The sequence below is a fragment of the Hypanus sabinus genome, chromosome 26 (genome assembly GCF_030144855.1).
Source record: "Hypanus sabinus isolate sHypSab1 chromosome 26, sHypSab1.hap1, whole genome shotgun sequence".
In the NCBI taxonomy this organism is placed as follows: Eukaryota; Metazoa; Chordata; class Chondrichthyes; order Myliobatiformes; family Dasyatidae; genus Hypanus; species Hypanus sabinus.
This window is the reverse complement of record NC_082731.1, coordinates 15,525,527-15,586,474: the sequence shown is the minus strand read 5'-3', so window position 1 is coordinate 15,586,474 and position 60,948 is coordinate 15,525,527. Positions and strand designations below refer to the sequence as shown.

Genomic DNA, 60,948 nt, shown 5'->3' with positions numbered 1-60,948 from the left:
GTGGCTATACTTTATTAGGAGCTTGAAGATATTTGGCATGTCAACAAAAAAACTTCTATAGTTGTACTGTGGAGAGCTTTCTGACAGGCTGCATCACTGTCTGATATGGACCGAAAGAAGCTGCACAGGGTTGTAAATCTAGTCAGCTCTATCTTGGGCACTAGCCTACAAAGTACCCAGGACATCTTTAGGAAGCGGTGTCTCAGAGAGGCAGCATCCATTATTAAGGACCTCCAGCACCCAGGGCATGCCCTTTTCTCACTGTTACCATCAGGTTGGAGGTACAGAAGTCTGACGGCACACACTCAGCGATTCAGGAACAGCTTCTTCCCTCTGACATCTAATTCCTAAATAGATATTAAAGCTTTGGACACTACCTCACTTTTTTATATACAGTATTTCTGTTTTTGCACATTTTTAAAAACATCTATTCAATACATGTAATTGATTTACTTGTTTATTCGTTCTTATGTTTTGTTTTATTGATTATTTGTTTCTCTCTGTTAGATTGTGTATTGCATTGAACTGCTGCTGCTATGTTAACAAATTTCACGTCACATGCCGGTGATAATAAACTTGATCCTGATTCTGTTCAAGTTAAGTGCAACATTGGCCGCTGTGATCTTTTCAAATTTTCGAGCCTTTCTGAGTTGCAAGAGAAAGAAAGAATACCAGATGATCTTCAGGTACACCGTGCTCACCTGCGTGAGCTGCGTAGAGACATGCCAGAAAGATTTCAGGATCCTCTCTCGATCCAAATTCCAGATTGGTAATAAATCCATTCCTGAACACTCGATATGGGAAATTAACAGGAAGAATGGAGAAAGAACTGATCTCGCTACAAAATGACAAACTTGACAACCTTGGCTTCAGCTTAGCTGAAGCCAAGGTTCAAAAAAGTCAAGACTTTTGGTTGCAGAAAGCAATCTCTGAATGTTATCCTGCACTGTGGAAAAAGGTCAAGATGTTCTGTGTTTCCTTTCCAACATCACATATAGTTGAGAGCTGTCGCACAATTTCCCTTTAAATATTTCACCTTTCACCCTAAACCCATTACGCCTAGTTTCAGTCAAATCACAAGCAAGAGAAAATCCAAATCAAGTTTATTATCACCGGCATGTGATGTGAGATTTGTTAACTTAGTAGGGTACATCAATTACAGTATACAGAATTTAAGAAATAATATATATTTATAAAGTGAGGTAGTGTTCACTGGTTCAAAATCCATTTAGGTGTTGGATGGCAGAGAGAAAGAAGCTGTTCCTGAATTGCTGAGTGTGAGCCTTCAGGCTTCTGTACCTCCTCCCTGATGGTAAAACAGTGAGAAAAGGGCATGCCCTGGGTGCTGGAGGTCCTTAATAATGGACACTGCCTTTCTAAGACACTGCTGTTTGAAGATGTCCTGAGTACTTTGTAGGCCAGTACCCAAGATGGAGCTGACTAGATTTACAACCTTCTGCAGCTTCTTTCAGTCCTGTGCAGTAGCCTCTCCATATCAGACAGTGATGCAGCCTGTCAGAATGCTCTCCACGGTGCATCTATAGAAGTTTTTGAGTGTTTTTGCTGACATTCCAAATCCCTTCAAACTCCTAATGAAGTATAGTTGCTGTCTTGCCTTCTTCATAGCTGCATCGATATGTTGGGACCAGTTAGATCCTCAGAGATCTTGATACCCAGGAACTTGAAGCTGCTCACTCTCTCCACTTCTGATCCCTCGATGCGGATTGGTATGTGTTCCTTCGCCTTACCCTTCCTGAAGTCCACAATCAACTCTTTTGTCTTACTGACGTTGAATGCCAGGCTGCTGCTGCGACACCATTCCACTAGTTGGGATATCTCACTCCTGTACGCCCTCTCATCACCACCTGAGACTCTACCAACAATGATTGTATTGGCAGCAAATTTATGGTATTTGAGCAAAGCCTAGCCACACAGTCATGTGTATACAGAGAGTAGTGCAGTGGGCTAAGCACACACCCCTGAGGTGCACCAGTGTTGATCGTCAGTGAGGAGGATGTTGTCACCAATCTGTGCAGATTGTGGTCTTCCGGTTAGGAAGTCGAGGATCCAATTGCAGAGGGAGGTACAGAGGCCCAGGTTCTGTAACTTCTCAATCAGGATTGTGGGAATGATGGTATTAAATGCTGAAATATAGTCAATGAACAGCACCCTGACATAGGTGCTTGTGTTGTCCAGGTGGTCTAAGGCCATTTGAAGAGCTACTGCCAAATCTTTCCACATTGGCAAACCCAGCCTTCACGGTTTCCGGCTTTTCTGGGTCCAGTCTACATGGTGGGCACGGACTGGTGGGTCAGTTGTGGGAATGTGGTGCTCGACCCTACGTTTTGTGACTGTAGTGGAGAATGTGCGCTTGCTGAGGTTGGAAATTTGCCCAGCAGCCGAATAAATTCACATGTGGTGGTGCACGAGCTGGACAGGATCTTTGTGGGGAACTTACTGGGGGAGCAGGGAAATGACCCCAAAGTTCTTGACGCCCACAGGCCAGCAGTTCTTCAGATCAGCTAACAGTCCTTGGAAATCCACACTGAGCAGAGGTCCAGCCACTTTACCCAGGACTGACTCCCATCCGTAACGTTGTCCGCTGAAGCAGAGCGTCACCCGCTGCCGTTGGCGCCCTCCGGCGAGGTTTTCTCACCCTTTGCCTCCCCATCAACAGGAGATGCCGGCTGCAAACTCACTCAAGCACCTGCATCACACAGGGAGTGTCGCCCTGAGAGGGTGTCTGTGGCGAACGGCAGCTGGAACCCACAATGTTCGCAGACCTCCGATGTCCCGAGGCCCTGGCACTGTCGAAGCGGCAAGGGCAGTCGGCGCCAAAGCAAGCCTGGTAAAAGTGCAGGCCCAGCATCGTCTGTTTCGCAGCTGTGGGCGTCCTTACGTTTTAGAAGCAGTGAAAGGAGGAGGAGGAATGATAGGGAGCAAGCTCCCTATAGTACTTCACTGGGGCATTAGCGAGGGCTATGCAAACTTGATCAGGCATTTGCTGCACAAAGAGTTCTTTTTAAAATGAGACAAAGATGGTGATTTCCAGGAGAGACAGCATGTGGTCCAATAGCTTTGATGGTTTAGTGTTGCTGAGGCCAGGCAAGGAGAGCAACTGTTTGGTGCACTCAGACTCCAATAGTCTGTTAAAGATGAGTTTTCAGTGATCGGTATTTATTGTGTTCAGATGGGTGTTCAAGTGGACCCACCACTCTCACAGCCGTGGAGTTGCTGAGCGACTGGTGTTGTTGGCGAAGACTTCTCTCAGCCCAAATTGGGCCTCGGCTTGTAAAAACCAAGCGACGACATTTTGCCCCCAAAACTCCATCAGTTTCAAAGCAACTACATTGGCCAACATATTCAGTAACTCTAGAATCATCCTAGAGCATCAGGGTCACCAATGTAGGTTTTCACAAATGAAACAACATGGAGCCTTTTATGTTTATGAAAAAACCGTAACAAATCACCTATTGTAATCCAAACACTGGACCAAATAAGTGTGGTAAAAGAAGTTCACATAACTATGTCATCACATCAGACCAAACTCTTAAAATAATCCCAGCTCACTGTCAGTGGTCTTTTCCACCAACTACCTTGCCTTATAAGACTGAGAAGATGAAGACTCATTGTATAGATCCATCCACCCACCTCTTTACCCTGATGTCTTTCCCCTTCCTTCCCCGCCCTGGGCCCGAAACATCCACTGTTTACTCATTTGCATGGACACTGCCTGACCTGCTGAGTTCCTCCAGGACTTTGTGCTGGAGGGTTGCTCCCTCAGGTAGACACCAATTGTGGTGAACTACATATACCTGTCTGGACACGACCCCCTGCTGACTGCTCCTGTGGCTCCTCCGACGGACCCCTGGTATAAAGGCGATTGGAGGCACAGACCCTTCCTCAGTCTCCAGGATGCTGTGTGATGGTCACTTGCTGCTTGTGCTTTCTTCCAGCCAGTAAAAGCCTACCTTAACCCACGTCTCAGAGTTATTGATGGTGCATCACCAATCATCCCCAAATATGCCAACCAGAGACGGAGATCTATGGTTCCCCAGTCAACATTACAGATCCTTTCATGCGGGAGGCTGTCTGTCGACACTACAAACAAAATGCTGGAGGATCTCAACAGCTCGGGCAGTGACTATGGAGGGAAATTCAGGGAGACCCTCTCTCACTGCTACCCCTCTGTGACCCTCCCCGTCCCCCACCTTCTTATTCTGGCTTCTGCCCCCTCCCACTCCGGTCCCGGCCCTCCATAGATTCCCTGCAGCATGTGGCGTCTCTGCTTTGCTGTCGATCCATTCCTCCGGCACGACGATAATCGACCCACGGGAGCGCCCCGGGACTCCGGGGGCCCAGAGCGCATGGGCGTGACGTCAGGCGCGACGTCACGGTCGCGTTGCTGGGCACCGGCGGAAGTTCGGCGGCGGTTCGGAGCCGAAGGCCGGGCCTCGGCGTTGATCGGCACCGGGGGGCCGCCCCGGCGGCGGGTAGGAGTCCACTGCCGCCGTGCGGGATTTTCGGTATCGTCTGCGGGTTCTTTCCCGTGGCGGACGGGGCAATTGAAGTGGGTGCGGGCTCCACTCTCCTCTGATGCCCCTTATCTCGGTCTGTCAACCATTAAACTTTAGCAGGAGAAGTGGCGGACGGGGCAATTGAAGTGGGTGCGGGCTCCACTCTCCTCTGATGCCCCTTATCTCGGTCTGTCAACCATTAAACTTTAGCAGGAGAAGTGGCGGGGCGGGGAGAGGTGTCAGGAGGGGAAGAGGACGGGGGTAGAGGTGTCAGGAGGGGAAGAGGACGGGGGTAGAGGTGTCAGGAGGGGAAGAGGACGGGGGTAGAGGTGTCAGGAGGGGAAGAGGACGGGGGCAGAGGTGTCAGGAGGGGAAGAGGACGGGGGCAGAGGTGTCAGGAGGGGAAGAGGACGGGGGTAGAGGTGTCAGGAGGGGAAGAGGACGGGGGCAGAGGTGTCAGGAGGGGAAGAGGACGGGGGCAGAGGTGTCAGGAGGGGAAGAGGATGGGGGTAGAAGTGTCAGGAGGGGAAGAGGACGGGGGTAGAGGTGTCAGGAGGGGAAGAGGATGGGGGGAGAGGTGTCAGGAGGGGAAGAGGACAGGGGAGAGGTGTCAGGAGGGGAAGAGGACGGGGTGAGAGGTGTCAGGAGGGGAAGAGGACAGGGGGAGAGGTGTCAGGAGGGGAAGAGGACGGGGGTAGAGGTGTCAGGAGGGGAAGAGGACGGGGGTAGAGGTGTCAGGAGGGGAAGAGGACGGGGGTAGAGGTGTCAGGAGGGGAAGAGGATGGAGGCAGCGAACGGGAGGTGGTATCTGGGTGAGGAGTTGGATGCGGGAAGGCGAATGGCAGGTTTCTGGGAAAAGGGGGAAAATAAGCGGCGATTTGTAGTGGCTTATCGTCCAGTAAAGACAGTAGAGAGGGTTTAAATTTTTAAAGAAGTAGGAAGGAGTTTAAGTTGCTGCTGAGTTGCGATTCGATGTCCGAAGGATTTTATTGGGGGGCGCTTTAAGAGATGGGGCGCTCTCAGTGCAAAGGTGATAGGCGTTGGCATTAAAAGCAGCGGGAGCTGGGAAAGTAACAGCAAGGAATTATGGCAGTGGATTTGGGGGCTGCAATCACAGGAATCCAAGAACCAAGTTACAGATAGTGTAGCCGGGTGGACGCTAAATGGAGTGAGTATAGAAAGTTTATCGGTGTTGATTGCATGTGATGGAAGAGAGTTGCTGGATGAGGTTACTTTAGGTTAGATGAGTTTGTGGCTATGTGCCCCCCCCCCCCACCCCCAGGAGATGATTTTAGTGCCAGGAGTCGGCAAGGTGCTAGATGTGATGGAGAACATGATTATGGCAATTGTGGAGGGGACCATAATTCCTCTTATGCAGGGTGCCCTGTATGTAAGAAGGCGGTGATTCTGCAGTGTGTTCAGTTGGAATTGGTTCTTCAAAAAGAACAGAAAACGGTGTCAATAGAGCCTATTACTGTCCAGAAGAAAACCCAGTAATGTCCGGATTACAGATGGATTGAAGTCAGTGTGTAAAATGTACGATTTGCTTACTTTACCTTATTGTCACCAAACAATTGATACTAGAGTGTACCATCATCACAGCGATATTTGTTTTTGCGCTTGGTGCTCCCTGAAGTACAAATCAAATTAAATATAATAAGCATTTTAATTATAAATCATAATTAGAAAATAGAAAAGGGAAAGTAAGGTAGTGCCAGTCAGGTCCGGATACTTGGAAGGTACGGCCCAGATCCGGGTCAGGATCTGTTCAGCAGTCTTTATCACAGTTGGAAAGAAGCTGTTCCCAAATCTGGCCGTATGAATCTTCATGCTCCTGAACCTTCCCCTAGAGGGAAGAGGGACAAAATGTGTGTTGGCTGGGTGGGTCGTGGCCTTGATTATCCAGGCAGCACTGCTCTGACAGCATACAGTGTAAAGTGAGTCCAAGGATGGAAGATTGGTTTGTGTGATGTGCTGGGCTGTGTTTACTATCTTCTGCAGCATCTTCCGGTCTTGGACAAGACAACTTCCATACCAGGGTTGTGATGCATCCTAGAAGAATGCTTTCTACGGTGCACCTATAAAAATTCGTAAGGGTTTTAGGGGATAGGCCAAATTTCTTCAGCTTTCTCAGGAAGTAAAGGCGCTGGTGGGCCTTCTTGGCAGTGGACTCTGCTTGGTTAGACCAAGTCAGGTCATTTGTAATATTCACCCCGAGGAACTTAAAGCTTTTGACCTGTCGCACCTGCGCACCACCGACGTAGATGGGGTCGTGTGGTCCGCTACTCCTTCTGAAGTCAACAACCAATTCCTTCATCTTGCTGACATTGAGGGATAGGTTATTGTCTTCGCACCATGCCACCGTGTCCTTAATTTCCTCTCTGTACTCAGACTCATCATTACCCAAGATACGGCCTACAATTGTGGTGTCATCAGCAAACTTATACATTTGAGTTCAATGGAAACTTGGCTACACAATCGTGGGTGTACAGTGAGTACAGCAGGGGGCTGAGTACACAGCCTTGTGGGGCACCGGTGCTCAGAGTGATTGTAGAGGAGAGCTTGTCCCCTATTTTTACAGCCTGGGTCTTGTCTGTGAGGAAGTTGAAGATCCAGCTGCAGATCTGAGTGCTAAGACCCAGGTTCCAGAGCTTAGAAATCAGTTTATTTGGAATGACGGTATTAAAGGCAGAGCTGTAGTCAATGAAAAGGAGCCTTACATATGCGTATTTTTATTCTCCAGGTGTTCTAAGGATTGTATAACATTGAGTAGGTGTATTGATTGTTGATAAATTAAAGTTTGTCATTTTCATGGCAGATGTGGCAAATTGTACAGCACAAAAGTAGGAGAGAAAAAAAATATATTAAAAGCTTCAGAGAAATATCCAGAGATAAAAACTTAACTCTGGAAATTATTAACGCTGCTTTACAAGGAGGGGTAAATAATATTTTTGCCTTCAAAGAAGGGATTTTTAAATCCTGCAATAGAATGCTAAAAGCCTGTTAGCTAATGGTCAAGAATTTAATAAATTTGTTAAGAGTTACCAAATAAACCTGATGTTGTATGTGTACAGAAATTCTGGTTGAAATCTTGTCTAAGTTTTAAGATGGAAGGTTATGCTGATATAAGACGTGATTGGAAAATGCTTACAAGGGGGACTGGCTACCTTTGTTCAAAATGGGGTAGCACATAGTGTAATGGAAATTGGAGTTGTCTGTAAGTCAATTGTGGTTGAAATTTGGAGAAAGAATAGTGAGGTAGAGATAAACACAGACACAATGCTGGAGGAGCCCAGCAGGCCAGGCAACATCTATGGAAAAGAGTAAACGGTTGACATTTTGGGCCGAGACTGGGAAGTCTTCCCCCTCTTCCTTTCCAGTCCTGAAGAAAGGTTGTAGCTCGAAATGTCGACTATTTATTCATTTCCACAGATGCTGTCTGACTTGCTGAGTTCCTCCAGCATTTTGTGTGTGCTACTCTGGATTTCCAGCATCTGCGGAATCCCTTGTGTTTATGAAGTACAGGTAATACATTTTTCTAACCTTTGTGAGAGTTTAACACTTATTATATTAGAAAGCGTGATTGCCAATGTGACACACAAGTCTATTGTCACTTAATAATATATAAATATGTAATGTATATAACCATATAATGTATATAGAAATGAGACAGGGTTTCTCTGAACCAGGGTGTAAAGCACAGTAGTACACGTAACACACGGTAACTTATTAAAGTAAGGATAAAATCTACAGATGAATCACACATAACTAACAAACTAAAGCACATTAATATTAAATATTGCAAGATGCAGAACAGCTTAACCAGTGACACATTGAATACGATGCGGTAGGAAGTTCAGAAGTCTAGTGGCCTGAGGGATAAAACTGTTTCCATCCTGACTGTTCTTATTTTTATGCATCGTAGTCTCCTGCCTGGTAGAATGACAAGGAGGATGCTGGATGGGTGAGTGGGATCCTTGATAACAGTAAAGGTCTTGTGTACGCAGTGATCCTGATAAATGTCCCTGACGAATGGTAGGGAGACCACCATGATCCTCTCAGCTGTTCTCACAGTCCTTTGTGGGGACTTCTGCTCTGATGCTCGGCTACTCCCAAGCCAGATGGAGATGCAACTTGTCAGGACGCTGTCAATGGTGCTCCCGTAAAACAGTTCAGATGGGGGGAGGGAGCTTGCTCACGTAGTGGGGGGAGGGGTTTAATGCTCATAGTACCGTGGGGTTTGTATTGACAAAAATATGAAAGGGGACGGTGGTGGAAGACTTTCTGGGAGAGGTGTTCGGTGTTTATTAGGTGGTGGGAATGCGCACTGCCATTACCAGTTCCCAATCGCCATTAAACGTCACTAGACAAAGAAGTCGTCCCCGACGGCTGGTAACAGCTAGCACGTGTACCACAAACAGTGCGGGTCACCCAGGTGAGGTTGAACCCTCTACCCACCCCGGGACAGTCCGACCTGAGCTGCTGCCGGCCTGAAATGTGCGCGGCGGCATACGCGTATTGGCGGCGCTCGCGTGTGTGGAAGTGTGGCCAACAGAGCTGCCGTTGATTGCACAAGCGCCCAGTGCACAGGCAGATGAACTGGAGCCGGTGCTGAGGCTCCCAGGCCCTGCCGAGCTCTGCTTGCCCAAACCTGGACAGACAGCGGCCTGAGCTGGGACAGAGAGCAATCGAGCTACACTCCCAGTAAAGAAAATAAATCTGATCTAGCTGCTGATTATAACAGATGATGCAAAGACAATTGCCTTTTTCCCTTCAGCAGATGAACTGACCACTGTAAATCAGTCCAAGGTCTGGATAAGCCAGCGTGGAGAATACCGCAGAATTGATGTAGATTTAATGTACAGTACTGTGCTAAAGTGGTACGGACCCTATATTTTTTAATATAAATCTTGCTTTGGGTGTTTTATTTTGTCTTCTGCATTAGTGTGTCAATAGAAAAGAGCAAATTTTCACCAACATGAGAAGGTCTGCAGATGCTGGAAACCCGAAGCAACACAGGCGAAACGCTGGAGGGACCCAGCAGGCCGGGCAGCACCTATGGAAAAGGGTACACAGTTGACGTTTCGGGCCGAGACCCTTCTCCGGGACTGGAAGATAAGGTGAGAAGTCGGAGTGAGGAGGGGAGGGGAGGTAGAAGTACAAAGTGGTAGGTGAGGGGTGAAACCGGGAGATGGGGGACGGGGGTGAAGTAAAGAGCTGGGAAGTTGATGGGTGAAAGAGGTAAAGGGCTGGAGAAGAGGAAATCTGATAGAGGAGGACAGGATGCTGTTACAAGGATCACCCCTTGTAATAATGATAAATGAGGTGCAGAGAACCTGTATTTACTGACAAGTAACTTCAAATGTCTCAACTAAAAGGCACGTGGGTTCACAAACTACTACCTGTGTGTACCCTACTAGAATCCCTGACCTCCCCGTGAACAGTCAATGAAGAGAAGAGGTATTTCCCAGCAACAGAGTCTACACTGCCCAGGTGGTCCTCGCGGTTCCGATCTCCACGTGTCCATGGGGCCCTCGGTATCCGCGATGGTTGGGCTCTGGTCGCTGGAGAGCTTATCACCGCTACATATTTGGAGCTCCTGACTCTTACAGTGTTGCTCATCGATTGAACTGGTGGATCTCCATCCCATTGGCTCGAGGTCACCTGACCTACCCGGGTCACCTTCTTGCTGGTTCTCGTCCAGGGCTACAACCAAAATTGTTTCATGGTTCTGCCCACCCCAGCCTTTCAAATACGACTGGTCCAAACTAGTTAAAGTAGGTGACCTAGACAGAGTCTAACGAAATTATAGATTGGTTCTTTGGTAGGTCTGGCATGTTACATAGTAAATAGCCACTCATCTGAGAGTTGTCTCGGGTTTAGTGAGTCATTACCTGAAGCTCCTTGTGTCCACGTTCAGTTGCTCTGATAAGATTGTCCCAGAGCAATAAACAGTTCAAAGGCCACAAGATTTAGGTGCTTTAAGCTGCTTGGAAGTAGGTACAGAGGGGATGTCATGGGTAAGCTTTTTACTCAGAGAGTGGTGGGTGTGTGGAATGGGCTGCTGGCGATGGATACAATGGGGTCTTTTTAGAGACTCCTGGTACATGGAGCTTGGAAAAATAGAGGGCAATGCGATGGGGCAATTCTAGGCAGTTTCTAGAGTAGGTTACATGGTTAGCACAACATTGTGGGCCGAAGGGCCTGTAATGTGCTGTAGATTTCTATGTTCTATGATTTTCATTTCATTGTTTTTGAAAGCATCTTCAGAGTTATACAAAAGTACATAACAGAAACAGGCCATCTAATCTGTGACGAACCATTTAAACTGCTATTGACCAGCACAGAGATCATAGCCCTTCATACCCCTACCATCCATGTACCTACCCAAACTTCTCTTAAATGTTAAACTTGGGCTGATATGCACCACGGCCTTTCCTACTCCATTGGTGAGCCTGTGAGCTACGACTTCTCACACTTCAGGGCTCTGATTCGCCGCTGCTCAAAAACCTTCGCCGTACACGATTTTTTAAAAATGTGTTTATGACTTTTGCACATTACTGTATCTAGTTGGCATGTATTTGGGTAAAAGAGCCTTTCGCTGTACTGTCTCTCTCACAATGGCTGTCACATAGATTAAGGATGAGAAACTGGTGATTGACAGTCTAGTTTTGTTAGTGTTGTGATGAGAAAAGGGTGAATATAGTCTATAGCACTCTCAGAAGGACTTTGAAAGGTGCCACACAAAGTTACGTAGTGGTTACTGTAATGCGGTTACAGTGCCGATGATCTGGGTTCAATTTCCGCCACTGTCTGTATGGTGTTTATATTCTCCCCATGACCTGTGGGTTTCCAATGGGCGCTCCGGTCTCCTCCCACTTTCCAAACATATCCAGTCCAGTAAGTTAATTAGGCACAACGGTGTAATTGGGTTCATTGGGCTGGAAGAGTTTGTTAACATGCTGTATCAGCAAAAGAAGTAAAAACTAGGGGTTGGCGATATTATACTGGTGTGAATTGAGGACTGCGTAATAAAAATAGATCAAAAGATGAGGAATAAGCAGGTTATTTCTTGGTTTGAAAGCTGTAAGGATTGATGCAGGGTTCCAGAAGTTCACAAGCCATGGTCAGTGATTTGGGGCCAAGTGACCTGTATGTACAGTTGCTGATGGTACGGAACCGGATGATTGTGTGTCTGTGTTGTCGCAAGGACACAGAAAGTCACTAAGTGCAGAGTCAGGATCGATAGATTATCCGTCAGTGAAACCTGTGCAGAAGAGTTTTTAAAGTGGAAGAACTTCAGCACTGGGCAGTTCCACTCCTTCCAGCTCAGAGGTCCAGACCTGGTAATACAAGCAGTCGTCACAACTGGGGTTTTCCTTATGAAACGCCCTGGTTTCCTTGACAGTGGAAGTCTAGGGAAGACGCTGTCAAGTCCCGCCAAACCCGTGAGATTGAGACGGCTCGTTCCACCCCAAACCCTGGTTGTGTGGACGCTGTGTCATTTCCTACCGTGTTACAAGTTAGTGCCACAAAAGGACAGAGTACACGGCATGCGATTAAAGGAATGATATTTATGAATCTTAACTAAAGGGTTAGGAAAGAATAACAAAAAGAAAAGGACCCATTCTAATTTAACAGTCAAATGTGCGCAAGTTGGAGCTCATCTTGAACTTCTCTGTCGCTCACCCGCTGGGCTCTCGGTCAACGTGAAAGCCCACACCACCTTCCGAACATCGCTCGTAATCCATCTCGAACAAACGGGTCTCCCACCGGATCGTACGCTACGACCGGTTCTCCCCAACGTCTTTCCTCTGCATCTCCCACCGAACAAAAGCCCAAGACCAACCTTACTGTCCATACCCAAGAAAATCTCCAGCTAATTGCACAGTACATGTTCCACATCATCCCTTACCTTCAACTGTAACCCAAACGGGCTGACTGCAGAACAGACTGCTCTTACAGGGCGGCTAAATGAAATACCTACAGCAGAACCGTAATGACGTGAACCAGGGCATTATACTCTCCCCCACACCACAAATAGTCATGACACTGAAATAATTTGTTATCCGGATATTAATAACACCGTTTTCAAAGGAATTTTGTGAGGTCAGCATCTCCAATCCATTTGTAAATGGTAGTGACATATCTTGCTGGGGGATAGTCGCAACCCTCTGTTCCTCCAGCGCTATGGCCTGACTCTTTGAGACCTCCTTATCCCATCATCTACGTCTTCAGTTTCAGGCACTCCTTGGGATACTTCTGGTCTGCATTGTGAGGCCTCCCCCTGTCTGTTACTCATGTCTTCCAGCAACTCATGCCTGTCTTCCACTTGGCTGAGCTCAGCTTCATTCCCAGTTACTTTAGAGCCCAGTCCCCTTTCGTGTTCCAGCTGCAAACCTGCCCATCCGCAGATAGTCCCCCTGATTTCACCCGAGTCAGCGTGAGAAGGATTGGGAATCTCTTCTTCAATTAGTGGGGAGTTAGCAAAAGGTGGCATATGTCACACCCCCATTTCCTCATCCTCTGATTCAGGAGCGTGAGCCAGTCTAATTCCTCCTGCTGCTGGTCCTTCAGTCTCTCCACATCGCCACCGAGTCCTCTTACTAGGTGTAGGGTCCAGGTCAGGCTCTGGGTCAACACACACCTCTTGTCCCAGAGGTAGAAGCTGGTTCCGATGGAGAATCTTGACAGGCTCATTCCCGTCCTCTGGTTTCTCCTGGAAAACTGGTGTGTTTGGCATCTGGCTGTCCACTACGTAGGACATAGCCGCCCAGAGGTCAGCCAACTTATGCTTCCCAACCAGCCCCAATTTCCTTAGAGGACTCGGTCTCCTGGCACGAGTTGGGCGGACCTAACCTTCCTTGATTCTGCTTGGCAGCCAAGACCTCAGCTAAGTCTTTTTCAGCTCCCTTCTCATATCAGACACATACTTAGATGTCTTCTGCGGCAGATCTTCCTCGCCAGTCCCAAAACAGAGGTCAACAGACAACCTCGCCTCGTGCCCAGACAGCAGATTCATTTTGTGTACAGTTGTAACAGTGGTCCAGATGTCCAATATATTGACTCCACTTGCTCTTTTTGCTGATCTCCAAGGTCCCGAGCATGTCTAGCAAGGTCCGATCGAACCTCTTGGGCTGGGGATCACCCTGCGGGTGATAAGGGTCCTTGGCTTCCTGACTCCAAGCATGCCCAGTAACTCATGTATGAGCGTACCCTCGAAATCCCGTCCCTGATCAATATGTATCCACCTGAGGAGGCCATAATAAATGAAGTATCTGTCCCATAACATATTGGCCATGTGGACACCCTCTGATCCTCAATAGGGAAAGCTCACGCATATCTGGTGCCGTGATCCGTAATGACCAAGACGTTCGCCATGTTACTGGCATCTGGCTCTATTGACAGGAAATCCATACACACCAGGTGAAGGGGCAGCCCTCGTAGGCAGCATCTCCCTCCATATACATCGAATGTTTGACTTGTAGTGCTCTTCCACCTCCATCTCCGGCTTCATTCGAGGCCAGTAAGACCGATCTCTAAGCAATCCATAGGTCATGCCAAAAAGGCCAGAATCACCATGAAATGACTGCAACACAATCGTCCAATACTTTTCAGCCACTGTCAGCTAGGAACGTCGAGGCCAGTTGGAGGTGAAGTGACCCGATGTAGGATCTGGTTGCTCAGTTCCAATCTGGGCCATTCTCTCAGTAGCAGAGTGTTTCATCTTGTCTGCTTGGGCCTTGTCCCTTTCACAACCACTGATCAAACAGTACCAATATGCAGGTCATCTCGCAGGGCAGCTGCCGCTTCCCCAGGGCTCAATTCTGGTAACTGAAGACTTCGTCTTCAGGACAGTCAAGTGGCAGTAACCTTGTGGAATGGCACCATCAGAAGCTCCCAAATGATCTACCACTCCGTTCTGCCCCTGCCTTTCCTCTGCCTTCTCCGTGATGGAAAACTGGCACATGGCTTTTACCCCTGGGGCAGGAACTCTCTCCCACTCCTCGTCCCTGTCTAGCCCTTCATTCACTGGTCGGGACAAAGCATCAGCATCAATGTTCCGACTCCCCGGCTGGTACTTCAGACTGAAATCATAGGCAGACAACTCCGCCAACCACCTGTGGCATCCAATTTTGCTGAGGTCAGGATATAAGTTAATGTGTTGTTGTCCGTCCTCACCTCAAATTTTTCACCATATAGATAGCCACTTTTCTTGTCCACCACTGACCATTTCAGTGCCAGGAACTCCCAATTTGTGTGTGGGGTAGTTCAGCTCAGAGGGTGACAGACTCCAGCTGACAAATGTGTGAGGTCTCAACCCTGTGCCCTGATCCTGATACAGAACAACCCTAAGCCCTCTCTGCTGGCATCTGTGTGCCGTACAGGAGTCTGCAAAAGCTGGCTCAGATGCTTTCGTCAGCAGCTCCTTCAGCAACTTTGCATCCCAACTCGTCCCAAAAGGCTCTGAAGGGCTAAGATCGTCTTTACCATCCTCTCCTGAAACATGTTACGAAACCCCGTCATAAGCGCCTTTGGGCTGCCCATCACGCCAAACACATTTTCTAGCACTTGCACATAGCCCGCAGAGGTGGCAGTGGGGTTGTGTGTCCTTATGGATCTCACTGCATTAGCAACCGGCTCCTCAGACTTTCATCTTACGTCATCAGAGCACTGCCACTCATCCAGCATCTGAGGGGTCTGCACTGCCCAAGTCTTATACTCCTCTTCCCCTCAGGGGGTGAGCTTCGATAGCTAGGACCCTCAGCCACGGCACTGGGCCATTTAATCGCCAGAGAGGTAAGGGCAGATACTAACTCAGAATTCTCACCTCTGTGGGATTTCAAAACAGACCACTCCTTCCCCTCTCTCCGCAGAAATGAGAGCAATCTGCCCTTGAAGTCTCTGCCCCCAGCTATGGAAGACTCGGCACGCTCACCCATTCTCCCCTCCTCCCGGAAAGTATGGACAGTCCACGGCCCTGATAGTACCAGGCAGTTCCACTGCTGTTCCACATCGGCATTAGTCTGAACTAGAGCAGTCTTTGCCCGCCATTTTATCAAACCCTGCAGCAACCATAACACATATCATAATCACTTTCCTGAACAATAGCTTAACACAGACTTAAACACACAACCCACTGGATCAGTGCTCAGGGCAGTCAAGCAGCATCCAACGAAATCGATCCCGGATGATGCCCCACAATGAACAACCCTGGTTTCCCCGGCTGCCTAAGTCCGGGGAAGTCCCGCGTACCCGGGAGGTTGAGACGGCTCGTCCCACCCCTAGCTCTGGTTCGTGGGGATACTGTGTAATTTTCAACCCTGTTAGTGCCCTTAAATAACAGACAGTACATTGCATACGGTTACAGGAATTATAGTTATGAATCTTAACCAAAGGGGTTAGTAAGAAATAACGAAAAGTTATTAAACAGTCAAATGTGCACGAGCTGGAGCTCATCTTGAACTTCTTGGTCACTCACACGCTGGGCCCTCGGTCAACGTGAAAACACACACCACCTTCCGAACGTCACTCGCAATCCACATGGAAGGTTAGTTAAGAAGGTTCAGTCGTTTCCACAAGGAGTGGAGGGTTATGAGCTGAGTGCAGGTAGGTGGGACTAGGTGAGATTAAGAGTTCGGCACGGACTAGGAGGGCCGAGATGGCCTGTTTCCGTGCTGTGATTGTTGTATGGTTATATAATCCATCTCGAACAAACTGGCCTCCCACTGGGTCATACGCTACGACCGGTTCTCCTCAACGTCTTTCCTCTCCATCTCCCACCGAACGGAAGCCCAAGACCAACCGTATTGTCCCTCACCAAGAAAACCTCCCGCTGATTGGCTGGCACACATTCCATATCGTCCCTCATCGCCAACAACCCAAACAGGACGCTCTTACAGAGCTGCTAAATGAAATGCCTACTGCATAGCAGTAAAGATGTGAACCAGGGCGCTACACTTGGTTGTGGTGGATGTCATGACTGCTTCTGGACCTTGTCAAGCCTGTCGGTCTCCACAAAGCATTGCAGAACCAACTTTCTGGTCATTGGACCTCAGTGTTGATCTCCCCCATCTGACCCACCACAGCTGACTTCACGTACTAGGATAGGCACAACCTTTCTTGCCAGGATACGAGGCCTGCGCCTGCCCTCACCCGGTTTAGCCTACATGTGGGGGCAGTGTCGCATGCAACCAGCTACTTGGAGCCACTGAGTGTCCAGTGGGGACCAGAGATGACCGAGCTGCCCCAGAATGGACACGACAAGCCCCTTCACCAGAGGTGCTACCCTTGGGTGGGAAATGAAATATCGCATGGAGGAGTCTGTGACTCTGGCTCTACGTGAGCTCATCCAGTGAAATAAACAGAGCAGTGGATTACTTTTTAAATGACTGTAGATTCAGAGTGACCTGGGAGCTTTGTACAGGAGTCGCTGAAAGTGAGTGTGCAGGTACAGCAAGCAGTTAAGCTGACGGAAGGTATTGCAAAAGAATTTCAGTATAGAATGCTGCAATGTGTCCTTGACCTCCTCTACCTAATAAAGTAGCTGCTGAGACTTCATGGTCAAGGTTCAACGTGAAAGGCAGGGGATGGGGTCCTGACAAAGGGTCTCGGCCCGAAACGTCGACTGCTCATTTCCACGGATGCTGTCCGACCTGCTGAGTTCCTCCAGCTTGTTGTACGTGTTGCTTTGACCCCAGCATCTGCAGGGTACTTTGTGTTTAGGGAATGGGATCAATGGATCACGAGCTGATGGATGGGATTAATTTGGATTGGCATTGCACAGAATCTCACTGACTGCTCCAGTCACTCCAGATAATCATGATCCCCAGGGCATTACAGTTGTATTACAGTCTCACGGATTCCAAAATGTCCTTCCTGATGGACCAGCTGAGTCCCAGTAATGATTTGTAAGGATTTCAGAGTCAGGTTTATTATCACTAATATATGTTGGGAAATCTGTTATTTTGTGGCAGCAGTACAGTGTGGTACATAAAATATGCTCTAAATTACAAACGTCCAATGAGAATTTTAAAAAAATAAATCAGCAGTGCAAAAGTAGTGAGGTAGTGTTCATGGGTTCACTGTCCATTCAGAACTCGATTGGCAGGGGAGAAGCAGTTTCTAAAATGTTGAGTGAGTGTGTGTCTTCAGGCTCCTGTGCCTCCCTGATGGTGGCAATGAGAAGAGGGCATGCCCTGGGCGATGGAGGTCCTGAATGATGGATGCCACCTTTTTGAAGGCTTGCCTCTTGAAGATGTCCTCAGTGGTGGGAAGACTGGTGCCCGTGATGGAGTTGTCTGAGCTTCCAGCCCTCTGCAGCTTCTTTCATTCCTTTGCAGTGCTCCCCTCCCCCCCCTCATACCAGACACTGATCTTAGAAGTTAGAATGCTCTTCATGGTCCATGTGTAGAAATTTGCTGGAGTCTTTGATAACCTACCAAATCTCCGAATGAAATATCGCCTCATATCATCGTGTCCTTGCTTCTCTGCTACCATCGTGTGTCACCTGTGGGACAGGTAGAGGGGCCAGACCTCCCTGTGGCTAGGTCATCAGAACACTGCACTTCCATGCCAGTGTTTGGGAGAAGAGCCAATTATTTGTATCCATGTCCTGGCCAGTTATTTTTGCTTCCCCAGGGATGAACAGATCACTTGTTCATCATCAGGCTAATTTTCCATGTAGGACAGAAGTCCACTTCCTCGACTCCCTTATGGCCCAAAGGTGTTGTCATATCCCCTGTGACTCTACCACCATTGCGATCTCGGGCAGAGGATTTCAAAAGTTTGTGCCCAGGGATTTAAATCTTACGTGGTGATCAGTGATCTGAATGTGAATTCATTGACCTCTCTGTCCAGTCTTGTGCTCAAGTCTCTGGAGCTGGACACAAGCCCCCAAGCCTGACCCAGAGGCAAGATAATCACAGAGCAATACAGCATGGGCACAGGCCTTTCGGCCCATCTAGTCAATGCCATCCTGGTCTTCTGCCTCATCCCATCTACCAGCAAGAGAAAATCTGCAGCTGCTGGAAATCCAAGCAACACACACAAAATGCTGGAGGAACTCAGCAGGCCAGGCAGCATCCGTGGAAAAGAGTTCAGTTGATGTTTTCATTCCAAATCTCCTAATGAAATATAGCCTCATATTATCATGTCCTTGCCTCTCTCTTGGGGGGGGGGGGGGGCTGCAAAGGGATGAGAAAAGTACAGTTCAAAACCCTTTGGCCAGACTGTAGAAAAAAAGCTGCACCTACCTGTACCTGGACCATGATCCTTTATGCTCCTCATCCACGTACCTTTCCAAACTTCTTTTTAAGTGTACTTGTCTACTGAACAGGAGATCGCAGAGAGAGGTGGAAATGTTTTCTTGTTGCATTTACATGCAGTTTCAAAGAAGGGAGCGGGGCCTGTTGGTACTTGTCTGCCGAGAGGAGATTAGTAACTTTGCAAGGGGCAATAAAAAGAAGCAAGGTGTAATGGAACAGCCAATGTTTGAGTGGGCCTGGGATAGAGTGGGAGGCTTTGGCTCAACAGATTTCGGTGAGAACAGGCAGAGGTTCTAAGTAAGTTTCTAGGAAGTTCTTTTCATTTTCTTTGTCCTCTAGTACATAGACAATAGGTGCAGAAGTAGACCATTTGGCCCTTTGAGCCTGCACCGCCATTTTGAGATCATGGCTGCTCATCTACTATCAATAGCTGGTTCCTGCCTTGTCCCCATATCCCTTGATTCCCCTATCCATAAGATACCTATCTAGCTCCTTCTTGAAAGCATCCAGAGAATTGTCCTCCACTACCTTCTGAGGCAGTGCATTCCAGACCTCCACAACTCTCTGGAAGAAGAAGTTTTTCCTTAACTCTGTCCTAAATGACCTACCCCTTATTCTCAAACCATGCCCTCTGGTACTGGACTCTCCCAGTATCTGGAACATATTTCCTGCCTCTATCTTGTCCAATCCCTTAATAATCTTATATGTTGCAATCAGATCCCCTCTCAATCTCCTTAATTCCAGCGTGTACAAGCTCAGTCTCTCTAACCTCTCTGCGTAAGACAGTCCAGACATCCCAGGAATTAACCTCGTGAATCTACGCTGCACTTCCTCTACAGCCAGGATGTCCTTCCTTAACCCTGGAGACCAAAACTGTACACAATACTCCAGGTGTGGTCTCACCAGGACTCTGTACAAATGCAAGAGGATTTCCTTGCTCTTGTACTCAATTCCCTTTGTAATAAAGGCCAACATTCCATTAGTCTTCTTCACTGCCTGTTGCACTTGCTCATTCACCTTCAGTGACTGATGAACAAGGACTCCTAGATCTCTTTGTATTTCTCCCTTATCTAACTCTACACCGTTCATATAATTGCCTTCCTGTTCTTACTCCCAAAGTGGATAACCTCAGACTTATTCACATTAAACGTCATCTGCCAAGTATCTGCCCACTCACCCAGCCTATCCAAGTCACCCTGAATTCTCCTAACATCCTCATCATCTGTCACACTGCCACCCAGCTTAGTATCATCAGCAAACTTGCTGATGTTATTCTCAATGCCTTCATCCAAATCGTTGACGTAAATTGTAAACAGCTGTGGTCCCAATTCCGAGCCCTGTGGCACCCCACTAGTCACCACCTGCCATTCCGAGAAACACCCATTCACCGCTACCCTTTGCTTTCTATCTGCCAACCAGTTTTCTATCCATGTCAATGTCTTCCCCCCAATGCCATGAGCTTCGATTTTACCCACCAATCTCCTATGTGGGACCTTATCAAATGCCTTCTGAAAATCGAGGTACACTACATCCACTGGATCTCCCCCGTCTAACTTCCTGGTTACATCCTCGAAAAACTCCAACAGATTAGTCAAGCATGATTTAGCATGTTTTGAGAATGGATCAGGGTTAGTGTTATTTTCTTTGTGTGAGATCTGAGAACTCAGACAGACCTCCCCAGGATAAGACCATAAGACATAAGTCTGCTCCGCCATTCAATCATGGCCGATCCTTTTGTTTTTCTCCTTAACCCCAGGTCCCAGCCTTCTCCCTGTAACCTTTGATGCCATGTCCAATCAAGAACCTATCTCTGCCTTAAATACACGCAATGACCTGGCCTCCACAGCTGCATGTGGCAACAAATTCCACAAATTCACCACCCTCTGGCTAAAGACATTTGTCCGTATCTGTTTTGAAAGGGCGCCCCTCTACCCTGAGGCTGTGCCCTCTTGTCCTTGACTCTCCCACCCTTGGGAAACATCCTTTCCACATCTACTTTGTCTAGGCCTTTCAACATTCAAAAGGTTTCAATGAGATCCCCCCTCATCCTTCTGAATTGCACTGAGTACAGACCCAGAGCCATCAAACGTTCCTTGTATGATGACCCTTCATGAGTACGTGTGCATGAACTGCATCGAGCTGCAGCTAATTAGAGATCATGTGAAGGCACTGGAGCTGCAGCTGGACCATTGGCTCGTACAGGAGAATGGGAAAGTGATAGGAGGGGGTCACCCCTAAGTTGCAGGGGACGGGTAGCTGTGTGACTGTCAGGAGAGGGAAAGGGAATGGGCAGCTGGTGCAGAGCACCCCTGTGGCCATTCCCCTCAATAATAAATATCCTGTGTTGGATACTGTTGGGGGAACAGCCTACCAGAGGGATGCTGCAATCACCAGGCTTTGTGGGTCAGAAGGGAAGTGGGGAAAAGAGGAGTGCAGTAGTGATGGGGGCTCCTTTGTTAGAGGAGCAGACAGAAGATTCTGAGGATGTGAGAGCGACACTTCCCGGGTGCCAGGGTCAAAGGCATCTTGGATCAGGTCCACAGCACTCTAAAGGGAGAGGGTGACCTGCCTCTACTTTCTTAGGAGTTTGCGGAGTTTCAGCCTAACATCTAAAACTTCAATAAACCTCTGTAGATGTGTGGTGGGGAGTATATAGACTGGCTGCATCACAGCCTGGTATGGAAACACCAATGTCCTTGAATGGAAAATCCTACAAAAAGTAGTGAATACGGCCCAGTGCATCATGAGTAAAGCCCTCCCCACCACTGAGCGCATCTACATGAAACCCTGTCGCAGGAAAGCAGCATCCATGATCAGGGACCCCCACCGGCCAGGGCATGCTCTCTCCTCACAGCTGCCGTCAGGATGAAGGTACAGGAGCCTCAGGACTCACACCTCCAGCTTTAGGAATAGTTATTACCCTTCAGCCATCAGGGTCCTGAACCAGTGGGGATAACTTCACTGGCCCCATCATTGAAATGTTTGCACAACCAATGACTTATTTCAAGGATTCTTTATCTCGTGTTCTCAACATTTGCTGTTTATTTATTTATTATTATTCCTCTTCTGCACGCTGGTTGAACACCCAAGCTGGGTGGCCTTTCCTGTATAGATTTATCCATAAGGCCCACAAGAAAGTGAACTTTCAGCAGCTCAAAGTCATGGTATTGATACCAACGACATAAATAGGAAAGAGATGAGGTCCTAAAGAGAGAATATGGGGAGTTGGGTAGGAAGTTGGAAGGCAGGACCTCAATGGTAGTAATTTCTAGATTGATACCTGTGCCACACACCAGTGAGGGTAAGAGTAGAATGGTTTGGCAGATGAATGCATGCCTGAGGAATTGGGGCAGAGGGCTGGGTTTCGGATTTCTTGATCATTGGATCTCTTCGGCGGAAGGTATAACCTGCACTAAAAGGACAGGCTACGCCCGAACCTGGACACCAGTATGCTTCTGGGCAGGTTGAAACGAGCTGTGAAGAGAGTTTAAACTAATTTGGCAGGGGGATGGGAACTGGAGTAATCGGGGCAGTTGGTATGCAAGCAGATGCAGTGCGTAGTGAGACTGTGAGGAAGGACAGGTGGATGACAGGACAAAATTGCTGTCGGTGGGATGAATTAAAGTGTAACAGGGGGTAAAATCAGAAAGGGTGATGAAAACAGGACTGACAGTGTTATATTTAAATGCACACAGTATCCAGAAAAAGTTAGATGATCTTGTAATGCAGTTAGAGGTTGGCCAGTATGATGTTCTGGGCATCACTGAGTCCTGGCTGAAAGAAGATCATAGTTGGGAGCTTGACATAGAAAATAGGTGCAGGAGTAGGCCCTTCGGCCCTTCGAGCCCGCACCGCCATTCAGTATGATCATGGTTGATCATCCAACTCAGAACCCTGTACCTGCTTTCTCTCCATACCCCCTGATCCCTTTAGCCACAAGGGCCATATCTAATTTCCTCTTAAATATAGCCAATGAACAGGCCTCAACTGTTTCCTGTGGCAGAGAATTCCACAGATTCACCACTCTCTGTGTGAAGAAGTTTTTCCTCATCTCGGTCCTAAAAGGTTTCCCCTTTATCCTTAAACTGCGACCCTCGTTCTGGACTTCCCCAACATCGGGAACAATCTTCCTGCATCTAGCCTGTCCAATCCCTTTAGAATTTTATGTGTTTCAATAAGATCCCCCCTCAAGCTTCTAAATTCCAGTGAGTATAAGCCTAGTTGATCCAGTCTTTCTTTCTTCATATTAAAGTCAAGGACACACATTGCATTGAAAGGTCAGACAGTTAGGCGGGGTGGGAAGGAGGGGGAGTGACTATTGGTAAGAGATTAAATCGAATCCATAGAAAGAGGTGACATAGGATCAGAAGATATAGAAGGTAGAGTTAAGAAACTGCAATGGTAAAAGGACACTGATGGGAGTTACATATTGAAGGCCTTCAGGATGTGGTCTACAGATTATGAAGGGAGATAGAAAAGATGTAAAAAGGGCAATGTTAGGGTAGTCATGGGGGATATCAATACGCAGGTAGATTGGGAAAATCAGGTTGGGTGCTGGATCCCAAGAGAGGGAATTTGTAGAATGCCTATGAGATGGCTTTTTTACAGCAGCTTGTCTTTGAGTGCATTTGGGAAAAGGCAATTCTAGATTGGGTGTTGTGTAATGAAATTATTTGATTAGGGATCTTAAGGTAAAGGAACCTTTAGGAGGAATGCTGTTTCATTTGGCTCTATTCCTGTATGGTTGCATGATGATTAAATTTGAATTTGGTTTGATTTTGCTTTGAAATGATAGAATTCACTCTGCAGTTTGAGAGGGAGCAGGTTAACTCAGATGGTGGAGTAAAGGGAATTACAGAGGCGTGAAAGAGGAGCTGGCCAAAGTTGATTGGAGGGGGACACTAGCAGGAACGACGACAGAAGAGTACTGGCTGGAGTCCTTGGGAGCAATTTGGAAAACGCAGGATAGAAACGACCCAAAGAAGAAGCATTCTAAAGGGAAGAAGAGGCAGCCGTGGTTGACAAGGGAAATCAAGGACAATATAAAAGCAAAAGAGTGAGCATATAGCAGAGCAAAGGTTAGTGTGAATCTTTTAAAAACAACAGAAGGCAACCCCAGCAATAAGGAGAGAAAAGTTGAAATATGAAGGTAAGCACTCCAATAATATAAAAGGATACAAAAAGTTTTTTTTTTAATATATAAAGTGTAAAAGAGTTAAGAACAGATCAGACCCCTGGAAAATGACACTGGAGAGGGTAGTATTGGGAGCGACAAAGAAATGGCAGATGAACTTAAGTATTTTACATCCATCTTCACTGTGGAAGACACTAGCAACTCAAGAGTGTCAGAGGGCAGAAGTGAGTACAGTTGCTGTTGCCAAGGAGAAGGTTCTTGGGAAGCTGAAAGGTCTGAAGATAGAGGAATCACCTGGAGCAGATGGACTACACCCCAGGGTTCTGAATGAGGAACTGGAGAGATTGTGGAGTCAGTAGTGGTGATCTTTCAAGAATCACTAGTTTCTGAAATGGTTCTGGAGGACTAGAAGGTTGCAAATGTCACTCCATTCTTTAAGAAGGTAGGGAGGCAGAAGAAAGGAAATTGTAGACTAGTTAGCCTGACTTCAGTAGTAGGGAAGATATTGGAGTCCATTATTAAAGATGAAATTTCGGGGTACTTGGAGGCCCGTGATTAAATACCAAAGTCAGCATGGTTGCCTTGAGGGGAAATCTTGCCTGACAAATCTGTTGAAATCCTTTGAGGAAATAACAAGCAGGATAGACAAAGGAGTGTCAGTGGATGTTGTTAACTTGGATTTTCAGAAAGCTTTTGACAAAGAGCTGCATATGAGGCTGCTTAATAAGAGCCCATCATATTACAGGAACGATAGGAGGTTAGCTGATTGGCCAAGAAAGTGGCAGTTGAAATATAGTGTATGGAAGTTTATAATTATGCACATTGTTAGAAGGAATAAATGCATAGTCTATTTTCTAAGCAGGAAGAAAATTGGAGTTGCAAAGAGATGTGGGAGTCCCCATGCAGGACTCCCTAAAAGTTAACTTGCAGCTTGAGTCAATGGTGAGTGAGGAAGCCAAATAGAATGTTCGTATTCATTTCAAGAGAACTAGAATATCAAAGCAAGGACATGATGCTGAGATTTTATAGGGCATTGGTCGGACCACGCTTAGGGAAATGTGAACAGTTTTACACCCTTTATTATGATAAATTATTATGCTGGTGCTGGAGAAGGTCTGGAGGACGTTCACGAGAGTGATTCCGGGAATGAAAGGGTTAACGTACGCGAGCGTTTGATTGGTCCGGGCCTGCATTCTCTGGAGTTCATAAGAATGATGGGGATCTCACTGAGGCATATCGAATTTTGAGAGGGCTAATGAAAGTAGATATGGGAGAGTCCAGAATCAGAGGGCACAGCTTCAGAATAGAAGGATGTCCATTTAGAACAGATGAGGAGGAATTTCGCTTGCCATTGGGTTGCCAATTGCCACAGACGGCTGTGGAGGCCAAGTCATTGGGTACATTTAAAGCGGAGGTTGACAGGTTCTTGATTAGTCAGGACTTCATAACTTCTGGGCTGAGTGCAGGAGAATGCCACTGAGAGGGGTAATAAATCAGCCATGATGGAATGGTAGAGCTGATTCGATGGGCCAGATGCCTAAATGTCACAGTTATAGTGTCACAGTCAGAGAGCTACCAACTGAGTCACCGCCGACCCAGGAGATTAAAGTGATCTGTTCTGTCACTACCCTGTACTTACTGATGATTTTTGTATCTTTTAACAGGACATCGAAGGTGGAGGAATTGCGACTGGGTATCTCAGACGGAATATCACATCCGATCTACACCCCACTCAGCTCCCCAGCACCTGAATATCATCGGCCTGTGAGCGTGGAGGGAGAGACGCTGGTTTGTTTCACTTCAGACCCCAGGCGGTGAGGGCTGTTACAGGGCACCGACCGTGACACAGCTGGGGAAAGACACACTGTCTACAGCGGGGAGGGGAGAAACCACTGATGTGAGGACAGGAGCCAATCTGCAGAGAAGCCGAGTAACCTCTTCCAGCCTGTGAAGGAGCGGGCAGTGATCACTCCAGTGCGGATTGGGAAAGGAACAGCCACTGCAACGAGAGACCGTGTGTGACACGCTGGGGGAGGTGAGCTCACCTGATCTGTGACTGGGAACGTGTTCACCACATCCTTGTTTTTGCACCAGTGAAACATTCATTCTTTTGACTGAGATAAACTTGATCCATTTCCCTGAGAGTATTCAAATCTTCTTTCCACCTGTTTCCATTTGAAGAAGGTAATTAATTCGGTCATCTTTTTACTGACTGATCTCTGAGGTCCTGAGGAAACATTGTCACCCTGCCTCAGGCGCATGAAGAGACTCACTCAGTTGTCCAATTCACTTGCTTATCCCCCTTGGTGAACCACCAGGGAGAGGCCATTCTTGTCCTGGAAGAGTGCTCATTCAGACATCCAACCACCAACTGCGGGAAGGACTTCAACTAACCCTGCGACCGGATGGACCGCCAGCAGATTCCCGCCAGGGGGAGGCCGTTCACCTGCTCTCACTGCGGTAAGGTTTTCAAGAACTCCTTCAGCCTGCAGAGACACCAGCGAATCCACACCGGGGAGCGGCCGTTCACCTGCTCCGATTGTGGGAAGGGATTCGCGCAGTCATCTGATCTTCTGATGCACCAACGGATTCACACCGGGGAGAGGCCGTTCACCTGCTCTGAGTGTGGGAAGGGGTTTACTCTGTCATCTGGCCTTGTGAGGCACCAACGAATTCACACTGGGGAGAGGCCCTTCGCCTGCTCCGAGTGTGGGAAAAGATTCATTCGTTCATCCGAGCTTCTAACACACCAACGGATGCACACCGGGGAGATGCCGTTCACCTGCTCCGAGTGCGGGAAGGGATTCACTCGTTCGTCCGGCCTTCTGACGCACCAACGAATTCACACTGGGGAGAGGCCCTTTGCCTGCTCCGAGTGTGGGAAGGGGTTCATTCGGTCATCCCAACTTCTAACTCACCAGCGAATTCACACCGGGGAGAGGCCGTTCACCTGCTCCGAGTGCGGGAAGGGGTTCACTCAATCGTCTGTCCTTCTGACACACCAGCGAATTCACAGCGGGGAGAGGCCGTTCACCTGCTCCGAGTGTGGGAAAGGGTTCACGCAGTCATCCGAGCTTCTGGCGCACCAACGGATTCACACCGGGGAGTGGCCCTTCGCCTGCTCCGAGTGCGGAAAAGGGTTCATTTGGTCATCACAGCTTCTGGCCCACCAACGAATTCACACCGGGGAGAGGCCGTACACCTGCCCAGAATGTGGGAAGAACTTTGCTCGATCGTCTCACTTCTGGCGGCACCGACGAACTCACACTGAAGGGAAAGTTTAAGTGTGCAGAACATACGCAGGGCATTTAAACACGGCAGCTCTGAGAGTGGTGAGTTCACAAGTGACTGCAGGAACTGATTCTGCGGTTATTGCTGCTGTTGATCACATCCAGGTTTGGATCCAGGTCACTGGACACATTTGGGTTGTTTCCCCTGGAACTGCAGGTACATTTGTATTCTGCATCGATTATAAATAAATCTGTTCGGTGTGAATGAACTGGGCTTGAGGAGGATGTGGAGAGACTTTGAGGGGATGTGGACAAGCTGAAGGGTTGGGCAAGAACATGGCAGATGGGAGACAAAATGGGAAAACGGAAGGTCATCGACCTCCGTAGGAAACTCCCGATGTTAAAGGGATCACGGGATGTCGGATGACACTGTCCAGTCACCGTCAGGTGTGACCTTGCTGACTGGTGTTGCAGGTGAGAGGGGCTGAATGGCCTTTACCTGCAGTACGATGGTCACACAAAGCAGGTAGCACAACCACCAAGGGTCCATTAGCATCTGTGGAGGCAGAAAGTATGTGTCGACGGTCTGGGTCTCCGGACGCTTGGTCTCGGCACTGAAACTAACTACCTTTTTCCTCCATGGGCGCAGCTCAACCTGCTGAGCAAATTCAGTGTCCTGTTTGGTTGTTCCAGGGTCCGACATCTGGTTCGCCTGGGAATATAGGCCAAGGGGAGTCCTTAAGCCAAGTGTAAAGTGTTGAATTTGGGAAGTGAAACCAGGACAGAACTTGCACAGTGAGTTTGTTGTCCTGGGGAGCTTTGGAGAACAGAGAGACCTACATGTACGGCGTTCCCTCAACGTGGGTAGACAGGGTGATGAAGGTGTTTGGCTCATTTACCCTCATCGGTCAGGGGATTGAATGCAAGAGTCAGCACCTGGGTTGCAACTGCACAAGATGTCGGTGAGATCTCACAGAGTTTATGTCCAATTCTGGACACCTAAAATAGGACGGATAAAGGCAAAAGTGTAAATGGAGGTTCACAAGTGTGATAGCAGCAATGAAAGGCTTGAGTTATATAGAGAGAGTCGATAGAACACAGAACACTACAGCACAATACAGACCCTTTGGCCCTGATGTTGTGCCAAACTTTTAACCTACCCTAATATTCATCTAATCCTTCCTTCCTACCCCGCTCTCCATTTTCCTACCGTCCACGTGCCTATCTAAGAATTTCCTAAATGGTTCTGCCACATCTGGCAGGGGGCTCCACACTCGACAGTCTGTACGTTTCTCATTCAAGATTTCTGTCCTCGGGTCTGCAGCAAATGCCTCGAGCAAAACACACAGAATGATGTCAGACAGCAGCAATGGAGGGAATGAACAGTCACTGTTTCGGGCCGAGACACTTCATCAGGACTGGAAAGGAAGGAGGATGAAGCCAGAAGAATAAGCTGAGGAGACTGGAAGCACAAGACCAGGTGAACCTGCCTATCACCTCCCTCTGGTTTACCTTCTCCCTCCTTCTGTTCTCACGTCCCTCTGGGGGCCCCCCTCCTTCCTTCTCTTCTGCCTCCTATCAGATCCCTCCTCCTCCTCGCTTGTCTCTTTTATCTCTTCCACCTATTTTACCTCATACCCACCTTCCCCCTCACCTGGTCTAACCTGCCAGCTTGTACTCCTTCCCATTCCCCCACCTTTTCATTCTGGCTTCTGCCCTCTATCCTTCCAGTCCTGAGAAAGGGTCTCGGTCGGAAGCGTTGAACGCTTACTGCCCGCTGTCGATGCTGTCTGACTTGCCGAGTTCCTCCGGCGTTTTGTGTGAGTTGTTCAGGACTTCCAGCATCGGCAGAACCTCCTGTGACTCTGCAGTGACACCTGGAGACTGAGGCAGGGCAAGGGTTCCACATCCTGCTTAGACAACAGAAAGATCCTGGGCCAGTACTGACCATGGGTTTTAGGAAGGCAGCAGCAGCCTGGAGTATGGAGTGATTGGGGGGAAATGACTCACTAAAACACACCAACGATCCAGCAACAACTTCTTTCTGTCTGAAGTCAGACTTCTCAACGTCTATAAAGTCATTAATGCTACCTCATTTATCTTTGAAACTATTTATTTATTTATTGACTGTAAGTCATTACTAATTTCTCTGCCTTCTAGTCTACTGCTGCCTGTTTGATTGCTCACAGGGTTCTGGGAGACGGCACCAACTCTGCCCCATCTGAGAACCACTCCTCGGCTCGGCTTTGGTGTTGGCTGAGGTCTCGGGCCGGTACGCCGCCCCTACCTGTCCCCGCAGTCTCCCTCAGCCAGGGCAGGGAACAAAACCATTTGTGCTCCTGACTCCTCCTCCTGAGACACTGGCTCGGGCGAGGTTGGCCTTGCAGATTCCACGGTAGGACTTCAGTGTGGATAATACTGAGAGGATGCTTTCTGGGTAAAGCTAGATGCCATGGAGAGTCAGTATCAAGGATCAAGGTTGTTTATTGTTATTCTTCAGTAAGTGAGTGCAAAGAAGAATAGAGTTATTATTTCTCCTTATCCCATGCAGCATAAACTCACAATAAGCACAAAGTACACAATAAAAATGTTGTTGTAAATCCTATTGCAATTTATAGTGTTTTTTTAATGTATTGCACTGAACATTGAATTTCATGACACGCGTCGGTAACGATAAACCTGATTCTGTCCGTCCCCTCTCCTCGGTGATCACTCTCTCCCAGATCTTCTCCCTCCCCCACCCATTTCCACAGGGGTTGCCCTCTTCGTGAGCCACGGCTCCTCGTTCATTCCTGCTGAGCACCAAAGCATTTTCATCAAAGCCGTAAGATATAGGAGCAGAATTGGACCATTTGGCCCATCGAGTCTGTTCCACCATTTCATCTTGGCTGATCCATTTTCTCCTCAACCCCAATATATTGCCTCCTCCCTGTATCCCTTCAGGCCCAGACCAACCAAGAACCTATCAAGCTTTGCCTTAATGACTCAACGACAGTCTCCACAGCCATCTGCGGCGACAGATACACCACTCTCTGGCTAAAGGAATTCCTCCTCATCTCTGTTCTAAGTGAACAGAGTCTGTGACCCCCGGTCTTAAACTCCCCATCTGCAGGAAGCATACACTCTGTCTCGGCCTTTCAACATATGGTAGGTTTTAATGAGGTTCTCACTGAATTCTGGAAAGCCAAGGCCCAGAGCTATCAGATGCTCCTTGGATGAGAAGCCTTTCAATCCCAGAATCATTTTCATGAACTTCCTTTGATCCCTCTCCAATATCAGCACATCCTTTCTTAGATAAGGGGCCCAAAACTGCTCACAATACTTCAAGTGAGGCCTCATCAGTGATTTATCAAGTTTCCATATTACATCCTTGTTTTTATATTCTAGTCCTCAAAATTAATGCTAACATCACATTTGCTTTCCTCACCACTGACTCAGCCTGCAAATTAACCTTTAGTGAATCCTGCACAAAATCTCCCAGGTCCCTTTACACCTCAGAATTTTTGAATTTCCTCTCCATTCAGAGAACAGTCTACACTTTTATTTCTACCAAAGTGCACAACCACACACCTGCCACTATTCCATCTGCCACTTCTTTCACCGTTCTTTTTAATCTGTCTAAATCCTTCTGTAGTCTATTTCCTCAAAACCACCAGCACTTCCAGCTATGTTCATATTAGACGCAAACTCGTGCACAAAGTCATCAATCGCATCATCCAAATCACTGGCATATAAAGTAAGTGAAGGGTCCCAACACAGATCCCTGTAGAACACCACTCATCATTGGCAGACAACCAGAAAAGACTCCCTTTATTCCCACTATTTGCCTCCTGCCAATCAGCCAATGCTCCATCCTGTAATACCATGGGCTATTATTTTGTTAAGCAGCCTCGTGAGTGGCACCTTGTCAAAGGCCTTCTGAAAATCCAAGTACACAGCGTCCATTGATTCTCCTTTGTCTACCTTGCTTATTTTTTCTGCAAAGGATTCCAACAGATTTGTCAGGCAGGATTTTCCCTTAAGGAAACCATGCTGACTTTGGCCTATTTGATCATGTGCCTTCAAGTACCCTGAAACCTCAACCTTAACCATCGACTCCAGGATCTTCGCAGCCACTGAGGTCAGACTAACTATCCTATAATTTCCTTTCCTCTGTCCCTCTGCCTTCTTGAAAAGTGGAGTGACATTTGCAATGTTCTGTCCTCTGGGACTAACGATTCTTGAAAGGTCATTACTAATGCCTCCACAAAGGAGTGTGTGGTCATGAACGTGGAAGAAGAAATAAAAGCATAGACTATTTTCTAAACGGAGAGAAAATTCAAATATCTGAAGTGCAAACGGACTTGAGAGTCCTTGTGCAGGATTCCCTAAAGGTTAATTTGCAGGTTGAGTCTGTGGTGAGGAAAGCAAAAGTGATGTTAGCATTAATTTCAGGAGGACTGGAATTTAAAAGGGAGGATGTAATGTTGAGGCTTTATAGAGCACTGTTGAGGCCTCTCTTGGGGGTATTGTGAGCAATCTTGGGTCCCTAATCTTAGAAAGTATGTGTTGAAATTAGAGATGATTCAAAGGAGGTTCATGAAAATTATTCTGTGATTGAAAGGCTTGTCATGTGAGAAGCGTTTGATGGCTTTGGGCCTCTACTCATTGGAATTCAGAAGAATGAGGGGTGACCTGATTGAAACCTATTGAATGTTGAAAGACTGCAATAGAATGGATGTAGAGCAGATGCTTCCTGTGGTGGGGGAGTCTAAGACCACAGGACACAGCCTCAGTGTCCATTCAGAATGGAAATGAGGACAGAGAGTGGTGAATCAGTTGTCACAGGTAACTATGCAGACCAAATCATCAGAGATACTTAAGGCAAGGTTGGTAGATTCTTGATTAATCAGGACCTGAATATATTTGGGGAGAAGGCAGGGGATTGGGGCTGAGAGAGAAGTGGCGGGGTGGACTCGATGGGCCAAATGGCCTAATTATGCTCCGATATCTTATGATCCTCTATTAGGAAAATAATTTGTTTGAAAATTTTTTTTTGAATAGTCATTTGGGAAAGGTATCCCAGGCTTGGAGAAGATTCACTGCAAAATGAGATGAAGGAATTCCATCATTCTCCAAAGTAAAAGGAAGATTCAGTCAAATTGATGAGAGTATTTTGCTGAGGAGACAGAAAAAGTTTCCTCCCTGAACGGTGTTAATCTGCTGTATTGATGGCATCAAGACACGAAACAGTTAATTTTTTTGCTTGGATTTGGATTTCAGGAACCGGCTGAAATTCGTACGCTTCAGCTCCTCCCAATCTGTTCTGTTTGCCTTCTCAATACAGTGTGCCACTGGTCTGAAATGACCACTGTCCTACCCAAGATGCGCGGTGCTCGAGAAGTCACACTCTCCATTACGGCAATGCACACAAAATGCTGGAGGGACTCAGCAGGCCAGGCAGCATCTACGGAAAAGCATACAGTCAATGTTTCGGGCCGAGACCTGAGTTCCTGCAGCATTCTGTATTTGTTGCTTCCAGCATCCGCAGACTTTCTCTTGTTTGTGATTGGACCTCTCCATTACGGGTCGTGGCGACACTTTCAGTGGGCGAATGCCCTCAGCCTGGATGAGGGAGAGGGGAGAAGGGTCAGGACTGCCTCAGCGTTGCAGCCTCTGGAGTCGCACTGTTTCTCTGCCATCAGGCCATGGCTCTGAGCTCCTGTGGCCTCCCTCTTGGAGGGAAGAAGACCCTCGGAAACTCCTACAAATGTACCGTGGTGTGCATTCTGACAGGCTGTACCACTGCCTGGTATGGGGCTTGGGGGCACAGGATTGGAAAAAAATGCTACAGAAAGTTGTAAAATTAGTCAGCTCCATCAGCTTCAGTAGTAACCAAGACATCTTCAACGAGTGGTGTCTCAGAAAGGTGGCGTCCAGTATTACGGACCCCCAACACCTGGGACATGCTCTTTCACTGTTACTCTCAGGGAGGAGGTACAGAAGCCTGAAGGCACACACTCAGTGATTCAGGAACAGCTTCTTCCCCGCTGCCATCCGATTCCTGAATGGGCATTGAATCCTTGGACACCACCTCATTTTTTCCTGTTTTGCATTATCTTAAATGTAACAATTTACTACCTGGTTTAGTTTGTTATCAGAGAATGCACACAGTATGCAACCTGAAATTCTTAGTCTTCACAGACATCCGTGAAAACCAGACCCCCCCCCAAAGAATAAACGACAGAAAACATTCAAGCCCCAGAGCCCCCTCTCCCCCCCCCATACAAGCAGCAGTAAAGTATCAACCACCCCACCCCCCCACCCCGCCCACTTCAGCAAAAATCATCAGCGCCCACCACCCAGCAAGCAAGCAACAGCAAAGCGCCCAGAGAACGAAAGCCATTGTTTACATGCCACAGGCTCTCCCTCACTGACAAGGGAGAGATGTCGCCGATTTCACGGAGACTTGCTGTATTCGACTGATTTTTTTTTATTAATTTATCTGTAGTTATCATTGTAGTGTACTGCTGCCACTGATTTAACAAATTTCGTGACATACATGCCGGTGATATTAAGCCCGATTGAAATTCTAACGCTACGGTTCCCCCACCCCCTCCCCGAGACATCGGCTCGCATTGGCCTCGCCTCTACTTCCTCCGGAGTCTGCGGAGGGAGGTCCGGCAAACGTCCATAGGTGTGTGGTGTGACCTGGTACGGGAACACCAATGCCTTTGAGCGGAAAATCCTACAAAAGCTCGTGGATTCGGCCGAGTGCATCACAAGTTAAACCCTCCCAACCATTGAAACAATCTACATAAAACATTGTCATACACAAACAGCATCCATTATCAAAGACCCTCACCACCCAGGCCAGGCTCTTTTCTCGCTGCTGCCATCAGGTAGAAGGTACAGGAGCCTCAGGACTCGCACCACCAGGTTCAAGAACAGTTACTACCCCTCAACCATCAGGCTCTTGAACGAGGCGGGATAACTACACTCATTTAAGGACTCCGTTATATTGTTATTTCATGCTCGTTAGATGTTGCCATTTATTTATATCTGCATTTGCACAGTTTGTTAAGTTGTTGTTCTGTGGGTTTCCTGTGTAGGCCCGCGGAAAAAGAGTCAGGGTTGTATGTGGCGACATGCACGTACCCTGATAATAAAATTTACTTTGATTCTTGAACTTTGAACATTGCTCACGCTCGGACATCTTGCCCAGCACTCGCTGATAAAGCGCATTCCGAAGACGAGGGGTTTCTGGTTAAAACAGAACACCACGGAAGGTGTTTTTCAAGTTTTTAATAAACGCGAGAGATTTTACAGATGCTGGAAATTCACGGCGACACACACAAAATGGTGAAGGAACTCAGCAGACCAGGCAGCGCTTCTGGAAATGAATGAACAGTCAGTGCTTCGGGATGAGACCCTTCAACAGGACTGAGCATGAAAAAGGGGGCAGAAACGCGAAGAGGGGAGAGGGGGAAGGGGAAGAAATCCAAGCTGGAAGGTGATAGGTGAAGCCAGGTGGGTGGGGAAGGGGGGGGGGGATGATGGAAGGTGATAGAAAAGGTAAAGGGATAGAGAAGAAGGTATCTGACAGGAGGGGAGAGTGGACATTGGGAGAAATTGACTCTATTATGGTTATTCGATTCATTGACTGTGTCCAAAATAAAATGAATCTCAGGGTTTTATACAGTGACATATATGTACTTTGATAATAAATTTACTTATTTGAGGAGGACGACTCTGATGTTTCAGAAAGGAAAACCTCATCCTGGGAACAGATGTGGTAGAGACAAAGGACAGAGAAAATGGAATGGCATTCAAAGTAAATCAGATAATTGTCACCATATATAACCCTGAGTTGCATTTATTCTATAGATCCATAATAAAATAATAACCATGACAGAATCAATGAAAGACAGCATCAGCTTGGGTGTTCAACTAGTGCGTGACAACAAACTGTAAACACAACAAGAAAGAAATAATAACCACAAAGAAATAAGGAATAAATACCAAGACATGAGATGAAGAGTCCTCGAAAGTGAGTTCATAAGTGGTGGGAACATTTCAATGATGGGGCAAGTGAAGTTGTCCCATTTGGTTCAAGAGCCTGATGGTTGAGAGGTGATAACTGTTCCTGAACCTGGTGGTGTGAATAGTAAGGCTTCTGTATCTCCTTCCTGATAGCAGTGGCCAGAAGGGAACAGTGCAGGGACAGACCGTTCAGCCCTCAATGTTATGCTGAACCAGCTGTAGAGCAAACACTAATCCTTCCTACCTGCACAATGTCCATAATCCCCATCTTCCGCACATCCGTATACCTATCCAAACATTTATTAAAAGTCTTTAATGTATTTGCCTTTACCACCATACCAGGCAGGGTATTCCAGACATCTACCACGGCTTTTTTTATATTTGCACTCCAAAACTCCAGTCAGCCTCTGATGCTGACGCCCGCCTGTGGGGGTCCCCGACGCCGAGGCAGTTTTCCTGCAATAACTCTTCCTGTAGGTGTGGTCATTGGGGGCTTTACTGAGGGCGGACTGGGCCATCAAGGTTATCGGTGTTTCCATACCAGACTGTGATGCAGCCAGCCAATGTGCTCTCCACTACACATCAGTAGGAGTTTGTCAAAGTTTCAGGTGTCATGCCGAATCTTCGCAAAGCCCTCAGGAAGTAGAGGTGCAGCAGTGCTTTCTTCTTAAGTGCACTTATATGCTTGGCCCAGAGCAGGTCCTCCAAAACGATAACAGCAAGAACGTTAAAGTTGCTGACCCACTCCACCTCTGATCCTCTGATGAAGACTCGCTCATGGACCTCTGGCTTTCTCCTGAAATCAGTTATAAGCGCCTTGGTCTCTTTTTTATTTTTTTCTTTTTCAATCTGTTTATTAAATTTCAGATTAATAAACATACCAATACTGATAATGGTACATAGAGATTGGGATTACATTAATAACGTTAACATGTAAAAACACATATTTTGAGTAACAAATAGAGTTTAGCCTCCCAATCTCTTAGTAATTAATCATGATAAAGATATTTATAAAAAAAGAAAAAAAAACCCTAAACTAAGAAAAACTGAACTAGTGACTTGCAGACAGCGAGTAAGAGGTTGTTGTTACGGCATCACTAAAGGTCGCAGAATGGGAAGGAGTATGGTCACATTAGCGACGAGAGTCGGTAGGTTGATACAAGATATTGGTAGGCAGTTTATCTCCAGAGACGGAGACAAAGAGATAGAGCAAGGAGAGAGAAGTGTCAGAAATGGACCAAGTGAACTTAAGGGGAAGGTGCAACTTGGAGGAAAAGCTGATGAAATCGATGAGCTCAGCATTGGTGTATGAAGCCGCATCGGACCCTTCCTCAAGGTTGCGCGGCAAGAGCTGCGGGGCATTCCCAGGAAAGGACTGGAATATGGACTTTTAAATTGCTTCTTTCAGGGCCTGAGACTCTGTTTACAGCTGACGATGAATCTTTCAATTCTAAGCACTAAATTCGCTTGCAGTTTTAACCATTCCTAAGCACTGCTGTGGGTTGTTTCTGCCAGGGTGTCAGTCAATTCAATTCTATTTTATAAACTTGATGTGTTCAAAATCCTTCTTTAATGTAACTAAAAAGTGCTGCATCCCCTGTTGACTGTCCTATATATTAAGCTGTGGATGATAAAGTAAGTTTAATGATTAGTACGTTTAGCTGCAATACCATAATTGGCAGTGAACTTCACAGAGAAAAAGTTGTCTGAGGTTACAACCTGATCTGAGTGAACTGGGGAAGTGGGTAAAGGAATGGCAAATGGAATTTCACTCTGAAAAGTGTGACATCGTACATTCTGGGAAGTTAAATGATGATAGGACATGCATGTGAATGACAGGATCCTGGGGAGTGTTGTACAACAGAGACCAACAAATACAAGTTCTTCATTCCATGAACCTGGAGACAGCACGAGAGATGTTGGTGAGGAAGGCGTATGGCCTACTTTCCTTCATCCATTGGGGCACTGAATACCAGAGTTCAGAGGCCAAGTTACAGCTCTACAGACAAAGCTGAGACAGCACAGGGACTAATGCGTACAATTCTTGTCACCATGCTATAGCGAGGATGTGATTAACCTTGTTGAGGTGAAGAAAAAGTTCACTTGAATGTTGCTGAGACCATTGAGTTTCAGTTACAAGGACAACATCAATAAGTTGGGACTTTTCCCTGGAATGAAGGAGACTAAGGGGTGACTTTAAAGAGGTTTATAAAATCCTGAAGAGCATAGATAATTATAATTAGTAAGGATAGGCAGCGAACCCCTCTGCCATGATTATTCTCAACATGGGTGTGCCACAAGGCTGCATCCGCAGGCTCCCTGTACTCTCCAATGTGTAGTCAGACTCGGCTTTAACTACATCTACATTCACTGATGACCAGATCTCCAATAACAACCAGACAGAGTGCACAAAGGAGTTAGAGAGCCTCGTGGCTTGGTGTTATGTTAACAACCTTTCCCCGAATGTAAGCAAGACTGAAAAGTTGGGCATTGACATCAGGAAGTGGGGCAGAGCAGACGCTCATGGATGGGTCAGTGATGCTGAGGTGGAGATGGTTGAGAGCTTCAAGTTCCTAGCTGTAACCATCATCCACGTGTACACTATGATCAAGACAACACGGCATTGCTTCTACTTCCTCAGAAGGCTAAGGAAATTCAGTGTGTCCCAAATGAGGCTCACCGATTTTTACGGATGAACCATAAAGAGCATCTTCTGCAGATGCACCATTTTGTATGGCAACTGTTCTGTCCAAGTCCACAAGAGTTTGCAGAGTTGTGAACACAGTCCATCTGTTACAAAAATCAGCCTCCCCTCCATGGAACATGTCTACACTTCCCATGCCTCAGTAAAGCAGTCAAGATAATCAAAGACCCCACCCACAGCGGACAATCTCTCTTGCCCCTTCACCCGTCAGGTAGAAGATACAAAAACCTGAAATAGTGCCCAGCAGGTGCAAGGACAGCTTCTATCCCTCTGCAATGAAACGAGTGAACTGACCTCCTGAGTGATAAAGATAGCCTCACAATCTACCTTGTCGTGCCCTTGCACCTTACAGTATTGTCTCCTTTCCCGGCGTTTTCTCTGGAACTCTTATAACTCCTGTATGTTCTTCATTCCAATCTTGATTTTCTCTTAGTGTAATGATGTTTTGATATGATCTGTATAAATGCCTTGCAAAACAAGATTTATCATTGTGACTGCACAGATGTGGGAAAAGGATTTAATTGGGGGAGGGGGAATTATGCTATTAGGCAGGGACTGGGGAGAATAAACTGGAACAGGAATGAACAACAGAAACATGGAGGTTATTTAGGGAACAGTTGCAGTGAGTTCTGGATAGGATGATCCCATTGAGGCAGGGACAGGATGGTAGGGTGAAGGAACTATGGTTGACAAGAGATATGGACATCTAGTCAAGAGGAAGAGAGAAGTTTACTTAAGGTTTAGTAAGCAAGGACCAAAATTGAACTGAACTGACTTTATTTCCTACATCCTTCACATACATGAGGAGTAAAAATCTTAGTTACCTCTCTGTCTTTGGGTGCAATGTGCAATTTATAGTAATTTGTAATAAATAGTACGTCCAACAGGGCAGTCCATATAACCTAGAAATACAATTGTATCAGCGTGAATTAATCAGTCTGATGGCCTGGTGGAAGAAGCTGTCCCGGAGACTGTTGGTCCTGGTTTTAATGCTGCAGTATCGTTTCCCAGATGATAGGAGCTGAAACAATTTGTGGTTGGGGTGACTTGGGTCCCCAATGATCCTTTGGGCCCTTTTCACACACCTGTCTTTGTAAACATCCTGAATAGTGGGAAGTTCACGTCTACAGGTGCACTGGGCTGTCCGCACCACTCTCTGCAGAGTCCTGCGATTGAGGTTGGTACAGTTCCCAAACCAGGCAGTGATGCAGCCAGTCAGGATGCTCTCAATTGTTCCCCTGTAGAAAGTTCTTAGGATCTGGGGACTCGTGCTGAACTTCTTCAACCGTCTGAGGAGAAAGAGGGTTTTTTTCACCACACAGCCGGTGTGTACAGATCACGTGAGATCCTCGGTGATATGTATGCTGAGCAACTTAAAGCTGTTCACCCTCTCAACCCCAGATCCATCGATGTCTCTACAGAGTTACAAGGTAGCCAGGAAGGAGCTGACGGATCAATTTAGGAGAAATAGAAGGGGGTATGAGAAGGCCTTGGCAAGTAGGATTAAGGAAAACCCAGATATGTTCCACATAATGTGAAGAACGGTAGGGTGTCCGGTGTGAGGATAGGACCAATCAGGATAGTAGAGGAAACGTGACCGGGGTTGGAGGAGGTAGAGGAGATCCTTAGTCAATACATTACTTCAGTATTCACCAGTGAGAGGGACCTTGACATGTGTGAGCACAGCATAAAACAGGCTGAAATGCTTGAACATGTCGACATTAAGAAAGTGGATGAAACTTTTGAGAACTTTAGGATAGGTAAGTCCCTAAACAGAGCGAGACAGGAAATACTCCCCGGTTAATACCGGAAGCAAGGGGAGAGAATACTGCGTCTTTGCATCCTCACTGTCTGCAGGACCAGTACCGGGTGTTTGGCAGGTGGCAAATGTTATTTTCTTATTCATGAAATGGAATCAGAATAACCCTGGGAGTTATAGGCTTCTGATTCTTATTTCAATAGTAAGCACATTATGGAAGAAGATTCTTAAAGACGGGAGTTATGAACATTTGGAGAAGCGTAGTCTGATTAGGGATAGTCATGAAGGCTTTCTGAGGGGCATTCCTCACAAAACTTGATTAAACTCTTTGAAGATGTGACGAAGCACACTGATGAAGGTAGAACAGTGACTGCAGTGTGTATGGGCTTTAGTAGGGCATTTGATAAGTTGCCCCATGGTAGGATCATTCAGAAGGTCAGGAGGCCAAGGACCTAGGGAAACCTGGCTGTGTGGATTCAGAATCGACTTGCCCATGGAAGGCAGAGGGTGGTAGTAGATGGACTGTCTTCTGCCTGGAGATTGGTGACCAGTGATGTTCCACATGGATCTGTTCTGGGACCCCTGCTCTTTGTGATTTATTATAAATGACTTGGATGAGGGTGGAAGGGTGGGTTAGTAAGTTAGCAGGTGACATAGAAGTTGATGAAGTTGGTGGATAGTGAGGAGGGTTATTGAGGTTGCAGTGGGAATTTGACAGGACGCAGAGCTAGCAGCTGGAGCTCAACCAGGAGAAGAGATTCACTTTGGAGCAGAGTACAGGGTTAACGGCACAATTCTTGGCTGTGTGAAGGAACAGAGGATCTTGGGAACCTTGTTACAAAGATCCCTGAAACTTACTGTGTAAGTTGTTAGAGTTATCAATAATAATAATTTATTTATATAAGCACTTTTCTTACATTAAGATGCAGGCTCAAAGTGTTTTACATAGATCGTAATGATAAATCAATATAATCATTATAAATATGAGGCAAAATTAAAGATCATAAGTAAAAACATAATGTAAAATAAATTGTAGTCAAATATAGTAATAAGTACTTTATTGATCTTGAGTGAGAAATTATTTATTTATATTATACCAAATTACATAAATATCATCAACATCAACAGGCATTAAGTAATCCTGTAAGTAGTTCAAATTAAAAATGTAGGCTTTTAGAAGTGGTTTGAAATGTTCCACTATGCTAGCCTGGCATATCTCAGTCAGTATAGTGTTCTGATTCTTAGTTCTAGGAGTACGAAGTAAGCCAGTATCCACTGATCTAAGATTACAATTAGGAATGTAAGGGGATAGATACTCCAAGATATGTGGAGGAGCTAGATTATTCAGAGTGTGATATACAATTACGAGTATTTTAAAGTTGATCCCAAAGGAAATAGTCAGCCAGTGTAATGATGCCAAAACTGGCAAAATATGCTCAGATTTTGTTTTCTTTTGGTTAAGAATCTTGCCCATGAGCAAGCTGCTGCTGATTTATGCCTATCTTAGGCAGTCCTGAAAAGAGTGAATTACAGTAGTCTAACTGGCCAATTACAAAGGTGTATTTCGATTACTCTGCATCTTGAGATGTTATAAGAAATCAAACTCAAACTCAAAGGTAGCAATTTTCCTTAAGTGATACTGATATGGTTAATATTTGATTTGAAATTTAGCAGAATCAATATTAATGCCTATATTCTTTACTTTCAGTTTGATTTTTAAGGTCAGATGATCAAGTTTATTTCTAAAATTCATGCATTTTTATTGCTACCAATAACCAAAATTTCTGTTTTTTTTCCCTTATTTAGTTTAAGGAAATTTGAATTCAATCATTCTGTAATGCCAGTAAGACCCTGGACCAGAGGGTTTAGTAGCATTTCAGCCTGTCATCTGGCATAATAGACAAATCCAGTTGGTCTTCAGTAGTTGGGGGGAACTGAGATCAAGAACCAAGGGGAAATGTTGCAGCTCTACAAAACACTGGATAGACCATGCGTGGAATATTGCATTCAGTTCTGGTCGCCTCTTTATAGGAAGCATGTGGAAGCTTTAGAGAGGGTGCAGAGGAAATTTAGCAAGTTGCTGCCTGGCACGTCTTATGAAGATAGGTTGACCTGTGCTGAACAACTGGCTGGAGCGCTCACTGAGATCTTTAACCTCAGTCTGAGGCTTCACTTATAGAAGAACAGGGTACCCTGCCTCAATGACTATCGCCCAGCGGCATTTACATCCACAGTGACGAAGAGTTTGGTGCTGAAATATATTACCTCCCGCCCGAGAAGTGACTTGGATCGGCTCCAGTTTGGAGATTGAGAATGTGGCCGGGTGGCGCCACAACAACAACAACCTCTCACTCAGTGTCAGCGAGACCGAGGAGCTGATTATTGACTTCCAGAGGAGGGAACCACTGGCCCCTGAGCCAGCCCTTGTCGGAGGATCAGAGGTGGGGAGGGTCGGCAACTTTAAATTATTGACTTCCAGAGGAGGGAACCACTGGCCCCTGAGCCAGCCCTTGTCGGAGGATCAGAGGTGCGGAGGGTCGGCAACTTTAAATTACTGACTTCCAGAGGAGGGAACCACTGGCCCCTGAGCCAGCCCTTGTCGGAGGATCAGAGGTGGGGAGGGTCGGCAACTTTAAATTATTGACTTCCAGAGGAGGGAACCACTGGCCCCTGAGCCAGCCCTTGTCAGAGGATCAGAGGTGGGGAGGGTCGGCAACTTTAAATTCCTCAAGTGTTACCTCGCAGGACCTGTCCTGGTCCCAGCACTTAAGTGTGTTGTGACTATCAATGAACGAGACACATAGCTGACAGTACAAAAGTCTTTCTTTGGTACTCACAAGCTGAGAACTTTTACAGTCACTCAGGAGAGAGGCTCCCTGACCCAGCATTACATCAAATTGTTGTATGTTCAAAAACAAAGGTAACAACAGGACTTTACTCCCTCTGAAAGCACTGCCCTTCACTCTCTCTGCACCAGTCCCAACCTCACCACTACACCCGCAGTCAAAGGGGGTGTGCCGCACTGACCTCTACCCTGCTGAGGCCAGGTGACCACTTTCAGACACCCCTCGAAGAGATTCCCTCTCCAGACCATCAGAAAACTGTCTCTGACACCATCGCTGACCTCTTCCACTCCGGAGAACACAGATCCACTGCCGCCAAACTCCGTTTCCTTAACCCTGCACTGCTCGCTTCTACCTCCCACCCAAGATCCGCAAACCTGACCGTCTGGGTAGGCCTACTGGCTCTGCCTGCCCGTCTGTACCTGGGTCCTCATACCTCGATTCCATTCTACCCCCTCGGTTCAGTCCCAACCCACCTAAATCTATCACACTTGTCATGGCCTCAATCTCCCAGTAACTTTCAATTCCCTGGCGCTGACAGCCTACCTTCAGCATGGATGTTCAGTCTCTATACACTTCTAACCCCCATCAAGAAGGCCTCAAAGCTCTCTGTATTAACCAATACCCCATCCTCCACCACCCTTCCTCCCCTCTGACAGAGCAGGTCCTCGCCATGGACAAATTTTCCTTCGGCTTCCTCAACTTTCTCCAAACCTAAGGGGTAGGCATGGGCCCCACTGTGCCTAACTCTTTGTTGGCTACATAGCGCAGTCCACGTTCGAAGCCTGCCTGGGTAATACCCAGCAACTCTTCCTCTGCTACATTGACCACTGTGTCGATGCTGCTTCATGCTGAGCTCGTCAATTTCATCAACTTTGCCTCTAACTTCCACCCTGATCTGAAATTCACTTGGTCCATCCATCTCTGACACCTCCCTCCTCTTTCTCAATCTCTCTGTCTCCATCTCTGGAGACAAACTATCAACCAATATCTTTTGTAATACTACTTATTCTCACAGTTAAATTGATTGTATGTCTTCCCACCCCATCTCCTGTAAAAATGCTACTCCCCCTTTCTCAGTTCCTTCATCTCCACCATATCTGTTCCCAGGATGTGGCTTTCCATTCCAGGGCATCAGAGATGTTCTTCTTCAAAGAACAGGGGCTCCCTCCTTCCACTATTGATGTTGTCCTCACCTCCTCCATTTCCCAACCATCCACACTCACCCCATCTTCCTGCTGCCTTAAAAGTGATAGAGCTGCTCTTGTCCTTATCGACTATCCCATGAGCCTTCACATCAACACATCATCCTCCACGCCTTCCCCCATCTCCAAAGGGATCCTACAACTAAACATTTTGTCACCTCCACTTTCTACAGGGTTTACTCCTTCCACAATTCCCTTGCCCATACGTCCCTCCCCACTGATCTGCCCCCGGCACTTATACCTGCTACACCTGGCCATACGTCACCTCCATTCAGGGCCCCAAACTGTGCTTCCAGATGAGGCCACCTTCTAATCTGATAGGGTTGTTCATGGTGTCTGCAGCTTCACATCGGTGAGACGTGTTATAAACTGGAGGCAACTGGGGGCCCACTTCATCCTGCTACAAGCTGAACTTCCTGGGGCCAAACATTTTAATTCCATTTTCCACTCCCATTCTGACATATTGGCCCATGGCCTCCTTTTGTGCCAAGATGAGGCCACCCTCTGGGTGGAGGAACAACACTTTATACTCTACCTGACACCATGAATATTGATTTCTCTCTCTGGTAAACAAATTTCCAACCCCCCCCCCCCCCACCCACCTCCTCTATACCCTACTCTGATGCTTTACTTCATCCCACCTGCCTAGTACTTGCCCCTGCAGACTCTCTCCTATTTAACTACAGGACAATTTCTATAGTTACAATGCATCCCTTTATGACACTTTCTTGGAGTTATTTTCAAATACATTGATCTGTACACCAACACACCCAAAATGAGTGTTAATCACCCCTTCTCTGAGCTGCGTTTATACATATGCAGACGTTTCAGGAGAACGGGTGTATATTGCATTCATACATATGCAGACGTTTCAGGAGAACGGGTGTATATTGCATTCATACATATGCAGACATTTCAGGAGAATGGGTGTATATTGCTTTCATACATATGCAGACATTTCAGGAGAATGGGTGTATATTGCTTTCATACATATGCAGACATTTCAGGAGAATGGGTGTATATTGCTTTCATACATATGCAGACATTTCAGGAGAATGGGTGTATATTGCTTTCATACATATGCAGACATTTCAAGAGAATGAGTGTATATTGCATTCATACATGTACAGACATCTCAGGGTCAATTGGGTGTTTTCTGGTCAATAATTAACTTCAAAATGCAGCTTCAGGAATACCGCTTTTCTGTGCTGTATTTTAAATTCCATCTATAATACTCAGATCTGAAGACTGGTTTCTGTTGAAATTAGAATTTGCTATATTCCATAAACCCAGAATATGCAATTATGAAGAAAGCATGGCAGTGCCTCTACTTCCGTAAGAGTTTGTGAAGATTCAGCATGACATCCAAAACTTTGACAAACTTGTGGTGGAGAGTATATTGACTGGCTGTGTGGAAGCGCCAAAGCCCTTGAATGGAAAATCCAACAAAGACTAATGAATATGGCCCAATCCATCACAGGTAAAGCCCCCCCCCCCCCCCGCACCACTGGAGCTTTGTCACAGGAAAGCAACATCCATCATCAGGGAGTCCTACCACACAGATCACGCTCTCTTCTTGCTGCTGCCATCAGGTAGAAGGTACAGGAGCTTCAGGACTCACACCACCAGGTTCAAGAACAGTTATTACCACTCAGCCTTTGAACTAATGGGGATAAATTTACTCAACTTCACTTGCCCCATCACTGAAATGGACTCACCTTCAAGGACTCTTCATCTCACGTTCTCCATATTTATTGTTTATTTTCTGCTCTTTTTGTGTTTGCGCAGTTCATTGTCTTTTGCACAGAGGATGAACGCACAAACCGGTGCAGTCTTTAATTGATTATATTATGGTTATTGTTCTATTGTGGATTTACTGAGTATATCTTCAAGAAAATTAATCTCATGCTTGTATGTGGTGACATTAATGTACTTTGCTCTTTGGAGCCGAGGATGAGAGGTAATTTCTTAGAGGTATAGAAAATGACAAGAGGCATAGATAGAGTGTATGTGGAAACCACAGAAAGCGTGCAGAGGAGATTTACAAGGATGTTGCCTGGATTGGGGAGCATGCCTTATGAGAACAGGTTGAGTGAACTCAGCCTTTTCTCCTTGGAGTGACGGAGGATGAGGGGTGACCTGATAGAGGCGCGTAAGATGATGAGAGGAGTTGACCATGTGGATAGTCAGAGGCTTTTTCCCCAGGGCTGAAATGGCTAGCACGAAAGGGCACAGTTTTAAGGTGCTGGGGAGTAGGTACAGATGAGATGTCAGGGGTAAGTTTTTTTACACAGAGAGTGGTGAGTGTGTGGAATGGGCTGCCACCAGCAGTGGTGGAGGTGGAAGCGATAGGGTCTTTTAAGAGACTCCTGGATGGCTATATGGAGTTGAGGAAAAATAGAGGGCAAAGGGGAAAGCCTAGGTAGTTCTAAGGTAGGGACATGTTCAGCACAGCTTTGTGCTGTAGGTTTTCTATGTTTCTATGGATAGACAGAGACCTTTTTCCAGGGGTGGCATAATTTGTACAGGATTGGAGGGAAGTATAGGGAAGATGTCTGAGGGAAAGTCTATACTCGGGGTGATAGGTGCACGGGATGGTGGGAGAGCCACATGGATGATAGAAAAATAGATGGATATCTGGAAGGGAAGGGTTAAATTGATCTTAGAGTAGGTTAAAAGATTCATCATGGGTAAAAGGGCCTTTATTGTTTTTTTTGTTTTGAGTCTATGTCAACACCACCTAAGAGCTAAGGTTAGTTCCTTTCATGAGTAGGGGAGTAGTAAAGCAGAGGGCAGGGTTTAAGGTGAGAGGGGAACATGTGGGGCAATTTTCTGATACAGAGAGTGGTGGGTATACTGAACAAGCTGTCAACAGAATTTCCATGTACCCTCATCCCTCTGCTTCAGGTGTAGAAGACGTTTGAACTGGTGGGTGGAGATGAATGTCAGAGGGGTAAGGAAAATGCAGGAGAATGGGACAGGCTCAGAGCAAACTGTCCCCGTCGGGTCACCGCGCCCCATTTGAAATGCTGATGAATGAAAAGGGTTGGAGTGAGCTGATGATTTTGCCCTCTGTCACAGCAGATGCCATTTCAAGGCTCCTCACTCAACCCTGGATGGTGTGGAGAGTGAAGGTGCGTGCACTTGAAAGCTCTTTATCGAATGCAGCTCAGCTCTCAGTACTATCGTCCACTCAAAACTAATCATAAGCCTCAAGAACTTGGCTACATGCCTCCTTTTGCAATTGGGTCCTCGCCCTCCTCACTTGTAGACCCCAGTGAGCTGGGATTGGCAAGAGCATCTCCTCCATGATCTCCATCAGCACAGCCGCACCGCAAGGCTGGGTGCGTCTCCCCCCCGCTCTCGCTTTGCCCCGATGAGCTCAGCTCCAATGCTATCCTTCAGTTTGCTGACAACATCACTGCCGGATGAATCGACAGGGACGACAAGTCAGCAAACAGGAGGAAGATTGAACATCTGACTGAGTGGTGACACGACAACAACCCCTCCGTCAGAAGACCGAGAAGCTGATGAATACCCTCAGGAGGAGGAAATCGAAGGCTCCTGAGCCAATCCTCATCGGAGGATCGGAAGTAAGGAGTGTCGGCGATTTTAAATTTGTTGGTGTTACTATTTCGGAGGACTTGTCCTGGGCAGTACGGCAGTACCCCTACTTCATTAGGAGTTTGCGGAGATTCAGCGTGGTGTCTAAAACTTTAGCAACCCTCTGTAGACGTGTGGTGGAGAGTCTATTGACTGCTTGCATCATGGAAACGCCGATGCCCTTGAATGGGCTTCCTACACGAAGTGGAGGACGCTTCCCAGTCCATCGTGGGTAAAGCCCTCGACGCCACTGAGCAGGTCTACAAGGAGCGTGGTCACAGGAAAGCGGCGTACATCATCACAGACCCCCACCACTCTGACCACGCTCTCTTCCCACTGCTGCCATTAGGAAGGGAGTACAGGAGCCTCAGGACCCACACCACCGAGTTCGGGACAGTTCTCCCCCCTCAATCACCAGAGGGAGTAACGTCACTTTCCTCATCACGAACCTACCCCAACAACCAAATGGCTCACTTTCAAAGTCTCCTTATCTCATGTTCTCGATATTTATTTCTTGTTTATATTTCTTTTTTTTTGTGTTTGTGTTTTTACAATTGTTATCCTTCCCCTATGTGCGGGACTTTATTACTGTTATTTAATTTACTGAGTATGCCTGCAAGAAAATGAATCTCTGGGTTTTACATGGTGACAGGTCTAGAACCATAGAACATTACAGCACAGAAACAGGCCTTTCGGCCCTTCTTGGCTGTGCCCAACCATTTTTCTGCCTAGTCCCACTGACCTGCACCTGGCCCATATCCCTCCAAACACCTCTCATCCATGTACCTGCCCAAGTTTTTCTTAAATGTTAAAAGTGAGCCCGCATTCACCACTTCATCAGGCCCCTCATTCCACACTCCCACCACTCTCTGCGCGAAGAAGCCCCCCCCCCCCAATATTCCCTTTAAACTTTTCCCCCTTCACCCTTAACCCATGTCCTCTGGTTTTTTTCTCCCCTGGCCTCAGCGGAAAAAGCCTGCTTGCATTCACGCTATCTATACCCATTATATATATGCTCTTTGAGAATAAATTTACTTGGAAGTTTGATCTTTTGAACTTTGATGTCACGGTCACGGGTTTTACCCTGCCCTGGTTGGGCGGGACATGGACCGCATCTCCCCTGTAATTGGAGAGTAGAAATGATGGAGCGGTTGCGGAAGAATCTCATTGGGTGAAGTCCTGGAACCGGGGAACGATTTAAAACGAGTCCTGGTAGTGATTTACACGAACATACGGGCGAATGTGTCTTTGCGATGCGCGTAGCCGGAGGGATGGAAGCGGGGAGAATGGGTGAGACCTCACGGGACGCGGAGGCTGATCCAAAGTTGGGGGCACTGAGACCGCGGGTCGTCCTGCGGAGGCTGAGAGTTTCAGCCCGGGACCACAGGTAATGAAACAGACGCCCGCTCCTGTAATTCGCAGCCGAGACACCTGAACATGAACTAAATGCAGTTCAGCACCGCATCGTTTAGGTTAGGACTTCGGGGTAAATTGGCCCAAACAAAAAAAAAGTATTGGGGTAAACGGGGAGGGTGGGGGCGGCAACAGACGCGATCACTGGTCAACTACACCGGATGAGTGCGATTTCGTAGAGCGGCGGGCTCAGGGGATGTTAGTGAGTTTGAAAGCACCGTGCTGAAGGGTTTCAGAGAGTTTTCCGGACCGACACATGGAGAAGTCACGCTAGGTGGAGAAAGGGGGGGAAATGCGGGCGGACAGTGAAAGCTGGAGACGATTAGAAGTTGTCTCATCAGTTGTGTAATGGTCAGTAGGTAGCCAGCGGCAAATGGAGGGGGTGACCGTGAAAATGGGCCGGAGTTTATTTGTGGCGTGGATAATAACTTCATTTACCTCACCCCTGAACTGATTCCATAACTTGTAGATTTACTTCAAAGTCTCCGCAGCTCAAGTTCTCAGGGTTATTTATAAGAACATAAGAGATAGGAGCAGGAGTAGGCCAATCGGCCCCTCAAGCCTGTTCCGCCATTCAACAAGATCATGGCTTAACTCTAGTTTTCACCGAATCCCACAAGACAACAGTGCCAACCAACAGGGCACCATGCCGCCCATTTTATTTTATTATTCATCCCGCCCAAACCCCTGTGATCAGCCGGGGAAAGAAAAACGATTTGCCAATTGAGGAGAAGAAATCTGGAAAATTCTTCCCCGACCCATCCAGGCTATTGAAAACTGGTCCAGGAGATCACATGGCTGATCTAAACCTAGCCTCATGTCCGCTTACCTGCTCGCTCACCGTATCCCCTAAAGCCATTTTTATCCATTTTTATGTGTGTGTTTATGTATTAATTGTAGATAGAAAAACAAACTCCTCTCTCCTCTTTGGAGCTTGCTCGCTCTGAACGAACGCACTGCCCTCCACTCTCCACACCAATCTCAAAGTCACCGTCAAACCTGGCAGACTACTGAGGCCAGGTGGCAACTCTCAGACCGCTCCTCTTACTTGCCCCTTGTAAAGGACCCCACTCCGGACCATTGGGCCACTGTCTCCCTGTGGTGAACTACATATACCTGTCTGGACACGCCCCCTGCTGACTGCCCCTGTGGCTCCTCCCACACTGTCTCCCTGTGGTGAACTACATATACCTGTCTGGATACGCCCCCTGCTGACTGCCCCTGTGGCTCCTCCCACTGACCGTGGCTCCTCCCACACTGTCTCCCTGTGGTGAACTACATATACCTGTCTGGACACGCCCCCTGCTGACTGCTCCTGTGGCTCCTCCCACACTGTCTCCCTGTGGTGAACTACATATACCTGTCTGGACACGCCCCCTGCTGACTGCTCCTGTGGCTCCTCCCACAGACCCCGGTATAAAGGCGATTGAGGTCTGAGCCCGGCCTCTCAGTCTCCAGGATGTAGTATGGTGGTCACTCACTGCTGGTTCCTTCTTCCAGTCAATAAAAGCCGATATCTCGCCTTCACGTCTCAGAGTGAGTTATTGATGGCGTATCATTCCCGCACCATCATTAACCTCATCAACTCTGGAAAACGTGCATCCATTGCCACCAACCTCATCGTTCCCTCACCCTGCATTCCCTGTTTCTACCTCCTGCTAAAGATCTACCTATGTGTCTGTCCAGGAAGGCCTGTGCTGTCTGCTTGCTCTTGCTCCAGGATACCCTGGCTCCACGCTAACCCCCTCGGTTCAGCCCCTTCCCACTCCATCTGCGGCACTTTCCGCCCCTGATCACCTCATTTCACCAGGGTCGCCCACTCACTGTACACTTGTATCCTCCATCAAGAAGGTCTTAAAGCTCTCCACTTCGTTCTTGGCAAAAGAGCCCATCAATTCCCCTCCAAAACCACGCTCTTGCACCCTCGTCCTCAACAATTTCTCTTTTGGCTTGTCGCACTTTCTCCAGACTGAAGGTGTAGCCATGGGTGTTGACGTGGGCCTAGCTCTGCTTGCCTTTTTATTGTCTACGCGGAACTGTCCATGTTCCGAGCTTTCCGCAGTAATGCTCCCCAGCTCTTCCTGTCCCGTATTGATGACTGCACTGATGCTGTTTCATGCACCCATGCTGAGCTTGTCTACCTCAACTTTGCCTCCAACTTGCACCCTTCCCTTAAATTCACTTGCTCCATTTCTGACATGTCTTTCTCAATCTCCTCGCTTGAGACAAACTGTCCATTACACCATAAGAGGTAGGAGCTATTTGGCCCACCAGGTCTGCTCTGCCGTTCAATCAAGGGCTGATCCAATTCTTCCCGTCATCACTACTCCCCTGCTTTCACCCCATACCCTTTGATGCCCTGGCTAATCAAGAACCTATCTATCTCTGCCTTAAATACACCTAATGACTCGGCCTCCACAGTTGCTCGTGGTAACAAATTGCACAGATTTACCACCCTCTGACCAAAGTAACTTCTCTGCATCTCTGTTCTAACTGGATGTCCTTCAATCCTGAAGTTGTGCCCTCTTGTCCTAGACTCCCTTACCATGGGAAATAACTTTGCCATATCTAATCTGTTCTAGCCTTTCAACATTCAGAATGTTTCTATGAGATACCCCCTTATTCTCCTGAACTCCAGGGAATACATCCCAAGAGCTGCCAGATGTTCCTCATACAGTAACCCTTTCATTCCTGGAATTATTCTTTTGAATCGTCTCTGAACCCTCTCCAATGTCAGTATACCCCTTCTAAAATAAGGAGCCCAAAACTGCACACAATACTCCTAGTGTGGTCTCACAAGTGCCTTATAGAGCCTCAACATCACATCCCTGGTCTTGTATTCTATACCTCTAGAAATGAATGTTAACATTGCATTTGCCTTCTGCACCACTGACTCAACCTGGAGGTTAACCTTTAGGGTATCCTGCGGAAGGGCTCCCAAGTCCCTTTGCATCTCTACACTTTGAATTCTCTCCCCATCTAAATAATAGCCTGCCCATTTTTTTTCTCTCTGCCGAAGTGCATGACCACACACTTTCCAACACTGTATTCATTTGCCACCATTTTGCCAATTCCCCTAAACCAAGTCTCTCGGCGGCCTGTTTCCTCAACACTACCCACTCTTCCACCTATCTTTGAATTATTGGCAAATTTAGTCACAAATCCATTCATCCCATAGTCCAAATCATTGACATACATCGTAAAAAGCAGCGGTCCCAACACCGAGTCCTGTGGAACTCCACTGGTAACCAGCAGCCAGCCAGAATAGGATCTTTTTCCCACTCTGTTTTTCTGCCAATCAGCCAATGGTCCACCCATGCTGGTAACTTCCCTGTAATTCCATGAGCTCTTAAAACTGTCAGCTGACATCTTTTATGAACCAAATGATTCCCATGACTTTCCTGACAATAACTCTCTCTGCCCTGTCTCCTATCCTCTTTTCTGTTCCCTTGTCTCCACCATATCTGTTTCCAGGATGAGGCTTTCCTTTCCAGAACATCAGAGATCTCCTCCTGCAAACAAAGTGGTTTCCCTTCCGACACCATTGATGCTGATCTCACCTACATCTCCTCGGCATCCACCCTCACCCTATCTTCCCACTGCCCTTAAGAGGGATAGAGTTCCTCTTGTCCTCACCTACCGCCCCATAAACCTCCAAATCCAAAACTTTATTCTCTGCTTCTATCGTCATCATCAACATGATTCTACCACCAAATATTTGGTTACCTCCCCACCTCTGTCTGCTTTCTGTGGGGATCACATGCTGTGTGATTCCTTTGCCCATTCACCTCGCCCCACTAATCTCCTTCCTGGTAAATGACAGAAATGCTACACCTGCCCCTTCACCTGCTCCCTCACAGCCTCAACCGGACGAGGCACCTGCAAATCCTCTGGGGTCATCTGCTGTATCCAACGCCCCCGATGCAGCCTCCTCTACATTGGTGAGGCCCGACGTAAGTTGGGATCCCCTTTGTCGAGCACCTCCGCTCCATCCGCAAAAACTGGGATCTCCTGGTTGCCACCCATCTTAATTCCTATCCCCGTTCCAGTTCCAGCACGTCGGTCCATGGCTCCTCTGTTCTGCCGTGTTGAGGCCACTCTGGGGACGGAGGAACAACACCTTGTATTCTGTCTGGGTAACCCCCAACCTGATGGCATGGACATTGATCATTTTACCCCACTGGTAATACTTTTCTCTTCTCCTTCCTCTTCTAATCCCCACTCTGGTCACTTGCTGCTTCTCACCTGCGTATCACCTCGCCCTGGTGCCCCTCCTTCCTATGGTCCACTCTCCTGTCCTATCAAGCACCTTCTCCTCCAGCACTTTGCCTTTTCCACCAATCACCTCCCAGCTTCTTACTTCATCCAACCTCCCCTCCCACTTGGCTTCAGCTATCACCTTGTTCTCCTTCCCACGCCCTTCCCCCCCCACCTTATTTTTACTTCAGCCTCCCGCCCCCGCTAATTCCTTTCCAAGCCCTGCTGAAGAGTCTCGGCCCGAAATGTTGACTGCTTATTCATTTCCTTCCTGCCTGACTTGATGAGTCCCTGCAGCATTTTGACGGAGTTGCTTTTTATTTGTCTTTTTGTCTTTTACATGTTGTTTATTTATTGGTCTTTGTTTCTATGTAGTTTTTAATTGATTCTTCTTTGAATGCCTGCAAGAAAATTAATCTCAGGGTGATATATGGTGACTTGTAACTACTGCGCTAATGAATTTAATCTGACTTTTTGAATTTTTTGATGATTTACCAGTTCAGCATCACACTACCCTGAGTCTCCAGACAGAATCTTCCAAGTTCTGGAAGCTTCATTGCAGAATGGGATTTGTTATCACGGACGTGCACCCAGATACAATAGTGGAGTCCGGTGTGGTCCTCCGCTACTTTAGCCCATCCAGTTCAAGGTTTGACATACGTTCAGAGGCGCTGTTCTGCACAGCACTATTGTAACGTGTGGTTATCCAAGTTACTGTCACCTTCCAGTCAGCTTGAACCAGTCTGGTCTTTCTCCTCTGACCTCTCTCATTAAAAAGGCGTTTTCACCCACAGACCTGCTGCTCACTGGATGTCTTTAGTTTTTTCTTTCACCATTCTCTGTAAACTCTAGATTTGGCTGTGCACAAAAATCCCAGGAGATCAGCAGTTTCTGAGATACTCGAGCCACCCCATCTGGCACCAATGGTCAAAGTTGCTTGGATCACATTTCCTTTCCACTCTGACATTTGGTTTGAACAACAACTGAGCCTCTTGACCATGTCTGTGTGCTTCTGCGCATTCTACGTGTGAGTCGTAAAATTACTGTATACAAAAGATAAATAGTGTGGAACTGGGACAGAAAGGTAGTGTTCATGGTTTCATCTTTGTGTTTTTTGTTTTTCTCCCCTCTCCTTTCTCCCGCTCTGAACCTGTTGCAGGGCAATGGGGGGAAGATTGATCCAAACAACAAGCGGAGATCAGCCAGAGTCACTCGGCCCACCAGCGTCTGAATACCACCAGCCCTTGGTTGTGGGAGATGGCAGCCCCATTCACAGCAGGGAGAAACCGTTAGCAAGGTCTGAGCGTGCAGCATCTGGGCCGCCGAGATCCAAGAGCCACTACCCCAAGGAGAAGCGATGGAAATGTGAGGAATGTGGCAAGGCATTCTACTACCCGTCCCATCTGGAAATCCATTGGCGCAGTCACACCGGGGAAAGGCCCTTCGCCTGCCCTGTGTGTGGGAAAGCATATTCCAATTCGTCTACCCTGTCCAGACACCGGCATGTTCACTCCACGGAGTCTGTCTGCTCAGTGTGGGACGGGATACATTCAGCTGGACGTGTTACTGGTACAGCGCCTGGTTCATGCTGCTGAGAAGCTGTTCGACTGCCCCGTGTGTGGGTAAGGATTCACTAGGTCTGACAAGCTAGAAACATGCCAGCAAGAGCACACAAAGAATGGAGCTTCCTTTTCAGTACAGGAAGGGTTCCACTTGGTCATGGGGATTAAGATATATTGGCAAATTCATACTGGAGGGAGAGTGTTCACTGACTCCAAATGGGGGGAGAGACTCACTCAGTCAGCCAGTCTGTGGAATCACCGGTGAGTCCGCAAGTGACTGTAGGAGCTGGATTCCAGTGTCATTGCTCCTCAGTATCCGGGATTGGACCGGGTTTACTAACCCAGCCTGGCATTCTCCTGATGACGTTTACAGCCTCTGTAACTGGGGTGAATTTTAATCTTCCTTATCAGTGCCCAATAAATTGTTTTGAACTCGAGCACAAGGTTTTGTCCAATCAATACGCATGTTGGACTCTTAAGAAGTTAGATATTGGACAGAAGATATCATTGTGTTTTTTTTTATTGATAGGCGGAATCTGATACCAACGTGAGTTTTGGGCCAATAAGCCAGGCCTTTCCCGAGCAGGTTGGTACAATTACGAGGTCCCCAGTCATCTTGTGTCCCAGCCACTGGGACTGAACTCCAAACCCCACCCCCCCAACCTGACCCGTCAAGGACCATGTGATGACTGCCCAAGCATCGGCCTCCCCACGTTAAACAAAGTCGTGCACAGGCGTTCCCCATTGGTAGTTGTGGATTGCATAACAGCCTTAACTCATCAGTTAATAACTCATCAGGGTGATTGATAAGTTCATGGCCTAAGGTAGAAGGAGATGAGTTTCAACTTCAAACTTTCTGCATCGTCACTCAAAAGGGTTGACCTGCACGTGCATGTAACGAGAGCTGTACAACTCATCTTCTAACTTAGGCCACAAACTTATCACTCACCCCCACCGTGGACACTTTCTGGAGGTCCAAGATCCGTGTGCTTTATGACTGCCGGACTAATTGTGTAAATGTAGGAGGGGACTATGTTGAAAAATAAATGTGCTAGGTTTTCTAAAACTGACTCCTTCTACCTTGGGCCACGGACTTATCAATCACCCTCGTAAATTGTAGATTACAGAGGCAATTTGACAGGATGCAGAGCTTGGAAGTGGCGGGTGGAGTTCACGGCAGAAAAATGTGAAGTGATTAACTTTAGAAGGCAGGATTCAGGGTTCACAACAGAAAAATGTGAAGTGATTAACTTTAGAAGGCAGGATTCTTGGCAGTGTGGAGGAACAGAGAATCTTGGGGTCCTCGTGCATAGATCCCCCAAATTTATCATGCGCTAATACGATTATTAGGAAAGCATTATTTAGTTGGGAGAATGAGTTCAAAAGCCACGAGGAAATGATGCAGCTCTGTAAAACTCTGGTTGGACCACACGTGGAATATTGTATTCAGTTCTGGTCGCCTCATTATAGTCAAGTCAACTTAACTTTTATTGTCATTTTGACCATAACTGCTGGTACAGTGCACAGTTAAAATGAGACAACATTTTTCAGGACCATGGTGCTGCATGACACAGTACAAAAAGCTAGACTGAACTATGTAATAAAAAAACACGGAGAAAGCTACACTAGACTACAGAGCTACACTGGACTGCGTAAAGTGCACAAGGGAAGTGTGTGGCAGATGTGGGGAGGGTGCAGGGGCGATAGAGGGAGAAGAAAAACGAAACCAAAGGGAAGAGTGGCTGGGCGATCTCACGGGACGCAGTGACCGTTCCAAGGTTGCTGGGACTTGCTGCGGAACCACAGATAGTGAAACACACGCCAGGTTCAGCCCATCACAGCTGGGACAGCTCGGGTCCTTTTGGCTCTGAATTCAATACCAGTCAGCCCTGCGCCATTTCAGGGTGATTTGGCCCCAAATCTAAAACTATTAGGGTAAATGGTGGGGGGGGGGGGGCAAACAGACTAGAAGGCCTAATGTGCCCACTGGTCAATGATGCCGGATAAAGTGCCATTTCACAGTTGAGCGGCTGTGGAAATGACAGGACGAGCCGAGGTGTTGTTAAGTTGAAAGCGCCGTGGTGATGGGGTTTCGGAGAATTCCCCCAGGGACCGACGCAAAGTCACGCTATGAGGAGAAAGGGCAGACAGTGAAAGATGGAAACGATCAGAGATGTGGTGGTGGTCAGGGTAACCTTCCAGAAATGACAGATGGAAGGGTGGCCATCCAATGGGCAGGAGAGTTTATACGTAGAGGTAGAGTGGGGAAGAACTGGTGAAAGGGAATGAACGGCGGAGGGAGATGGACCGACCTATCAAGGTGAAACCCCTCGTTTTACCAGCTCTGCGGTGTTCCCGTGTGTTTGTGTGTGTTCATCATTAGACTATAACTCCATAATATACAGCAGTAGAATTAGGCCATTCAGCCCATTGAGCCTGCTGCACCATTTCTTCACGGCTGGTTCATTCTTTTTCTTCTCATCCCCAATCTCCGATCTTCTTCCGTATCCTTTCATGCCCTGACAAATCAATAATCTATCAACCTCTGCTTTAAATATACATAAAGGCTTGGCCTCCACAACCACCTGTGGAAACAAATTCCACAGGTTCACCATCCTCCGGCTGTATTAATTCCTCATCTCCGTTCTAAAAGGACAGCCCTCTATTCTCTGTCCTCTGGCCCAAGACTCTCCCACCATAGGAAACATCCTCTCCACATCTACTCTATCTGTGTCCTCTGGTCCTAGACACCCCCACTATAGGAAACATCCTCTCCACATCCACTCTATCTGTGTCCTCTGTCTCTAGACTCCCCCACTATAGGAAACATCCTCTCCACATCCACTCTATCTGTGTCCTCTGTCTCTAGACTCTCCCACTATAGGAAACATCCTCTCCACATCCACTCTATCTGTGTCCTCTGGTCCTAGACACCCCCACTATAGGAAACATCCTCTCCACGTCCACTCTATCTGTGTCCTCTGGTCCTAGACTCCCCCACTATAGGAAACATCCTCTCCACATCCACTCTATCTGTGTCCTCTGTCTCTAGACTCTCCCACTATAGGAAACATCCTCTCCACATCCACTCTATTCTCTGTCCTCTGGCCCTAGACTCTCCCACCATAGGAAACATCCTCTCCACATCCACTCTATTCTCTGTCCTCTGGCCCTAGACTCTCCCACCATAGGAAACATCCTCTCCACATCCACTCTATCAAGGGCTTTCACCATTTGACAGGTTTCAATGAGGTCACCTCTCATTCTTCTGAATACAGGCCCAGAGCCATCAAACTCTCTTCATATGACCAGCTGTTCAATCCTGGAATCATTTTCATGAGCCTCCTTCGAACCCTCTCCAGTTCCTAAGGGGCCCAAAACTACTCTTTTTTATTTGTAATTTATTTCTTTACTGAAGTTTATCATCAAACATTTCTATAAGATGTATTTCAGACATTGTACATATACATCATATAATCATATATATCACAAATCTCCACAAAGTATTTATCTGAGGTATACACTTATAGAAAAGAGCGGAGAGAAAAAACAAGCAAAAGGAAAGAACTAAGTACAAGTAGGGAGTGATCTTTTGTTTTTACAACAGATTCATTGATTTGTGAGAATAAAGTCAGGCCTATGAGGCATTATTTAGTTAAACCATTTTTCCCAGTATGAATCAAATTGTTCTAAATTGGATAAAATTCTCTTGCGTTTGATTGGATTTAATAGCCCATTGACATTAAAGGAAATGAATTTTACCTTGTCCTTAGCCACCTGTATTTCTGTCAATGTATCATTGAAATTAGAATAAAACTTAATCGATCCCTGAACAAATATGAACCAAGAAACACAGATCATAACACAAATGGCAACAAACGTGTGATTCCAAGGCTGAGGTCACAAGTCGATGACCCTGCGTTGAGCTAGAGGAAATATCTAGCTGTGAGGGATAACCCCTTCCTACTTGTGAGTTGTGGGCCCCCAATGCAGTATTCATAAAAGTCAGTGAACAAATCCATTGCACAGAAAAGGTTTCCCTGTGTGTTCGTTCTCCCTCTCCCCCACATTTTATATGTATATATACATTTTCTCATTTTGGTGGGGAAAAAGGAGTAAGTGAGTGAATAAAGAATAACAACTAAGTAATATAAAATCCACATTATAATACGTATTTCTCGAGATAGGTATATCATCGTCTACTTTTGCTTCCGTTTAGCTTCTCAACATTTTTAAAGTTAGCCAAACCTTATGGCTCTTCTGAAGGGGGTGAGGACTGTCTTTGGGAAACTCCCGGTCTCTTCCTGATATACTTCTCTCGGCCTCCTCCCATCTCCTCCCTCCTCGATTCTCGCACTATTTCCCAAGCGGAGCGGGACAATTCCTCAGCCAGGCTTTCCCTAATTTTGGTGACGCTAACGACAACCCTCTGGCCTTCATGTCTGTAGTCGCCTCTTCCACGGTCCGGTACAACCGCGTCCCGTTGTCATAAAACACTCGAAGTTTGAAATCTAATCTTGTTTTGCTTTAGTACTCGCTTTACCTCAGAGTATTCTTTGCGTTTCTGCAGGACCGCGGGAGGGGGGGGGTAATCTTGGTCGAAATATATTAATTTATCATCTAAAAACACTCTTCTTACCCCAGGCCCTTTGTAGAATCTCCGCCTTGGTGAAGGAATTTAATTATTATAGAGCGTGGCTTTCTATCCTGGGTGGGTCTCGATTTATGGAACCGAGGGAAGATCCAGCGCGTCCCGCAGTAGCTTTTCGACAAACTCCGTCCCGCTCCTTCGGGAACGTTGTAGATTCTGATGTTTTCCCTCCGTGATCTTCCCTCCAGGTCAAGCAGTTTACCTTCTTGGTGATGTATGATTTTTATTGTCCTGCTCAGTATCCATTCCACGTTTTGAACGCGATCCTCCACCTTCTCGATTCGAGACTCTGCCACCGCTGTTTTTTTTTATTGACGCTGGCGAGCTCTGCCTTAATATCCCGGAGCTGCTGCTTTATTTCTTGCGGGACCTCCGTTATTTCTTTCAGGATTTCGAAGACATTCGCCGCCTGGCCCACAAGCGGTCGGGTCGGAGAGCCTCTCGGACGCAGGCTCCGCTTTTTTTTTATTTCCGTTCCCTTTCCCCATTCTTGCCCTCTTTTCAGTTCAGATATTTTTCGAAAAACACTATATTTGATGGGTTAACGGGGCTTAATACGCGTTTTTCCGGAGGAGCCGGTGACTTAAGCTGCCAATCTCGGCGATGACGTCACCGGAGCCCCCAAAACTACTCTCAAAGCTGCAAGTGAGGCCCCGCTAGTTCTTTATAAAGTCTAGTCCTCCTGAAATACACACTAACCGCGTTTGCCTTCCTCAGCACACTCGACCGACAAATTAACCTTTATCGTCTCGGATTCCACACCCTACCAGAGGCCACAATCTCTTCCCGTGACTGCCTTCAGGTATTGAAACATCAGGTCCCGCACCAGCAGCTTCAGGGACGCTGATAACCTGCAACCGTCAGCCTCCGGAACCGGTGCGGATAACCTGGCTCGCTTCAACCCTGAACTGATGCCACAACTTAGGGATTTACTTTCAAGGTCTCTGCTGCTCAAGTTCTCGGGATTGTTTGTTTCTGTATTTACTTATCAATTAATTGCAGATAGATACGCAAACTTCTCTCTCCTGCTCGAGCTTTGCCCCCTCTGAATGCACTGCCTGGACTCACTCCACACCAATTCCACAGTCACTGGCAAAGGAGCTGACAGCAAGGACCTCAACTCTCAGACCCCTCCTCTTTCTTGCCCCTTGAAATGGACCCCACTCAGCACCATCAGGCCACTGCCTTCCACACCATCATGTACCCCATCCACTGCCACCAGCTTTTACCCCACACTGCTGGCTTCCACCTCCTGCCAAGATCAACAAAACCCGACACTCCAGCGGGGTCCATTGTCACTGCTTGGTCCCGGGCCAGTGAGCTCGACGCCATTCTATTCCACCTGGTTCACTCCCTTCCCACCGCCATCCCCAACACTTCACTTGCTCTCTATCGCTTCAACCTTCAATTCCTTTCCCCTGACTGCCTTATTTTCACCATGGATGTCCAGTCCCTATACATTTCTAACCCCCCCCCCCCCCCAAGAAGGCTGTAAAACTCTCCACATAAAATGCTGGAGAAACTCAGCAGGCCAGGCGGCATCTATGGAGAAGAGTACAGATGACATCCCAGGCTGAGATCATTCAGCAGGACCGGAGCTTTCCACGTCTTTCTCGATAAGACCCAACCAGTGCTCTATCACCACTCATCTCCATCCTGGCACTTACCTCTACAAGCGACAGAAATGCTCCACCTGCCCCGTTCACCCCCTCCCTCGAGTCCATTCAGGGCTTTCAATGGTCCTTCCAGATGGAGCAACACTTCGCCAACAAGTCTGCTGG

At 47.1% G+C, this 60,948-nt stretch overlaps 2 protein-coding genes across 9 annotated transcripts; both read left to right on the top strand.

The window, feature by feature from the left end:
- The first annotated feature begins 4,286 nt into the window (after positions 1-4,286).
- On the top strand, positions 4,287-29,751 carry LOC132381638 (zinc finger protein 239-like). 8 transcript variants are annotated; one of them, XM_059951217.1, is made up of 4 exons: positions 4,289-4,493; positions 9,463-9,637; positions 25,583-27,250; positions 28,473-29,751. In XM_059951217.1, the coding sequence occupies exon 3, from the start codon at positions 26,324-26,326 to the stop codon at positions 27,200-27,202; it is 879 nt and encodes a 292-aa protein (XP_059807200.1). In that variant the 5' UTR covers positions 4,289-4,493; positions 9,463-9,637; positions 25,583-26,323; the 3' UTR covers positions 27,203-27,250; positions 28,473-29,751. The 8 variants fall into 8 exon arrangements, with proteins under 8 accessions (XP_059807194.1, XP_059807200.1, XP_059807193.1 ...); XM_059951211.1 differs by having other exon boundaries at positions 4,287-4,526; positions 25,583-29,751; XM_059951210.1 differs by having other exon boundaries at positions 4,290-4,493; positions 25,583-29,751.
- Positions 29,752-48,295: 18,544 nt separating this feature from the next.
- Positions 48,296-54,818, top strand: LOC132381653 (zinc finger protein 879-like). The gene is made up of 2 exons (XM_059951254.1): positions 48,296-48,671; positions 54,114-54,818. Exons 1-2 carry the CDS (start codon positions 48,538-48,540, stop codon positions 54,547-54,549), a joined length of 570 nt encoding a protein of 189 aa, XP_059807237.1. The 5' UTR covers positions 48,296-48,537; the 3' UTR covers positions 54,550-54,818.
- The last annotated feature ends 6,130 nt before the right edge of the window (positions 54,819-60,948 follow it).

What these genes read in the sequence shown, in the direction of transcription:
- LOC132381638 (XM_059951211.1), top strand. Translation starts at nt 26,324, where the DNA reads ATGGACCGCCAGCAGATTCCCGCCAGGGGGAGGCCGTTCACCTGCTCT.
- LOC132381653 (XM_059951254.1), top strand. Translation starts at nt 48,538, where the DNA reads ATGCGCGTAGCCGGAGGGATGGAAGCGGGGAGAATGGGTGAGACCTCA. An exon ending in GTTTCAGCCCGGGACCACAG is followed by an intron (nt 48,672 to 54,113) that starts GTAATGAAACAG and finishes AACCTGTTGCAG; the next exon opens with GGCAATGGGGGGAAGATTGA.